General features: G+C 41.3%; 1 long non-coding RNA gene across 1 annotated transcript; it reads right to left on the bottom strand.

The window, feature by feature from the left end:
- Window positions 1–24,083: 24,083 nt before the first annotated feature.
- On the bottom strand, window positions 24,084–64,773 carry LOC142161339 (uncharacterized). Its single transcript, XR_012693380.1, has 3 exons — window positions 64,690–64,773; window positions 42,527–42,605; window positions 24,084–24,684 (listed from the first exon to the last, which is right to left on the bottom strand). It is a non-coding gene; the product is annotated as an uncharacterized LOC142161339 (long non-coding RNA).
- Window positions 64,774–72,089: the final 7,316 nt, after the last annotated feature.

Below are 72,089 nucleotides of genomic sequence, written 5' to 3'. Positions count from 1 at the left end.
TTTGTACTTAATTAACCATACCATGTTTACAAGCATTGTTTTACATTCCTAGTAATATAAATCATGGGTGAAATTTTGGTAATCGGTATTAGTCTTATGTAGAGGTGGAATACATTGTGACTTAATTGTTTCCAATATGCTTTTGTTCTATTGTTTACTGGTACTTCATTATGTCACATTTTGTGTTAGAGAGAAAACCGTATCAATCACTCTGGTTACATCCTAAAAACAAGAATGACCCTGTGACACTACAGTTATGGAAATTATATTTTTATCCGAGGCATTTTCCAGGCAATCTAAGAATACTGTGTCTGGACAAAACCTGTTTTTGTCCTGTGATGAATATGCTTAAATGTATTCGGATGATCTGAATAATCATCATATGACGTTTTTTTAAAACACACTGTGTTATGCTTGACTGGAAAATACCCATTTTGGAGAATGGTTGATTGCCCAATGAAAGCAATTGTATAATAGTGAAGGATCTGCTAGAAAATGTTCATGTGCATGTGTCCTATGTATGTATATATACAGAGAGAACGTTTTATTCTTTTCCTGCACATTTCTATAACTATTATAGTTTTCATTTAATCACATTGTTTTATTATTCTATTATGCTCTGTACAGGACACAACATTTTGACAGATTATAAAAACAAATAGTCTGAAGTTTAACAAGATATGTTTGTGTAGTGGAAATACAGAGCATGGAAATATTACCACAGTAAACTCTGGTCAGTCCAGACATTGAGCAGTAGTAGTGAATTTGCCCAGACTTGCCCGATTCGATCTCTGACCTTATTTCATACTTGACAGTCTTACTAACTACAACAGGTGTTTTTGATTTTAAATGTAATGCAGATAGGTCTTTAAATCAAATCCCAGAGCAGCAGCGATTTCCTCAGAGGCTTACAGCTCTCAGCATGTTATGCGAAGACAGAGCGAGAGGGGGGTGTTACGGTGCACAGTGCAGACTCTATTTAGTGAGCAGAGAGGCTTTGGAACGCCCCTCTGTGGTTGCCATGGTAGTCACATGACAGTGACTAGAATTATATATCATTAATAGGTGCCTGAAGGAACAAAGTAAAAATGGTAATTGCCAAGTTGCTTCTTATAACCTGCCACAGTGACTTATGTGTTAGAAAAATAAATAAAACACAAAAAAATATTTTTAATGGGATTGCTGCTTTACCATAACTCCCAATTGTCACACCGTCCAGCTATGTCCACCACAGCAATGCGAGTCTGCTCTTCCTTCTTGTGCATGCGCCAATTCCCCAACTTAAAAAGTTGGGCGGTACGGCTTTAAGACATCTTTCACAAAAACAATATACTGTATATCACAACAACAACATCTATCCATATCGTACACCTGCTACAAATGGATCACTATAATACACAGGTTACACTCTTTGCTGCAAATTGTAAGGATATTAGTCACTGAGTACAGGGGAGCACAGAGGATTTTTAAGGGGAAGTTTCCCCTCCACCGAAAAAAAAAAAAAAGTGAGAGCTGCCGCGCATGCGCAGCAGCTCCGTTTAGGCAGCACTGTACTATACTGCAGCCGCGGCGGTGCTGTACACAATACAGCACCGCCGCGGACGCTTCTTTGATAGTGCCGTGACTGCTATAAAGTACAGTGCCTATATGTAGGGCACTTCTTTAATGGAGGGGAGGGGTTTCTGGAGTGCGCCCCTGGAGTACTGTAGTTCTGTAGCCATATCAAAGTATAATGCTGTAGAATGAGGTGACTTCTAATATCCAGTGTTCTTTACAGTGCAATTTGCATTATTACTGGCAACACAAGTTTTCCAAAAGGACACTGAAATGATTATATCAGAACACAGTGTGTATTCAGATAATATTCACAGGAGTTTATGCCTGTATTAACATCTCTTGTGCATTATAAGAGAAACAAAAAACTAAGGGAGGAAAAGAAACATAGAGGAAAAGTATGAGAAGAAGCATGGGGGAGATATAGTGGGTTGTAGTGTGTGTCCTTAACGGTGGGGAGTATAAGCCACAGACTATAAATGTAATTGCTATCCATCTCAACACTTTTTCAGAACAAAAAAATAAATGTGCAGAATATTTGATTTCATGGCTCTTTTGTTTTTTTTATTTCTGCATGCAAGAGCCCTTTCTCATTGCACCGCCCGTAAAGCCTTGTCTCAATAGTAGCTGTAAATTAAACTATGTTGCATCTCTTGCCATCCTCAACTCCTATAAGTGATGATAACCAAGTAATATTAACTGCCAATCACACCACTGAGACTTTCATCAGGGGAAGGTAGGAAGCCTGCGGACTCTGTTAGAGGTTCTGTTTATAGGTAGGCAGGCAAAGTTCACTCTTCTTTGTGAACGGACAATTACTTCCAAGGACTTTGTTGGTGGACTAGGCGGAATTTAGATAGAATTGCTTTTTTTCAGCACAGTTAAATAGAAAAGCTATTGAATGCTAAACAAGATTATAGATAGGCTGCTTTGGGATTTATGTGGAGATTATCATTAAATGCAAAAAAATGTGAACATAGTAAAAGTACTTGAATTCATATTATTATTCAGACAGAAAAATTAGAGATGCTCAGTTCCCCGAGATCCGAACACACCCGAACTTAGCAGATCCAAGTACCGAGCCAGCTCGGTATTTTCGCTCGTCCTCGGAATTGAAAACGAGGCAAAACGTCATTGTTACGTCATCGGATCTCACGAGTTTTGGATTCTATAAGTACCACCCTCCATGGTGATCCAATGCCATTTGACAGAGGGACACAGAAGGGATAGCACAGTTCTTGGCAGTCTCTAGTGCAGTTGGGCAGTGTCATAGGTAGAAAAGAAATAGGAGGGGTAGCAGTGTTATTCAAAGTCTCCAGTGACATTCAGGAAAGCTCCATTGCTCCATTGCTAATTGTCATTGCTGAAATAGAAATAAAAGGGCTGGCAGGCTTGGTCTTCTAAATCTGCAGTCACATTGTACTGTGTTATATAGGTAACACACAAAGAGGAAAGCTCCAATGATAATTGTCATTGCTGAAATAGAAATAATAGGGCTGGCAGTCTTGGTCTAAATCTGAAGTTACATTTTACTGTACCATAGCTCACTCAGAAACAGGAGAGGTGGCAGGGTTCAGTGCTGAAACAGAAATTGTAATAATAGGTCTGTCAGTGTTCTTAAAAGTCTCCAGTGACATTGTACTGTTCCATAGCTCATAAAAAAACAGGAGGGGTGGCATTGTTCTTGTCACTCTTCAGTCTCATCATGAAGATACTAATCCCTCTACCTCATGTGTAAAGCCTATGTTCAAGTGCATAGTGGTTTTAAGTCAGGGAAACAAAAATGTAAATAAAAAGTTTGTACCTTTTAAAAGAAAAAAACACCTCTCTAATAAAGGTGAAACTTTACTGTAGAAAAGCATAAAATTGCCATCATGCTATTCTACCCAAAATATTACTAAGCATACCAGCATCAGCTAGCTCCCTTCTCTTAGCTAGATCTCAGCACCTGCAATCTACACTGTCCTCGTATTCACCCTCATCAGTCTAAACGTCATCCTCAAACAATACTAATTTATCCCCGCTAGAATCCACCAGCACAGAAGTCTGTGTACTTTGAAATAATTGCCGGAATTTGTAATTCATTTTACGGAAGAGCTGTCACAATTTTTGAGCAATTCTTTTAGACCAGACCAAACATCAAAATGTTGTGCAGACTCATCTGCATCACCACTGGGTGTCTTGGGAAAGTACCACTTGAGCTGTCAGCTTGCTGACCAGGAGCTCATTGCATCTCTTCAGATCTAGGTCAGTTGGAAAGAAAGAGAAGATATAGCTCTTAAACCTAGGATCAAGCACAGTTGCCAAAATGTAATGATCCGATTTCAAGATGTTGATAACTCTTGGATCCTAGTGAAGCGAATAAAGTACCAGTCCAACATTATTAGCGGAATTGCTTTGTTTCATTTCCTCTTTCAATTTCTCTAGCTGCTTTTCAAAAAGTCTAATTAGGGGAATCACTTGACTCAAGCTAACAGTGTCTGCAGTCTCTTCACGGGTGACTACTTCAGTGGTTTCAGCACCTTGCACAATACAGAAAGTAATCTCCACTGCGCTGGACTAAATTACATTCCCCCTAAATTCTATTCTTCTTGCAGCTGCTGCATTCTCCTACATGCTGTTGCAGAAACCCGAAAATGACCCTAAATATTTTGGGGCATAGACATCATCTCCTTCATGTCATTGTCATTTTTTAAAAAGTTCTGTACCACCAAGTTGATTGTGTGAGCAAAACAGGTAATGTGATGGAATTCCCCCTGCTGTAATGCTTTAACAATATAGGTGACGTTATCAGAAATCAAATATCCTCAGGAAAGTCCAAGCAGGATAAGCCATGTTGCAATGACATCATCATCATCACCATTTATTTATGTAGTGCCACTGAATTCGCAGCGCTGTACAGAGAACTCATTCACATCAGTCCATGCCCCATTGGAGCTTACAGTCTAAATTCCTTAACATACACACACAGACAGAGAGATTAGGGTCAATTTTTTGATTGCAGCCAATTAACCAATTAGTATGTTTTTGGAGTGTGGGGGGAAACCGGAGCACCCGGAGGAAACCCACTCAAATACGGGAAGAACATGGAAACTCCACACAGATAAGGCCATGCTCGGGAAGGCAGAAGTGCTAACCACTTAGCCAACGTACAGCCTCTAATCCCTTAGTTTTTCGAACAGGTTGTCAGCGGTATTTACCTCTGACCTGTGCCTTGTCTCGTCTCTGATAACCACCTCTCACTCCCACCTTCAAGACTTCTCCCATGCTGCTCCCCACTCATTGAATTCCCTACCACGCTCAATCAGACTTTTCCACAGCCTTCAAATCTTTAGATGCTCTTTGAAAACCCATCTCTTTTTTAGAGGTGAGCTTATCCTCGATAACACTATTCACACTAATACACCCTCACATATATCCCAATCTCCACTCTGAGCCACACTCGCTCCTCTGGTTTCAGTGTGCCCTCTTCCCTATAGAATGTAAGCTCTCTAATGAGGATGGTCCTGCATTTCCTTTGTTTTCATGTCTCCATTCATTTTGTCTGCCTTGTCTGTTCTTGTTTTACGTATGACTTGTTTTATGTATGTCCTTGTCTTCCCTACTGTACGGCGCTGTGGTACACTGTGGTGCCTTACAAATCTACAATAATAATAATAATATGCCTCTTAGTGAAGCAGATGGTACACAGAGTAGCCTGCCACTGAAAAATGCAACGTTCTTGGGTACATTCTGCTGTCCCTGCTGGTGAAGGCGAATCACCAACCCAGTGGGCTGTCACAACCATATAATCTCTAGTTTGCCAAGTTCCGCTTGTCTATATATCTGTGGTTTAGTGTACAGTGGGTAGAATGGCATTTTGTAGCCCAATAATTACTTTTTTACGAACTTTCTGGTAGAGGTGAGGAATGGCCTTTCTAGTAAAATGGTGTTGTGATGGAATTTGGTAACGGGGACAGATGAACTCAAGTAACTGTCTAAAACTAGCAGCATTAATAGTGGATATTGGGCGCATATCTAATACTAGCATAGTCGCCATGGCGTCTGTGATCTGCTTTGCGACTGGGTGACAGCTTTCATACTTGCTTCCTCTTGCAAAGGATTGTTTAATAGTCAATTGTTGTGAGCTACTAGTAGTCTTCTTCTTGGTCTGCTTCTGGGATGAAGATTCACCCCCAGCAGCAGGAGCAGCAGCAGTGGGCCTAACACTCAAGGATTCTTACGAGGAGTCCTGGATAGGGGAGGAGTCATCTCGTCTTAAAACTTGGATGCAGGACTAACTCCAATAACTTGTGAGGATATTGATGATGAAGGTGTTGGGGGTGTAGATTGCAGGTGCTTGGATCTAGCTGAGAGAAGGGAGGTAGCTGATACTGTACTGCTTGTTGTTATTTTTTTAACATAAGTTTCTGATTTTCACAAAAGCTTTCCATGAACTCGCCTCAAATAGTGTAACATGGATGAGGTTCCTAGATGGTTAAGGTCCCTACCTCTACTGACTGGCTTTACAATGCTACAAATGCCTAATCAGCTCCCTCGGTGTACAGGCTGGCACCGATAAGATGAGTCTTACCACTTAGGTCCAAGTCTTAGGTCCATCTGTGCATGCCTGATCATGCTTGCTGGCTCGCACATGCATACTGGAACAGGAAGCACGGACTTGAGATTCCACTTGCAAATATGTTAAAAATTATTATTTTTTCTTTTTTTTAATAAGTAATTGAATATTCCGATATGAAGAAAGGCTTTATTTAAAAAAAAGTCTTTCTTCAAGTATTCTCCCCTGATATTGCTATGCTGAAATGACGATAGTAATAGGAGGACAGTGGCGGTACTTGCTAAATAGGCTTCTCATTGCTTTGCAAACAATTATGAACAATTTTATCATCCCCCTAATTTGAGCGCTAACATAACATGTGAGTCTACAACAGAATCTTGTGGCTAATTGAATCAGCCCCATATTATTGTATTTTGCATAGAATCTTCAGATGATAGTGTAGTTTCACCACCAATTTATGGTGATAATTAGCGAGCACATTAGTTGCAGGCCAGCCTCATTTCTGGGGGAGAGGGGGGGGGGGGGGCTGCAGTAAGTTCAACTTGCTTAAAGAAGAAAATAAGTTACTTTACTGTAGTCTGCGAGCATACAGGAAGTAAATAGAAAGTGCTCTTAAAATCTGGGTGTGTTTCGCCCCTTCAGTCATGCTGTCATTTACGCTCATTAGAATACACAATTGTGTATTTATGAATACTGGAAGAGCTTTTCCCATTCACAAGACGTCTAAGGAGGGGACAATCATTGGAGCCCCATCTTCTTAGGAGGTTGAGCCGTCAGGTAAAACTCACAGCTGTCATTTGGTAATGTGTACAGAAAGCAGTAGGACCATAGACTCGTCCTCTCCCTCCAGCTACTCTCACTAATGTAAGTATGATGGGAGGCAGGACTGCCATCAGAAATTGTGGGGTCCAGTAGAAATGAAATAGATTGCCCCCCTCGCACACCCAGAAAAGAACCTTTGCACCAGAGGCTTTACTAGCGAGCTGTGGGCCCAGTTCAGGGAAGTGGGAGGAGGGGCAAGGGGCCCACAGCTTGCTAGCTCCGACCCTCTGCATATGCTTTGCAGCGGGCCCTATATCTCCATGGGCCCCGGTACACCACACCCTGCTGCACTAAAGTTAGTTCTGCCACTGCTTGGCACGTCCATATTGCTTAGCCCAAAAGGACTCAACATGCCTCTTGCTTGCTCCAAAATAGCCCCACATGCCCTTGGATGCCACAAGTTCGCCTAAATGCCCCATATGTCACTCAGTCTGTCTCGTTCTCTCCTACCTGCTATTGCAGCTTTCACTACCTGCAGCTACTGGTGCCTTTAGCTCAGTTGCTGCTTGTCTGGATCCTGGAATGTTGATGCCCTGTTGATACGTGAAATATAGAAAGCCACAACTAACCGTAGTTTTAAATCAATAGCACCCACATTTAATAATTAGGCCCCTCTCCCTGCAACCAACCCCAACTATTAAATTAAATAAAATTAATAGCATTCACATTTAATTATAGAGCTATTTGTCCAAACCAGCCCCAACATTAAATTAATAATATTCCCATTTAAAAATAAACATTTTCCCCTCCCCAATAAATTAATAGCATTTACATGTAATAAATATAACCATTTCCCACCACCATTCCTGACATTAAAAAAATCATATTCATTAATTAATAAATAACCCTCTTCCCCAAACTTAGCCCCACGTTAAATTAATAGCCCCCAAACCACCCTAGCATTAAATTGGTAGGGTGGTAGGCAGGTCACCACGGGCCCCCTAATCTACCCGGCCCCTTACACCAGTTTCTTCTGTACCATCCCTGATGGCGGCCCTGATGGGGGGATGGGAAGGGGTATATAATTTAGGTATATGGGGGTTGAGTTGCTCTGAATGTATAGTGGTGGTGTGAGCTATTAATTTAATGGTGCAGTGAGGGTTAGGGCTATTCATTCATTTATTGGTGGGGTGATAGTGGGGGCTATTTCTTTTTACAGAGACTATTTAATAGTTGGATTATTCATTTAAGATGGTGTGATGGAACTATTTAATTTTTGGATGTTTTGGGGGATATTAATTGAATGTGAGGTTGAGTTTGGGGAGAAGGGGGGGTTTATGAAATGGGAATACTAATTATTTAATATCTGTTGTATTTGGGAGGAAATAAGTTCAGTTATTAAATATGGATACTTTTAATTTACTAATGAGACTTGGGGAAATTGGTATATTTATTAAATGTGAATACTATAAGTTTAATGTCGGGACTGATTGCTAGGAGAGAGGCCTATTTATTAAATGTGGTTGTTTTCATTTTATGTCAGGTCTGGTTAGGTGTAGGGAGGCCTACAGTATCCACTCATTGCTAAGGTTTCCATATATCACATACCTATCCTTTATTCAAATGGGGCCCTAACATTCAAGGATCTAGACAAGGAGCTATTGAGCTTAAGACAGGAGCAGCAACAGATAGTGAAAACTGCAAGAAAAACCAGGAGAGAGCAGAAAAATCTGCCTATTGAAAGGTTTTGGTGGTGTAGACCCGATTTGGGTGACTGTACTAATCAGTTCAGGGCTGCAGGGACAGGTGGGAGGTATAATAGCTTCATACTGCTCTGCTTATAAAGGGGGGCTGCGTACACCTAACAGTAGTGCACACAGCATTGCCCATGTATTGAAGCGGATGGAAAGGGTGGGAAAGTAAACTCTCCATGTCAATGACTGGTGCTCAGTGTGGGAGTTCTACGGGGATAGTAGTAACCTTATGTCACTCATTCAGTGCTGTAGGTGCCCCCTATACCCTGGGGACCTATGCAGCCTAGGTTTGTGTAGTAGTAGCCCCTGCATGCGCCCTCAGTAGTTTGGCCACACTCCTTGCAGAGGCTCCTACCATGTGGGGAGAGCACCAGTGTCTTATCTTGCACAGGGCACTAAAACATCTAGGTACAGTTCTGGAATGCAGCACTAGAGTTGGATAAAGCCTGAGTTCACTATGGAAGCCTGCTAGTATTCTACCCAGCGCGCAGTGCTTAAAAGCTCCCATTTAAAAGGGAGATCTTCCCTAGCATACAACATATTAAGACAGAGGCATACACAGTTCATATGATCAAAACCATGCCATTTCATACACATTAAACCAGTATCATACAGTATGCAAAAATAATAGACTGCTAAAATAAAACAGTATTCTGATAACAAATACCCATTTCAGAGAACAACTAAATCCAAACATTGACATTTTCATAATAAATACATTGTTCAAGCCATTCCTTTGTAGACAATTGAATCCACACCCCCACATTTTAGGAAACATCCTAATAGGATCTGAAGAGCTCGAAAAGTTGCCCTGCCCCATGTATGAATCCATCAGTCGAAACATTGCATTTCTGCAGGGCAAGCCAATCACATACAATGTGATGGCTCAGAAAAGCATCTACTTAATTCCATTTCAATCTGCAGCATAGGGATGCAAGAGAGCAAGACGGACATGTTTAGTTAAGTATAGACACTTCAGGTATACACAGCCTTTGATAAAATATATTAATGTCAAATGTTGGCTTCACTTGCTCTTTAATGTTAAGTTTGTGTCTCATTTTCTTGCCCAATATGTTGTTTTAAGACCTAGCATGGTGTAGTTTCATGCAAGTACACAAGGAAATCACCAACTTTCTCCTAAAATGACCTGAATGCCTTAATCAGAAAATCAGCAGCAAACAGTGATGAGTTGAACGTTTTCTGTAGTCCATATTTAAATCCCCAACGTGTTCTCAGTTTCAAATAATTATTGATATGTACTTATGGAGTGTGTGTTATGAGTCATCTCAACTCCCTGCATCAATATTACATTACTGAGGTATTATCCCCTAGCCAGATATTATATTTTTCCAAACATCACAAAACCTGTATGAAAGTATTGGTAGGACAGCTTAATTAGAAACACAAATTCAGTTGTTTCACTAGAGAATGCAAGTACAGATTTGTGCAAAAAAGTTTACAAGAGTTATTTTTAATTTTACATATGAACAATGTTTTTAAAAAGTGGACAAAACAGGGGAAGTTAGGGGAAGCAAACATATAAATTACCTAGGCCTACTTTTTAATATTTTTGCTATTGTTTTATTTTTGTCACAGTGGTCACTGATCCTCCGCTCCATTCTTTGTCACTGTTGTTCTTTATCACGTGCTGGTTGATTAGAGACACAGCAAGTTTGGCCAAGCCACTTAGGCCTGATAGAAAAGGTCAAGATGGAAAAAGAAGAAATCGATATGTTGGAGAATGTAGAATAGTTAGGGGACAAGATGAAGTTGGTGGACTGGAGAAGGTAGAATTCTGAGGGATGATGCAAAGCACGATGAATAGGAAACAAAACCCCCAAGACTCTATGAAGCACTAATAAAATAATGCAAATCCAAATCTATTAGTCCTGATTGTCCTGACCTCTATAAGAATTATGTGCGGAGTAAATGTTATAGTAGAGTGTTGATTCATCCAGTAGTGTTGTGCATGGTGATGATGCAGCAGTTGTCAGTGTAGACGGTGCACTGCCACTTGATGTCCGCACCTGGTATTGCAACATTTCCTCACACTTCTTATTATATATATATAATACGTAAAGATTGTATTGGGACTTTTCTAGTAAAACCATAAAGAACAGCTTAGTGCAGGGTTTCCCAAACCCAGTCCTCAGGGCTCCCTAACAGTGCAGGTTTTCCATATTTCCTTGCTGGAGCACGGGTGTATTCATTACTGACTGACACATTGTAACAGATCCACAGGTGGTCCTAATTATGTTACATGTGATCCGGAAAACCTGCACTGTTGGGGAGCCCTGAGGACTGGGTTTGGGAAATCCTGCCCTAACAGCTAACAGCCAGTGATCAAAATCTTATGTTCCTGTCGAACACTGAACTCTGAATGGCTGATAGAGTTCAATTTAGGGCAGGAAACAGTACTGTCAGAGACAGATTTGGAAACCCATGAGAGGAATAACTGCCTTCATCAAAGAAGGGGAAAGAGTCAGAAGAAGTACACATATTAGGTCCAAGATATGGCTCTACATATGGTTTTTCATAATAAACTTTGTACTACATAAGCTACATATATAAAACTTGCTGCCAGGTATTGCTCTGCCTAATAGACTTGCCACCAGCTATTATTCTGCTTATTAGACTTAGTACCAGATATAGCTCTGTGTATATAGACTGTATGACTTGGTACAAGGTATAGTTCTATTAGATGTAGCATCAGTTATGACTCTGCATATTAGACTTGGCACCAGATATGGCTTAGCCTATTATACTTTACACCAGATATTGCACAACTTTTTATATTCAGGTCAAACATGGCTCTGATGTGCTGGTACATGCAGTGAATTCCAGTTCTGTGAACATATAGCAAGGTAGTTTCCATGAGGCACAGAAGGAAACGTCCAGTTATGATCTGCAATAGGAAACAATCACTTTTTGTAAATGCAGTAACCCATCTCCCCTGTAATTGCATTGGAGCAGAAGGCATAAAACACCAATGTTGGGGGTCTTTGCAATGCTTGTGCTATGGTGTCTGTATAACACAGCTGGCAATGTGATATTTGCAATGCCAGCCAATGGTTCAGCATTCACTGTGTAGGTAGCCCCAGCATGACTTCTGCCCATGGCTCTATTTTACCTAAAACCAACCCCCTGTCCCCTGAGATTACCAGAACTAACCTCTCTATTGAACTTTGAATATTTTGAAATTAGTGGTTTTATTATCTGGCTGTTTGTTATTGTTAACTGTTAAAGTTGAAAATTACAATTATACAGGCAGAACCAGCCATACTACCCCAGGGCCAAGAGATCAGATTTATGTCCTATTTGCTTGCACACATATGGGCCAAGGAGGTGAATCCTAAGGGGCACAGCTAGTGCTATTGGACAATGACCACACACACTGTAAAACAGAGGTCATCATCCGTTGATAGTTTCCAACTGTCCCATGTTGATCATGATTGAAATTTGTTTTGTGCTGCTGTTTGTGGCCATTTAGCTTTGAGAAAGTGCCGTGAAGCAGGCACGAAACGCGTCAGCGATTGAGGTCTGTGATTTCATCTCACTAAACCAACTATCATCTCACCAACACGGAGACACAGAGATTTTGTCTCTAATATAGTCGGCTTGAATTTTGATCTCTTTTGGAACTGTGTATATTGATACAATAACTTGCAATTTTGGCTTGATACTGTTTCAACTAAAGCCCCATCTGACGGGCGCGATTCAGCGCAAAGGAACAAGTTTTTCTACAACCTGATCCACTACCGCTGACGAGCGGTTAACATCTGAACCCTGATTTGGGTGTGCCGACTATAACATTCACTAACTAGTGAATATAGTGAGTTTCGAAATCCCTGTATTTCCATCTACTTTAAATCCCTCCGGAGGGTTGAAGACGCCGAATGGTAAGGAAAATACTGCTGAATCTCAATTGCGGTTTTTCCAAAGAATTTAATATATGTTGTTGAGAAGGTGCCGAATATCTCGGTTGGATTTGAATTGCTCCTTACTATAATAAGTGTTACGGAGCATATCCTGACTGTGTCTACATAGCTGATTACCATATATTGGAAGTATTAGACACAACATGAAGTGAAAGAGAGTCTCGTGATTACTATTGATCGATTTGTTACATAGAATGTATACATGCTTTCTCTATAAGAGCTTCCGATCAATATTATTCATTTAAGAAGTACGGTCAATATATTGAACTTCCTTTACCTAGCCCCTCTGGGTTTTTTAGGTTTTTACCATTTTTTATAATTGATTTTTATTTTGTATCAAGGTACCTTTCAAATGTATGCTGGCCAGCTATACAGGTTTACAATTGATATTATATTTATTATTTATTAGATTATTTTGTCTGTGATTAAACATTTATTCATGTGATACTATTCAATTGGTTTCTTATTGCGATGGGAGGATCCTCTAGGTTCTTTTATTGAGTTATACCAACACAAATTCTCCGCAGCGCAATCTGTCCTATTTGTCTTGTGGCCATTTAGGCCTCATTCTGGTCACACATTCTGGAATATTGGCCCTAAATAACCGTGATTCCTGATAATGGTCATATTGAAGCGATAAGATCATTTACAGACGGATTGGTCAATTCTGCTAGAAGACGACTACTACTGGCCTCAGCTAATTTTCCGACCACACTAAAAGACTCCAGTGAGGATCAGGTCACGTCACCCAAGTAAATTCTGTTCCGATAAACTCCTGAAGCTTTTTTTATATTTTAATTTTTTATTGAGAATAAATTACAAACTTGTACAATATATATCGTAACCTATCTTCAAAAAGAAAATGGGATTACTAAAAAAGGAAAGGGAGGGAAAATCAGAAAAGTGCAGGTTACGTTGCGGGTATTTGTTTGGGATAGATTAACAAATGGATTATAGGTCGTATGTATGTGGGGTTCAAAAACAATTCCTGAAGCTTTTAACTGTAAGTTTCTATTATCCTACTGTTCCTATTAGCTCTTATAAATGGCATTGTGGTTTTTTTTAGTTTTAGAGAACCAATAAGTTGATCAGTCTTTAGTTTTGCTTTATTTTGTTAAAAATAGATAGTAAGATTGTATGATAGTTAAAGACTATTTTTTGAAATGACTTAGAGGTTACACTGTCCCAAAATTGGCAAAGTTGTTTAGAGAGGGTGACTACCTCACTCATGCGATCATCCTTGGATCATAGTCACATGTCTTCCTCTCAGGAAGTGAGTTGTTCCCATCATAAGCATCAGCATGGTACCAATGGCTTACACTGGAAATTTAGAAGGGCATTACAAAAGTTTTGTTTTTCAGATGAAATTTACAAATCTAGTCGGAATTTGACCCATTAGGTTCATGTGGAAGTGCAACTGCTCATGTGTTTCCTTGAAGTATTTCATATTAAAGACCACAGTGATACAACATAAAAGGGCTCATGTAGAATTGGACATATTTGCTCCTAGATCGTGCACAGGAAAAGATGCACTTACATGTATATGTTCAAGTGGGACGGAACAATAAGCATCCAGCTGTATAACACATACATTTGCACTAGGTGTTTTTTATGAGTAACAAGTGTGTATACTTTTGTCCCACGATAGTGTAGAGTAAGTGTAGAGATATGGCTTAAAGTGGTAGAGGTAAATGTGAAAGACACATTACCCAATTTGTACACAATATAATAATGAGATGAATTGTCATATACACAAGAAAGAATAATGACTGGACTGTGTTAATAATAAATGCAAAAGTCGCATATTCCATATAAAATGTAATTACATACAAATGGAGATACAAAACACAAACACAAAATGCAAATTAAAATAAAAACATCTGCTCTTTTCTCCTTTAAAAATTAAATAGGAATGCTCTTTTCTACAGTAATTTAAATGGAAATGTCAACTAAGTAAATAGGTGTTCGGGACATAACCACAATGTTAATGATGTAAGTACTATCACTTCAATCAGAATCAGCTAGATATTGTAGTGCTGCTTACAGACATCATCACTATCACATATATCATTGCTGTCACACATCTAGTCATGCAAGGTTTGCCTTTAAAGCCCATCACTTTAAATATCTTGCCATTAAGTATGTGTCACCTCCATTCTGACGCTGGGCTTGCAGACTGGGGTGCAGGAGAACTGGAGGTTCTAGGAGTCACTGCTTGGTGGCATTGTCTGATCTGACTTCTTTGTGTAAACAGCATGCAGGCTCAGTGAAAGACCTTTTCTGATATCATCATCGGCACCAGGAGCAACTCAGTTCACTGAGCGCCAGGTTATCAGATCATTGTGCGCCAGTCACCATGTCTAGCGTTACTAACTTGTTCCAGATATTATACTGGATAAAGGACCCCTGGATTATTCCTGTCTATGATTATTGGTTCTGCCTTGTAGATACCATCACTCTACCTCTGCCATTAAATGTGTAAGCTAAACCAAGGTACTTTGTTCTCAGTAATTGCTAATACTGAGACCAGTAAAGTTATCAGAGTTCTGGCTCCTGTTCTGACTTATGATTTGACCACGATTACAGTCCAATTCCAGACATTAATCCTTCACACAGTTCTGAACACCATATTATGGACACTGCACTGAACACTTTTTCATAGACATTTAATGTTATTGACCATAGCCAGTGTTTACTTTTACCTATACTGGCTAGTGGATGCTTATCATATAATGGCAAGGGGAAGAAATATAGTAGTAGTGGTGGGTTAAAAGAGAAAAAAGCACATACATTTTCTTTGGTCTTCATGCTTCACCGATCAGTGATTGAATGGTGAATGAAGAGGATTGGTATCTGATGTTACATAGCCTATCTCCATACTGCTGGGGATCAGCTATTTGGATTTCAGGATTTTAATACCAAAAGAAAAAATATGTTTATTTCTCATTTATCCTGAACTTTTACCACCTGAACCAGTTTCCAAAAGAATGAGCTCCAAAGGACACAATATGATGTTATTTTAAGAAATAGAGCCAAAAGTTCACTCACAAAGCATTTACGAGATGACTGTTTAGTCAGCACGGAATAAGAATTTGCAAATGAAACACAACGTGAGCAAACTGCAATGCATATTGGGCAAGCACTGGGTTAAGGGGATGAGAAATAAATTGTGGCAATTTGCATCATATGATATCTATGTGACGCCTCAATCTTTTCATTGGCTTCTGATAATGATCAATTAGAAGCTAGTAACACACCCTTCATGTCACATCTTGTGATAGTGAGGTTCTGCAAAGGAGGAGGGGTTAGTGTTGGCTTATACAGATAATGAAAAGATGACTGGATATAGAAGGATATAGTGGAGGTGAGAGTATATGGAATTTACTCTAGATGGGCATATAATAGGACATAGTCATTTATGAGCATTTTACTAAAATGTTATTACTATTGATGGACATAGTAGTGTGTATTAATCCTGATGTTATTGGATACTTCTATGAACGGGCATATTAGAACTAATTACTACCAATAGGTGTATTAGTGAACATGACTGATTCTAGGCACATTACTTGGCATTACCACTGATTAGCATGTTAATATGTCTTACTACTGACAACCATTTTAGTGGGAATTTCTATTGATGTGCATAGTAGTAGGTATTAATCCTGATGGGCATTTTTTGTAACAGTTTGTTAATAATTTTATTGTAATGTGTATTAGAAAGCAATAACCTAGGCAGATATAAAATAAAATAAACAGAAGTATAGAATACTTTCATGTTTCAAATATTATACAGATATATCATCAGGGCCGGCGCTTCCATTAGGCAACCTTAGGCAGCTGCCTAGGGTGTTGAACTCTGGGGGGCGCCACTCAAGCCAGATATAATAGTTAACAATGTCCCTTAATGCTAGCGTCAGCCGTGGACATGATTAAGATAACCTATTTGCCGTTAGCCGCAGCGCATCTTATGAATTGATCTGGATCAGCAATTGAGTCATTCAGTGACTCATTACACAGCTGCGGAGTAAGGTGCCCTCCCCTCCATTCCTACACAGTTATGTCCTCCCCCTTTAGGCTGAAGCTTTGCCTAGGGTGCCCAGAAACCTAGCACCGGCCCTGCTTACTATTACTGTAATTGAGTAAATAAATAACCACAGGGACAGCAATGTAAATTTGGCAAAAAGTCTCAATTTTCATTTAAAGAAAAATGGTGACCTAGAGAGCAATGCGAGTCAGCTAATAACTAATAGCAAAACCAAACAGTGGAAGATCAGATTGCTATTACACCACTGGTCCCAGGATATAATTCTTTACGATGTTACGGCTTCCTAGTAACTGTCATAAGAACTAGAACTATCAGACAGGTCTTCACGCACTCACAGGTACTCGGATGCCCTCAGATCTTAACTCAATGTAGTAAAAGCATATGAGCAGGAATCAATAGCACGGAGAAAGGAGAAATGGGGTCAAGAGCACGCCTCCCAATGTCCACTCAAGAGACAGCAATAATTTGATTACAGCCGCGCACCCCGGCTGCCTGTCCCTAGCCGGGGCACAGGAGCAGTGTGAGGCGTTCCGGTTGCCCTGGCGTCAGAGTGTGTACACCCCCTTCTTGGGGACCACCTCTGGTGCAAGTCTCGGACAGTCCCTGTTACCCTGGGGTTGGACGAACTTACCCCGGGGCAATTATTTTTCTGCTCTCCCTCCATCCCACATAAATGTTAAATGAGTCCCCTAGTTTAATTCAGAAGGGCAGCATTATGCCAACATATAAGGCCGCTATTAAATTTATCTTTCTCTCTCTCTGTCTGTATGTGTGTATACAATGGGGCAGGGACTGATGTGAGTTTTCGTGATATAGCGCTGCAGAGTGGCGGAGCTATCATTGGTGCAGCAGGTGTGGTGCACCAGGAACCAGGGCCGGATTTACCGCTAGACAACCTAGGCACCTGCCTAGGGCCTAGCGGCTCTCGGGGGGCACAGCTGGGGGGGACAGGAGCAATTGAAAAAAAAATTGCGGCCCCTCCCCCGACTCGAGGCACCCCCCACGAATCAGGGGAGGGGGGGTCGGGTGCTGCAAGTTAGGGGAGGGGGGGTCGGGTTCCGCGAGTCGGGGGAGGGGCCACACGGGGCTAGTGTGGTGGCTAGTCTCCTCCCTTCCTCCTCTGTGTGGCCTGCTGTGTGTCACATGGGACGTGCACCACATGACAGGTGCTGTCCCATGTGTGAAGGGGATGAAGACTCCAGTCCACAGCTCCTAGATGGAAAAAGGTAAGTTGGGGGAGGGGTGGGGTAGTATATTAAGCGTGGGTATTATGTGTGTGTGAGGGGCCACTGCGTGCGTGTATTATGTGTGTGTGAGGGGCCACTGCATGCGTGTATTATGTGTGTGTGAGGGGCCACTGCGTGCATGTATTATGTGTGTGTGTGAGGGGCCACTGCATGCGTGTATTATGTGTGTGTGAGGGGCCACTGCATGCGTGTATTATGTGTGTGTGAGGGGCCACTGCGTGCATGTATTATGTGTGTGTGTGAGGGGCCACTGCATGCGTGTATTATGTGTGTGTGAGGGGCCACTTCGTCCGTGTATTATGTGTGTGTGAGGGGCCACTGCGTCCGTGTATTATGTGTGTGTGAGGGGCCACTGCGTGCCTGTATTGTGTGTCAGGGGCCACTGCGTGCGTGTATTTTGTGTGTGTGTGTGTGAGGGGCCACTGCGTGCGTGTATTATGTGTGTGTGTGTGTGTGAGGAGCCACTGCGTGCGTGTATTGTGTGTGTGTGTGTGTGTGTGTGAGGAGCCACTGCGTGCGTGTATTATCTGTGTGTGAGGAGCCACTGCGTGCGTGTATTATGTGTGTGTGAGGAGCCACTGCGTGCGTGTATTATGTGTGTGTGAGGGGCCACTGCGTGCGTGTATTATGTGTGTGTGAAGGGCCACTGTGTGTGTGAAGGGGGGACCCAAACCGATATCTTGCCTAGGGCCCCATGAGGTGTAAATCCGGCTCTGCCAGGATCCATGGGGATTGTGGGGCCCGCTGCACTGTGAACTAGTGAGCTGTGGGCCCCCATTCCCTCCTCCCTGCTTCCCTACACAAGGGCCCACAGCTTGCTAGTTCCGCCTCTGGCGCTGCGGAATTAGTGGCGCTATATAAATAGCTGCTAATGATGATATAAGGAAAACAAGTTAGTAAAGCCCTGCTCTTGGCTACCGACGAATGCTCTGGCAATGTATTGTGTGCCTAATCTTTGAATTTTTGTAGTATGGGTGCAGGACACCTACGTCTATTTACTTTTTAAAACGTCTAACTCTATTCATTCATATCACTGTTAATCCAATGACCTCTGCCTGCTAATTTAACTACAGCCATGCAGCCCAGCTACCTGTCACTAGCCAGGACATAGCGGCAGTATGAGGCTTTAAGGTTGCCCTTCATAGTGTGTACACCCTTTCTTGGGGACCACCTCTGCTGTAAGTATTGGGCAGTCCCTGTTGGACGAAGCTTACCCCAGGGCAATGATTTTTCATGCCTCCCTCTCACATAAATATTTACGAGTCCCCTGGTATGATTCAGACGGGCAGCATTACGGCACATATGTAACTCACTCCAAGGACTTGCACCTTTAACATTGTGCCCTCTCATCATCTATAAATGTCTACTAATGCCGCTGTCCGTAGTTGTCCACTGTTGTCCCAATGAAGTATTTTGTAGATCTGCCACCGGTGCATTTGTTTTCTCCAATTCAATTCTAAAAATTATTAACCATATATTACGGTTCTCTATGTAGCATAAATCATCATCCATCATATCTCCATCTTTACATGTGTTCTTTGCCAGGTCCAAAATCTGTCCTGTAAATTTCTCAGAATGTGGACTTTCAATTGCATTGTCATGACATGTTTTGGGCAAGCAAATCTGCATCAATGTAAGTATTATACATAATTATATTTATGGGAAGGGTGACTATTGGTTTATCTGAACAGTCTCTTTTACATATTTCTTACACGCCGTTAATAGAACATATAAATATAATTTATATACATTCCATATTTATATACATGGGTCTTGGAGACCACCTCTGCTGCAAGTCTCAGGTAGTCCCCTCTACCCTGGGGTTGGACAAAGCTTACCCCGGGGGAATGATTTTTCCTCCCTCCCCATAAATATACAGTATGAGTCCCCTGGTTTGATTCAGAGGGGCAGCATTATGGCACAGAGCATATAAGTAAAACAAGGTATTGAAAGCCATGCTCTTGGCCACCGATGAGTTTGACTTATTGTAGTATGGGTGCAGGACACTTTCGTCTCTCAGCATTCTCATTTATATATAGCAACAGCAAATTAGATAGGATTGAATAGATTGAAAAATAAGAAAGATTAAAATATTTAGCCTTTTTTTGGGGTGTGTAACTGCTGCTGAATCTCACACGCAATTACCCAGTTTTTTTTCTAATTTATTTTACTTGTCACTGCCCCACACAATATTACTTTCACTAGAAAAACTTTCAAGATTAAACAAAAGAAATCTGTTTGTTTTTTGGATTCTGTTGCTAATAGTCTAACATCAAAAGCACTGTTTTTCTCAAAGAATATATTAGTTGGTTCAGAATGATATCTATCTAACTCAGTCTGTATATACTGACTATGACTATTAGATATATGCAATGCTATGCATTAACATCAACCATTAACATCAACCAGTAGCCACTAGTCCGTGTAAAGATTGAAATTAAAAGCAATTGATCAACAAACTATTGTAGCTGACTGTTCTCTACAGAACTGCTTACAATAATGACAGGATTCTACTGCTTTCCTATGTCCCTGGTTCACACTGAACACTATTTTATGAGCAGAGCACCGCAGCTAACCTCCTCCTTACATGCTGTCTGTTCCAAAATGGCACTTGAGAGAATAAGGGAGGGATATATGTACCCTATAGATGTTTGCAATTCTGCACAGCAATGTACAGTGTATAAAGTGTATAAAACCTTAGCTGATAATCAGAAACATCTCGATATACATTTGAGAAACATCAGAAACTTCTGAAACTTCAGTGTAAGCTGTAATTCTTATTTCTTGTATGACTTTGTTGTGTGAAAAGACCACTGACTACACCTATGGGAGACGGACTCAGGTATCCAGCTGTCAAACACCTAGTTCTTTAAAGTATGATGAAGCATTCCGCACATAAGGAATTTCATATTATATAACAATACACTAAGGCTTAGTGTATTGTTATATACTAATTAATTGTTATATAGTGACTAAGCTGTTCTTTATGGTTTTACTAGAAAAGTCCCAATACAATCTTTACGTATTATATATATATATATATGTCTGTAGGAGTGGGATTACCCATAGTGTGACCAATGTAAATTCACTGTGACCAAGAGGCTGAGAAATCACCTATCACCATTACATTATTTTACACAACCGCTATGGGATCTATTATCCAAAATACATGGAACTATGCTTTCTGAAGAAGGTTTTTTTTCTATATTTTGAAGCACTTTGCCTTAAATATACTGAATTATAAATAGACCCCAGTCTTTCCAGCTACTACCTCTGGCATTACTCTCCTCCTGACAGTTGTGAAGCAGAGCTCCTCACAGTAACTGAAGGAGACACTTTCTGATCATGTCTGTGTGCATGACATTATCACCAAATAGCAGAAATTATTTACAGCCTTCCTTTCTGATTTTCATTATTATCTGGTTAATGATTTTCCAGGTAAAATAACCCTTAACTCTACCTGTATTCATAATGATTAACTAGTAGTCATGTGACCATTCCTTCCATTGTTATTTCTGTCTGGTATTTTTGCAGAATAAATCACTTTCCCAGAATTCCTAACATGAGAGTATTGCGGCATGGGGACGGCTCATGTCCTGCTGAACCACAGATTGGTTATAAACTAACCTCCTCTGTATATCAGCTGGCAGTCTGTATCCATGGTACTCAGGTCCTCCAATAGGACTCCATGGCCCCTGTGCGTGTTCTTCTTATGGGCACCCCCTAGTCTTGGCTGATGGGGGGTGACCATGCAGACCACTAGGACGCTATTTGTTTTCCCAATCACTATATCCAAAATCAGGCTCTGATGGGACCGAAGGTGTGGCTGGAGCCCTATCCGTCCTCTCACAATCATCATCTCCCCAAACTCCATTGATAATCAACCAGTTACCTAGTTATACCTAGTTTAATCATTGTGTTTGAGTGTGTGCTGCTTCATATAAACAAGAATCACACAGAGTTTATTTTCAAATATTTTTCTTTATTTAACAATATGCAGAGATGCAATTGAAATATTGCTGTTTTATTTCAAATTAAAACATATATTTGTTATTCTGCATAAAATAGGAACATATGTTTGAACATTGTCCTATGACTTTTACACACTTCTATAAGAGAACCATGATAACAGATACCCCTGGACTCACGAAGAGTCATCCTTCAGCGCTCAGGAGAGGAAAAACCCCCTGTGGAGGAAACCTCTGGGGAACCATGGCTGCGAGGACTGCCCTTCCCTCTGGGCATTAAGGGGCTGCAGAGATAACGTGTAAGGTTGAAATGTTTGTTGATCCATACAGGTGAAATTCACCAGTATTTCTGCTAATAATATCCATTGTTCCAGTCCTGTTTCAGCTCTCGGTGATCTGGCTTCAGAGTTACTCTTCTTAAAGTTTCAGAGGAAGGCGAAAAACCCCTCAGAGACATTTCATTTCTCTCAAAGAAGGAAAAATAATTCCTTCCTGACTCCATGTATGGAAATCGATTTTCCATTTATAGCTCTGTAGAGAAATAAAAGGGAGGGTGCCCTCCTAGGAGCTTACAATCTAATGACATGAATCTTGCCCACTAGGGATTACTTTTTGATTCTTCTATACAGAACAGGGGATGGAGCCCTGCTCCTAGGAGTTTACAATCTAATGAGATGAATCCAGCCCACTAGGGATTACTTTTTGATTCATCTATACAGAACAGGGGAGGGAGCCCTGCTCAAAGGAGCTTACAATCTAATGAGATGAATCCTGCCCACTAGGGCTTACAATTTGATTCATCTATACAGAACAGGGGAGGGAGCCCTGTTCTGTATAGGGCCTTACAATCTAATGAGATGAATCCTGCCCATTAGGGCTTATAATCTGATTCATCTATACAGAACAGGGGAGGGCACCCTGCTCAAAGGAGCTTACAATCTAATGAGATGAATCCTGCCCATTAGGGCTTACAATCTGATTCATCTATACAGAACAGGGGAGGGAACCCTGCTTCTAGGACTTACAATCTAATGAGATGAAACCTGCCCACTATGGCTTACAATTTGATTCATCTATACAGAACAGGGGAGGGAGCCCTGCTCAAAGGAGCTTACAATCTAATGAGATGAATCCTGCCCATTAGGGCTTACAATCTGATTCATCTATACAGAACAGGGGAGGGAGCCCTGCTTCTAGGCCTTACAGTCTAATTAGATGAATCCTGCACATTAGGGCTTACAATTTGATTCATCTATACAGAACAGGGGAGGGAGCCCTGCTCAAAGGAGCTTACAATCTAATGAGATGAATCCTGCCCACTAGGGCTTACAATTTGATTCATTTATACAGAACAGGGGAGGGAGCCCTGCTCAAAGGAGCTTACAAGCTAATGAGATGAATCCTGCCCACTAGGGCTTACAATTTGATTCATCTATACAGAACAGGAGGGAGCCCTGCTCAAAGGAGCTTACAATCTAATGAGATGAATCCTTCCCACTAGGGCTTACAATTTGATTCATCTATACAGAACAGTGGAGGGAACCCTGCTCAAAGGAGCTTACAATCTAATGAGATGAATCCTGCCCATTAGGGCTTACAATCTGATTCATCTATACAGAACAGGGGAGGGAGCCCTGCTCAAAGGAGCTTACAGTCTAATGAGATGAATCCTGCCCACTAGGGCTTACAATTTGATTCATCTATACAGAACGGGAGGGAGCTCTGCTAAAAGGATCTTACAATCTAATGAGATGAATCCTGCCCACTTGGGCTTACAATTTGATTCATCTATACAGAACAGGGGAGGGAACCCTGCTCAAAGGAGCTTACAATCTAATGAGATGAATCCTGCCCATTAGGGCTTACAATCTGATTCATCTATACAGAACAGGGGAGGGAGCCCTGCTTCTAGGACTTACAATCTAATGAGATGAAACCTGCCCACTATGGCTTACAATTTGATTCATCTATACAGAACAGGGGAGGGAGCCCTGCTCAAAGGAGCTTACAATCTAATGAGATGAATCCTGCCCATTATGGCTTACAATCAGATTCATCTATACAGAACAGGGGAGGGAGCCCTGCTTCTAGGACTTACAATCTAATGAGATGAAACATGCCCACTAGGGCTTACAATTTGATTCATCTATACAGAACAGGAGAGGGAGCCCTACTCAATGGAGCTTACAATCTAATGAGATGAATCCTGCCCACTAGGGCTTACAATTTGATTCATCTATACAGTACAGGGGAGGGAGCCCTTCTCCTAGGACTTACAATCTAATGAGATGAATCCTGCCCACTAGGGCTTACAATTTGATTCATCTATACAGAACGGGGGAGGGAGCCCTGCTCCTAGGAGCTCACAATCTAATGAGATGAATCCTGCCCACTAGAGATTACAATTTGATTAATCTATACAGAACAGGGGAGGGAGCCTATACAGATATAATTAATGCTTCTCACTTACCTCTGCCTTAGCGATGACAGAATAACATCCATATGTTAGAACTGGATACAATGTGATTGGGTCTTGCCTGTAGGGCTCACACAATCCTGCAGCATTCGAAGAGAGCAGGGGATCCCTCGGTGTAACTGTTAAAAGAACAAGTTACTTGGGCAACCCTGATCTTCATTCTCTTCGCTGGTATCAGTGATCCTTGGTGTCACCCTCCCAACTGACATCCTGATTGACTGACTGCAGCTGTTTCTGGTCCTTATATCAGTCTCATGATCATTTCATCATAATGGTCTCCATGGAAACTATGCCACCTGATCCGATGTCATAATAGGCTCTGACCTCATGTTACTGATAAGTGATGAAAGTATAACTAGAGGTGGTGGAGGGTGTAAGCCTAAAATATAAAAACAGAGATCACATTCATGTCATGTCTACATCAGGTCTATGAGTATATGGAAGGTTTGTGCCCCAAATGGCCCTTTCTTACTGTGTTACCCCTTCCCCCAGATTGGTCTCAGGGATCCATGGCCCAAACCTCCACCACATTCTATGTGTATAAATACTATAAATCATCTATTCAGCCATTACTAAAAAATGCACCTGTTCATCCATCCTATCAGAATTACAGTTTCCATCCTATCAGAAAATACAAATGAAACAAAAGAGTCATTTCTGTTATTTTACTTTTATATAGTCTTATGTGACATTTCCACCTTAATTTACAGAAGTTTAACAGATATAAGAAGTGGAAATATACTTTGACCAATTGAAACACGTACATGACCTCAAATACCTAGAAAGAATATATTTCTAGTACCTCTATTTAAAACACCATAAATAAAAAAGCATTTACGAATTGCAAGTATTTAAAATGAATAATCTTGTTCTATATAATCAGATTAATAAATTATTAATTAAAAATAAAGATAAATAATGAACTGCCCATAACTAAATCTGTAATATCATTAGTGCAAGGAGCTCTATGGTCCCTGTAAGTTATAAATGTGAACCCTGCTCCTTCTATGTTGTGCAGAGATGTTAGAAGTCGTGCACACATGTGTGCCTGTCCTTCCCCCTCTGCCCATGTGTGCCTGTTCTCCCCCCTCTGCCCATGTGTGCCTGTCTCCTCCTGCCCATGTGTGCCTGTCCTCCCCCCTCTGCCCATGTGTGCCTGTCTCCCCTCTGCCCATGTGTGCCTGTTCTCTCCTGCCCATTTGCGCTGGTATCCTCCTGCCCATGTGTCTCCACCTGCCCATGTGTGCCTTTGTCCCCCTGCCCATGTGTGGCGCCCCCCTTCCCTTTGAATGTATGCAACTCTTACTAGACAATAGGAACCCCCCACCTGTCTGAGTGTGCTTTGGGCTCCCTAAAGACTTAAGTCAGCTCTGACGGTGCCTATGTAATGTAGCCCTTGAACAGTAGCAGTTGAGACATCAGCTGTGTGACAGCCTGACAGGCAGTATACATTAATTTAGAATTTTTAGGTAAGATGCTGACTTTAGTCTTTAAATAAACAGCCATAAACAAAAACCTATACTCATGTCCTATACTCATGTCCACTTATACTCAATATACTTCCAAATGTAGAAATGATATAGAAGGATGTTATACTCACAATAAGTTCACACTTAAAAAAATACCTTTATTATATTTGAAGCTTTCAGTTCTCTTCTTGGTGAGTTTATCAATGTGGGTCGACGTTACTGGGGGAAGGGGGGGGGAAAGGTAGGCTGAAGCTTTGCCTAGGGTGCCCAGAAACCTAGCACCGCTGTACAGAGAACTCGCTCACATCAGTCCCTGCCCCATTGGAGCTTACAGTCTAAATTCCCTAACACACACACAGACTAGGGTCAATTTAATAGCAGCAAATTAACCTACCAGTATGTTTTTGGAGTTTGGGAGGAAACTGGAGCACCCGGAGGAAACCCACGCAAACACAGGGAGAACATAGAAACTCCACACAGATAAGGCCATGGTTAGGAATTGAACTCATGACCCCAGAAGTGCTAACCACTAAGCCACTGTGCTGCCAATAAAGATATCACTAACGACAATAATAATGGTTGTTATTACTATAAGCCTGAAAAAATCTACAGCTTTACTAATCAACCACATAATGTTGTAATTGCAGGAGGTTCCAACATATTGCAATCATTTACTTAGCTTAGAGAAAACAGCTGAAGCAGTAATAATGTATTACCATTCGATAGTCATCATCTACATTTATTTATATAGCTCTACTAATTCCACAGTTGTGTACAGAGAATATTTTTGTCATTCCCATCACTCCCTGCCCCATTGGAGCTTACAGTCGCGATTCCCTAATACACATAGACAGATGGTCACAGAGTAAGGTTAATTTTGTCAGCAGCCAATTAACCTACTAGTATGTTTTTGGAGTGTGGGAAGAAACCGATAATGAAGATTATCAACTAGGTCCATCAAACACATGCTAGGAACCAACCAGAATTTATCTTAAATAGCATATATGTCCATACTATATGCCTGAACGTGACATCGTTTATATGGCATATACATAAAAATATATTGGGGTATAATTAGCATGGTGTATAAAGTTAAGCTAGACATATCAATCCTGGGCACATATAGTAATCCTTGGGACTTGCTAATGGATCCTCTCCCACTGCTCATTGGTACCAACATCTGCATCCCAATACGTTTCAGCAAGTTGTTGAGGCGTAGAAGATTGTGGCTCAACAACTTCTGGACAATGGGGGAGACATGTAGGTAGAGAAGAGAGACAATTCTCTACTAACCATTACTCAGACATTTACAGCCAATTCACTTTAGTCACTGATTTATACAGTCCAGGTCCATCCTTTTCCATAGGGAAAATAATTCACTTTGACCAATTGAAACACATAATTGAACATTTCCCAAACACAGTACCAAGTTGCTAAAGAGTTTAAAGCATGTGGACTCTCAAGGTAAAGCAGCATGTTACCTGCATAAACTCTTCATTTTTATTCTAGAAAAACAATTTATCCCAGGGATAGGTGCAGTGGCCTTAATCTGTATTGGCCATGTTTTAATAACTATTGAAAAGAGGACTGGAGAAACAGAACAGACCTGATGAGTCCAGCACTGCAGGAAGGATGCAGGACAATCTGAGGGCCCAAGTTATACATAAAAATATGACCCAATGTACATGCAAAAATGTGTATAACCAGGTGCCTTTTTACGTGTGGATTTTGAGTTTGATGCAATCTAAAGTCCAGCATATAGATACAAATTGAACAAAGATACACACTGGTGTGTAAATGCTGAAAGATAAACATATAGCAGATATGATCATCAATTTGATAATCATGACTGCCATATCTTTAGTTTTAAAATATAAATAAAAAAAATGGCATGACCCAAAATTAATAACCATCACCAGTACTATGGCCTGATCTGGTTACCACTTTTTCAGGGTGACAACACGTGTGGGGTTCACCAGCAAAAGCCTTAACCAGCACCAGGCTGGTCACACTATAAGAAGGAGACCAACAGCATAGGGTCACACTGTCAGCCTGGTCCTCACAGGGCTGAAGCTGGGAGCCTACCTAGGGCCAACCAACTCCTTGCTCAATAACACTTCTATTCTTTGGCACCCTGGCACGATGGGTGCCAGGATAGTAATTATAAGTCCAAAAAATATTAAATACTATGGTGGAACTAGAATTCTCAGCAAGTCATATTTTTATTTGTTTATTTAGCAGTAAAAATATGTGCTGACGCTGTCATCACCATCAGCAAGTATCTTTACAGTAGCCATTAGGTACGGGCAAATGAAACTCCTCCAAAGAGGAAAATCTGGAAATGTGGTCCAATATATGTAGGCCACATCTCCAGGGGGCGTGCCTCACGTGTGTACGCCCCCAATATGCTTCTCAAGGCAAAGGGGGGATGCAAGTGCAAGTTACTTGCAACTGCAAATTCTGATAATACAAAATGTGAGAAAGCACATTTTTATGTGCTAACAATTTTCTTAGGTCCAACCCTAAATCAAGGAAATCTGTGCATCAGCCCAACCCACTTACAGAACCTATGATGAAATCCATATTTTACCATCACTTCCAAGAGGTACTTCCACTCAACAGAATCAAAACCTTAGCTGTGTCTAGTGACACCACCACACTATGCAAAGAAATATCATACGAGACTCAGTGAATTAGTAGAATTAGTGCAGAGCCTGTGGAGATTGATGTGCATGGACTTCCCATACATAAAACCTGTTAAGTCAGACCCAATAATAGAGGGTACGAGTACCAGTGGCGGATCCAGGGGGGGGGGGGGGGGCGATCAGGGCAATCGCCCCCCCTAGCAGGGGGTTTTAAACACAATCAGAGCAGCCAGGCAGCATATTGTCACTGCCGAGCGGACCTGCACATACTGTGCAGCTGCCTGCAGCCTTAAAAGGCAGAAAGGGGGCAGGGCCTAAATCCCCCCCCCCCCCCTAAATCGCCCGGGGTAGAAAATCTTTCTAGATCCGCCCCTGACTAGTACTAGGGTATACTACTTCAAGGGGCACTGTGCACTGAACCATTTCCAAGGGTAGCAACATCATCATCAGCTATTTATATAGCGCCACTAATTCTGCAGTGCTGTACAGAGAACTCACTGACATCAGTTCTTGCCCCATTGGTGCTTAAAGTCTAAATTCCCTAACATACACACACAGAAAGAGAGACTAGGGTCAATCTGATAGCAGCCAATTAACTTACTAGTATGTTATATCCACCAAAAATAACGCTTTTACTAACACCAGTAGTAGTATATTGATTGAGGATATATAGTCTTCTCTTGAGAAAGCCTTCCAGATAGCACTTACATGTACAGACCCAACACCGAATATACAAATATATATATATTCTTGCCTTTTTATTTTGTTTTAATGTCAGGATGGACAACATAAAGATTACATGCTGTTTCTTGTGATCCTAAACACTAAATAAACAGAGACCAGCTTTTCTAGCATCGGTCACCCTGTACAATGAAACAAACAGGTTTTTATACCCAACACTCCTCCCAAAGCCCTAGCTTGATGGGCAAGTGACACTCCAACCTTCCCTTTAAAAGGGAGTTCTCATTACCTGCTTCTGTTTGATTAATTTTACTACAGACAGGGCCATATAGCTGTAGAAAAAGGCACTTCCAAATTATGTAAGTTAAATCATCCCTATACCATTATTTTGTCACACATATGTCCTCCACCTGTTCATCTTTATACTAGGTGCACTGTTGCACAAATATGGTAATCTGCTTGCATCCTTTTTCTGCAGATACAATATATATATTCCACTACAATAAACATAGGGGTGATGCCATATGTGCCATGTAATATGATATTGGGACCAAAATAATCAATAACAACATTTGACATTTTAAACAGCACATTTGGCCATTAGTATAAAGGCACTACTAGCATAAAATGAATAAAATGATAGTCATCTTATCCATGGATTTTTTTAAAGAGAGAATTTACAAATACAGAGTTGAATGCCATTCTGTGGAATGTGGAACTTCAAGACCTTTGCTCAGTCAGGAAATTCCATGGCAATTTTACTTATCTATATTTATATAAAACTGGTAGCAAAACCTGAGCCAAGAACACAGCGTTAAACACTGTACTAGGAAATAGAGTACTTAAATGTTAGGAACACAGCAGTCCATTTCCTTCCACCATACATCCTCTCCCATTCAGTAGATGCAAGAACCCCAGTTTCAACAGAAGATCTAAATACAAAGAGCAGGTATTCCAGGTTAACATCTGGATAGTGTCAGTAATTTGCCACTACTAATGGCAGTTCTAGCTCTACAGTATTATGGAGAGAGGACCCAAGTGCACTTCCATAGGCACAGCATGAGTCAATACACACTAGATCACCCTCCAAACATATGTAGGGAATTGTACAAGGAGTGTTAAGAATCCTATGAGTCTAGGAATGTAACACAAAGATCATGGCATACCGCATCACAAGTAAATCAAAAAGCAAAATATTGACTGTAGTTTATCATGCTAGACAAAGATTAGTAGAGGATATTAGTTGCAGTGGCTAGTCCCTTGACTAGCCACTGCCACTAGCCACTCTCGCTTAGTCAAGGGCTCATGAAACTTTCATTTGCTTATCTAGCACTCCAAATCGATGGACAACTTAGTTGGAATTATTACAGATGGCCAAACTAGTGTCCCTAATCGACGAGTGCATTAGTTGATATTATTACTGTAGTACGCACAGTAATGGCATACTGATATTGAGCATATTAGAGGCACATTATGATGAGCAATTTACTGAGCATTACTACTAACATTGTGCACTTTATTACCGAATGGACAAATTAGTGGCAATTTATTACTAATGGACATATTAATATTGTTGAACATAATACTGGACACGGTGCTACTGCTGAAACTATTACTGGCCACTAAAGCTCCCATGCCGCAGAATCACAATGGGAGCTCTTGTGACTAGATAATACAGGATCTTTTGTGTCCGCACAATATTGGAATGTGTGTGGTATGCAATATATAAAGCTTTGTCTTGCAATCTGTTCCATTTTTCATATTTTTAGATATGAGGTTCTTTTCAAGAGAGTGAGCCCATTTGTAATGTCTGCACTGGGGCACTCTACTGTCCTTCAACGGTCCCTAATCTGTAATACAGCAGATGACATGATAACTTTTTTTTACCAATAAGATAGCAGAATGTTTGCAAATCACATTATTATCAATTGATAGATTATACAAAGAGAGAAAAAGGACTGGACTTCCAAAGATCTTAGACATTACAATCTTCAGTTTTAGCCATACATGATAAATGTTACAAAATGCTCTTTTATAAAATAATAACTTGTATTTTTACCTTAATTTTGCTTATTTAGAGGGGATACTGGAAATGAACATGTGTGAATGGTATTTGAGTCTATATCATAATGCTGAGACTGATAGAATGTACTGTAAAAATAGAGGCAGTGTCCAGTCTGTATAGCGAGTGAGACAACATTCGAAAGAAATGGCCTTGTAACAAGGCCAAATCCTTTGCAAAGGGTGTCTACTTGTAAAAGTTAGACTGTCTTCCGACCAGACAGACACAGATTAAGTGAATTATACCAATTTACAATAGGTAAAGCCCACTCAGTGTGGTGAATCTCCATCCACCTCTGCCTTCCTGTCTCTGGAGGCTGACTGTCTATCTCACAGTCTCCATTGCACACCTGTTATTGCCATAGTGCCTGAGATGGCAGATATTAGGAGTGGGCTGGTGAGGTGTTAAGTCTCTCAGAGATGATGTGCATTGTTCCCTCATATGGAATAGAGGTCATATCAAACGGGGGTGTTTGGCTATAGGCCGAGGCTGGATATCCTGTGAGGAAGACACTCTAAGCTTCTACATCCCAAGTTTTCCTGTTGCTGAAAGGAAGAATATTGTCACTTTTAACCATGTATATGCCAGTGGGCTGCTGTTTGTGGCAGGAAAGTCGTGCCAGTATTATTTATAGCATTTTATGATAATTATACAATGAAATAAGGAACAACAACTTATGTAATTACAAATGGCCTTGGCGCCTGGAAAATATGGATCGTTGCACTAGCCGTAAATGCAAATTCACACAGTTATTACATTATACATACATTATACAAATTGTTACTGTGCACCATTAGTGATATTAACATGTTCAATATGCAAATTACTTAAGTAGTGTCATATGATAACTGTGCATGAGAGAGCCAGGGGTGTGACACTCAATCACCGGATGCCATAGCAACATTTTTGTTGGTTGGCGATGATGGTCCATTTGTTCTACTGGCCCCTTGTTCTGCTTTTTTGAGCATGCTCATAAGAGCAGAATGGCCATTGGCTACTCCAGCAGTAGTTCCACCACTGGACTCAACAAACTTTTAGACATTTAACCACAGCAATAAGGTAATATAAAGAGGGAATGTAAAATTGGAATACACATACAATAACAGGTGAACTTCACGTTTATACTGTAGTACATGAAATAGTAGATCTTAAAATTAACAAAGTGCCCAAGGGGAAAAACTCCTTTTAGTTCATTAAATGAAGATGCAGGTGGTGGATTCCTAATTAGAAAATTGTCCGTATATAACAATATGTCAACTTCCTCATTTGCCGAATTTATTTAACAATACAAACATTATAATATTTTATCCAGCATAGTAGCACAGGGGTTAACAATGCTGTCTCACAACACTGTTACACAGTGGTTAATAATGCTACCTCAAAGCACTGGGGTCATGAGCTTGATTCCAACCAGGCCCCTATCTGTGTGGAGTCAGCATGTTCTCCCCATATTTGTGTGGGCTTCCTCCGGGTGCTCCAGTTTCCTCCTACACTCCAAAGACATACAGGTAGATTAATTGGCTCTGACATAATTAAACCCCAGTGTATGTGTTTGTGTTACTAGAGATCTAAGCTCCACTAGGACAGAAACTGATGTGTATGACAAAGTGTTCAATGTAAAGGGCTGCATAATGTGTGTGTGCCATATTAATAATGGTTATTGAGAATAATAACATTAAAATTCTAACATATTGGCGATTTGAGAACACACTCTGTTTGTTTGCATAAAGCGAGCAGTGTGAACACTAAGTTCCCGGCATTACTCTTAACAGTGCAGTCTTCAGCACTCATGTGTCACTAGCCTAAAGCTGAAAGTGACTGTGTTTGAAAAACTTCTATCCCCATTCAATGATTAGATAAACGTCATATATATTAATAAAGGCAGTAACATCATTTGTATGTCTGAATGTGTCCCACCATGAACATCATTGTTTGAAATCATCCCAGTCTCACGGTAACGGAGAGTTCCACACAATGAACTCTGTCAATCAGCACAGAGCTGGCTGAAAATTCAAGCTACGTCTCCAAATATGAGCCCTCTCTGTCCTTTTAGCTCATTTGAATAATGGTACTTTGCAAAATGAAATGTTGTGTTTGCACTGCTCTACAAAATTAAGCGCACTGGTACTCCAACTCTATATTTAGTGAGGAAAGTCCCATCTCCACTCAACTCCACCTGTCAGCCACTGCAAAGATCTCACCTTTATGCTACTATCCATCTTTCTATCTATCTATCTATCTATCTATCTATCTATCTATCTATCTATCTATCTATCTATCTATCTATCCATCCATATATATATACATTTATATATATATATGTATATATATATATATATATATATATATATATATATATATATATATATATATAGCAGTAATAGCATGCTACTGTAAAATTGTGATAGCTACACTACTTTAGTGAATTAATAAAAACCTGCCCAGTAATGGTTTCCACGGTTGTATTGCTCTAATTCCGGACATCCTTTAAACAGGTCTTTTCAACACTATTTTTAATCCCATGACAAGCTTTCTCAAACGGCCTCCCTGGGAGGCCCAGCCAGGGCCAGCTCAGTGTTTTCTTCCTGACTGAAGACGTCAGATTGTTTCCTTTCACACTTCGGAGAACCAAAACACTTACATGCTTCTTCCACAGCTCTCCCCCCGGAGCTATAACTGTAGATAGCCCAAAGCTCCATTTTCTACAGTTTCCGCATTAAAATTTGAAAGGAATTTTCAATGGACAGAACTTAACACCGCTAAGAAAAAAAAAGATCACATAAAAAAAATAATTGGTCTGTTTACAGCTTGTTTTTGGAAAAAAAACAAATGCAAATGTAATCTTATTCTGAAACAATTCCAAAACCTTGTAGTCACAGCTCCTTAATAAAATATGTGCATCCTTCCTTTCGCTTTACAGATTAAGGTATTTTTCATAGTTAACTATTTCAGTTTGTTTATTAGCAAAGCTCATTTCAGAATGGGGATGTGGGGAAGCTTCCATATGTGAGCTTCTGTCTCTCCTCTGTACAGCTGTCAAAAATGGAATTAATTAATGCCCAAGTGTACACACCTTAACAGGTGGATTAGAATTTTGATACATTGTTGTCACTGTATCTTCTCTGTTTTCCCCTGCTGCTCAGTGCTGCACAATATGTTTGCTCTTCATAAATAAGGGCTAATAAAATCTTAGACACAATTTAACAGTGAAAGGGAAAGAAAGCTGTTTTAGCTGGATTTAGACCTTCTCTCTATTTAACAAACCCCCGGCCATTAAAAACTTTTGCAAAGCATGGGAAGCCAGGCCGGGGTACTTGTACTACTCTTATCGTGATAGCAGAGGCTTCCCACTAGAAAAATGCTTTAATATATTAAATTGGGCGATAAAAGATTTTCTAACTGCTATAAGCAATGAAAGAGCATCTTCTATATCAGGGGTGTCCAACCTTTTAGCTTCCCTGGGCCACATTGGCAGACGACGAGTTGGTTTGGGCTGCACATAAGATACACTAACACTAACGATAGCTGATCATCCAAAAAACCATAGAAAACATATATATTTATATATATATATATATATATGAGAAAAAAGTTATAAATATATATATCTATCACTTTTTTTTCAAATCCCCCTATACTTACCTTTCAATCGCCCTGTTCAAAAAAATCCTCTCTAGTTATTATACTATAATCACTTTTTGTATTGTTTCGATGCAATATCATTTAAGCCAGGCATTGTATATCAGGGTGCCCTGACCAGGCCTGTGGTACCTGACATATGCACCACTGTGACCCCAAATTGTCACCTGTTTTGATAATTACACCACTATGTTAGTTAAGGGATAGCAACTTATAATGGGCCAAAGAGAATAATATATAATGCCCCATTAGTATTACAAGTAGAAGTATGCAGCAAGGAGACAAGGTCCATGATGCTCCAGGACCAGGTGACTTTTATTCACTTGTCCGCGTCCCTTGAAATAATAAAAAAAATCCCCCTTAACTTACCTTTTAATCGGCTTGTTCTCCTGTCCTCTCCTCTTCTTTTCTCCAATTCTGTGCTGCTGATTGTTCTTCTCGCACGGGTGACTCCTCTGTGCTGCGCTCCGCAATGGATGTTGGGCGTGATGACATCACGCCCGACATTCACTGCGAGCACCGCACGGAGGGGGAGACAAGGGAGGGAGCCGGAGTACCAGCTGACGTGACTGCAAGGTAAGTATTTTCTTTTCTTTTTTTTTGCAGGATTTTTTTTCCATTAAGAGCGCTGCCCCCTTGCCACAAGCAAAACTCCTTCTGGGCCACATTTACAGGTGTGCTGGGCCGCGGGTTGGACAACCCTGTTCTATATCGACCAACCTCGTTAAATAAACCCCAATGTTTTAGACTCGAGGCACAGATTCTATTGTGGTAACAGCCTAATCTGGTTTAGTGCCATGCAATATAGGGAGGAGTGGTTTTATAATAAGGCAGATGTTTCAAGCAGCAGCTTTTCAGGGTCTTACTACAATGATACAAAATAACTTATCGCTATAATTTAACAAAAAATATCAACAGGGCAGCTGTGGTACACTGACTCTGAGTGGTTAGGTTTAACTTACCGCTTAGCTGGGCCAAACTTTGCAGATTTCGGGTTTCAGTAATGTTTAAAAAAGTTTAAAATAGTTTATATGTATTAAAAAATGAAAAAATATGTAAAAATAGTTTTTCATTAAAATTTACTTTATTCAAAGATTACTTGTGCATAGGCAAGTTGATGTCTATGAAAAAAAGAATGATAAATGTAAGAAGTGTTACAAATGTGTGCCACATTGCACGAACTTCTAAATAATGTTACCATGTGACCTTGTTGACAGCTGGGCCACCGATAGATAACCTCTCTACTTACAGGAAACACTGGTGTTTCATAACCCACGTAGCAAAGTACATCAAAGCAGCATTTCCTGCTGTGTAAAACCTACTTGGCCAACCATTTTCTATACTTCTTATGTCCAGGACAGATCAAAGCATACAATAAGCATTTCACATGCTTTTAAAGTTGGCATCATCATGCCCAATAACTGTACCCATGTAGCACTTGCTGAGCGCAGTGCACTTGATGAAACTGTCATTTGACTTTACATCAATAATGTCCACTATAGATGTATTTACTCTTTAAGGCAGTAAAAATGCTGTAACATGAAATGACGGTATAAAAACAGTGTACAAAACAGTGTTTTCTACAATGGCAAAATATGAGAGGTCTATGTCCATAAATATATTAAGTGATATGTACATGGCTGTATCATTTTGGATATAGGATGCTGGAGGACACAAATAACTCTATTGCCCTTCAAGGACACTATAATTGCCCCCGGGGCGATATTTTACTTTGCAAAAAGTGCTTAGAAGCAAAAACAAAGTGTAATGCCCCCAGATAGACTTATTACATAAACTGGTAGTTTTTACAACTTCCAAATAAATAGTAGCATAGTCTTCCCTAGATTATATTGCGTTTGTATGATACTATCCACTAATCCTAAATTAAGAAGTGTGATCATTTGTAGTCTACACATCTTCCCTTCAAGAGTGATAGTAAAACAAGTATTTGCAGTCAGATTTAATTTAAGTATATTTTATTGATTTATATATTTAGACTGAGCCATGTAATACTTTAACAAGTGCAGTAAGAACCTCCCAGAAAGAGCTGCTGCTGTTCTCTGGCAGTGCAATCTGCGCTTTCTGACGGCCAAATGTAGGACAAGGTGTCTGTTGGTATTAATGGGCGCACACACCATATCCCACCCCAAGTGCAGATTAGAGCACACCTAATGTATCTGAGAAAAATTAATGTCTATGGGCCTATACGGACACCTTAGTGTATATGAAATCACTCTATTAATCGGGCACACCAAAGCACATGACACCACCCTCACACCCAAATGTATCCAATTGCAAAGTGCTGAAAACCATGCTGGCACTATACAAATCAATGGTGATAATAATAATAAATAATAATATGAGCTCACCCTCCACCTAGGCACCCCAATGTATATGGGCCCAAAAAGGTATCTTATTGTATATTAGCCCACCCAGATACCCCAATGTATGTGTCTGACCCAATCACTCAAAATTTACACGGCCTACTCAGTAACTCCAAATGCACATGAGCCCAAAAATGCTCACCCTACATTTCATTACTGAAAAATGTACATACAAGCCAAATCCTAATTGAAAAGGTCATAGTTTGCTGTGGTGGCTATGCTAATGAGAGGCAAGAGACTGATCTCAGGTGTGTTGTGAATTGATACTGAACTTTGGAGCTTTTTTGTATGTGGGTAACGGCACAGTGCCACTTCTAATGCAGTATGTCAGTTGTATGGATAACTGCTCAGTACCAATTCTTTTTCCGCTAAGACCCTTTCACTTGAACCGTGAAAGGGATTGGCCACTGGACGGGGTTTATGACTGCAGACTGCTTTGTTAATCCATCCCTGCCAATGGGTGGAGGGATAGTAATTTTACTTTCCCTTTAAAATCTGCAGATGTCTGTATTTAGGTAACAGGATTACACATGATGAACTATTTAGATTAAAATACAAAACAGCAACGCTGAAAGGGTCACTATAAATACAATGACTATACCCATGAGACTTGAAGCTTTTATTTTTGGCTGTTACAACCATTTTCGCTGTGGGGTGCAGCAAAATTTCATGGTCTATTAGGATAAATTGTTATGTTTGTTCTGTGTGTCCTTGTTGCTGGTGGACACTGACCTGACGTAGGCCTCCATTTTCTGGCAGCAAACATTCTTTCACACATGCAGTTCAGGAAGCCACGTCAAGATATGAAGGAGGAAACTGGTGAAAGAGCAGGGCAGAAACACCTGCGAATCTCCACGGGGAGAAAACAGGAATTTCCTTCTCAACAACAACCCAAAACATTGCCGTTCTAGGACAGCCCTATGTTTTCTACAACATTTTCATATAGTTTCTATAGACTTTATAGATTTATTTTTAATAAAATACCATTTTTATGGCTTACATGTTATTTGTATACTTACATGTACTTACATATATCTACATATATTTTCCTGTCCTACATTTTAAAAATTGGTGTAGAAGAGATACAGTACAACTATATAAAATGTAACTTTGATTAACAGGCAAACAGTAGATTGTAGATATTTACTAAATATTAAGGCAGGTTATTTACAATGACCTCACTGCAAAACTGGCTCATTAAGCGATGTAGATGTCAGTTTTTATTTGAATTCCAGTCAATACTGAGCAGCATTTCCCTTCAGGAAACTTTGACTTATTTGTTATTTCCGTTTCTTTAGAGCTAAGAATAAATTTAAAACTTGAGCCAATAGCTGTGAGATTTACAGGTGTATGATTGTAATACAGTCACCACCATAATCAGGGTAATTTTATGTGCATATTCTTATATATTACATTATAGCTACAGTATATATTTATATATATATATATATATATATATATATATATATATATATATATGTATATATATATATATATATATATTTGTTATATATATGTCATGTATATATGATGTTATAGATACATATACTTGTATATAATAATATATAATTATCATAGCACTTTATTTAAAATAACTTGCAATTGCCAATTGCTTCTTGTGGAATATAAACATGGTCATCCCATATGTAATATGCATCACCATAGCTATGAAAAATGGAATCTACAAGAAAACATTACACTGGCGATCAATGAATGTACATGGTCAGTGCAACCCCCCTCCCACTGGAAGGAATACCCCTATCCCACTGCTTCTTACTTTGGCAGACAGGAGGTGAGGGTGACATCTTTGGCTCCTAACATTGGGAGTGTGGCACCTGGCTCTGACATCATAGCCAAGCACCACACTCCCAGTGTAACTGGGAAGCTGCTTCTCCTTCATGTCAGCATGTGGCACTCTTGTAGGGGCACCGCGGGAGCATTAAAATCACTGCATGAAAGATATTATGTCACTCATTCAGATTTTTAGGTGCCCCAGGGGCTGATTGGGAATTTAAAGTGGCCCTGGAAAATATACTGACAGTGGTCTCATGTGGTAGCCATGGCCAAATTGGAAGTAGGTTGGGTAAAATCAACAGGAGGTGTGCTGCTATGCAGCCGGATGTGGGATTAAACCACATGCAAAGGGTGTAGTCTTCGCTTGAGACAGTGGTAGGCAATCGACAAACCATTTCGCTTTCAAACACACTGCAGCGTAAAGTGGAATATACCTTTCTCTTCTCTATAGTCAGGGCAGAGTCCTGAATACACGGCAGTTTCTGTAGGCTTTATGGATTTATTTTGAATAAAATACCATTTTTATTATTATTTTTATACTTACATGTACTTAAATATATTTTCATATATTTGGGACTCTTTCCTACTTGTTCTTGCAATGTTTCACCACCTGTTGGTGTTTTAAGTTCACCTTAACACAAAATAAATCAATAGCATCTACATTTAACAAATAAGCCTATTTCCCCTAATTAGCACATTATTAGCACACCATTACATCAATAAATACATCAATACCTACCCCCCACACATACTACATCATTAACCACCACACACTATAGAAATCATCAATATCCTCCACATTACAGCAATAGCTATAACATTATAGCAATCAGCTATACCCATTTACAGCAATACTCCCAAATTACAGCATCTGTTATACGACCCCCATATTACAGAAATACTCCCCAGCCCCTCCACATTATAGCAATGCCACAAGTACCTCCAAATTACAGCAATCCCCTCCGAGATTACAACAATACACTGCCAACACTCACTGGCTATACAAACCTGACACTACAATAATACCATCACACTTCTCTGCAAATACTGACCCTATGCTACCCCTCTCCATGCACACTGCACCAATACCACCCCACTGCCCACATGCTGCACTAATACCACCGTACTGCCCACACACTTCACCAATACCACCCTGCTGCCCACACACTGTACTAATACCACTCTGCTGCCCACACACTGCACCAATACCACCCTGTTGCCCACACACTGACCTAATACCACCATGCTGCCCACACACTACACCAATACCATCCTGCTGCCCATACACTGCACCAATAACACCCTGCTGCCCACAACTACACTAATACCACCCTTCTGCCCACACACTGCAGCAATACCATCCTGCTGCCCGCACACTGCACCAATACTACCCTGCTGCCCACATTGCTATAGTACCACCCCTCTCCCCATACTGCACCATTTCTACCCCTCTCTCCCTCACTATCCCAGTGACCAACTTCCTACCTGCTGTAGGAACACAATGCAGCTTTTTGTAATTGCAGCAGCAATTAGATGCTGCCAGAACCTGACAGTAAGTCTGAAGCAGCGAGTCTCCTGGAGAAATAAGGCAGTCTAGGGACAGGTAGGGGAGGGATGGATCAGCTCAAGTCCTGGTCCTGGGGAGGAGCCAGCCACCAGAAAGCACATGGGAGGCCATTCATCTACGCTGACCCCTCCTCTGCCAGGTGAAAAATATCTCAATCATTTTATTTTTCAAAATTGGACGGGGGTAGATAAAGACATAAGGCGGCCCCAATATGCCACCGGTCTACCAGGCTAGGTCTATGGCAAATTTATCCCTGCCCTTAACTATTGGCATCCTAGGCAACTGCTTAGGTTCGCCCATTGGTAATACCGGCCCTACAGATGCACTAATGTGATTTAACTTGGTTAGTGTGTCCCCGCTAGCAAAACCTAATTAGACTAGCAGAAAATAGTCTGTCGCATGGAGATCTGTGTGTATTGTCTTGAAGTCCTCTAGGTAGATTGCTATGGTGAGATAGAGCTGCTGTCAGAGGTCTGTGGTTCTATGGACGAAATGAAATCGATATAAGTCACAAGAAGGAAGATGACTGGGGGCAGCAGAAAAATGTATCAATATTAACTGCAGTGCTGATACGTATTTATGGGAAAGTGATATACAGGAAAGGCTACAGGCAGTGGGCAGTATTGTCAACATTAAAATAAATAAGAGAGTGAGGCCTGAAGTGAAAAAGTTTAGGTAATATACTATATATATATATATATATATATATATATATATATATATTTATATATATATATATATATATATATATATATAAAATTCTTATTTTGCATAAGTCATGCAACTGTAAACTAGTTATAAATGCTGTGCATATGCGTAGTGTACCAGTTTTGCATATAGATGTATTTTTACATTGGGCAAATGCACTTACCTGCAACTGCAACTGCAAGATCAGACCCATAACATAGAAGATCTGTATCAGTCGGGGGTGCATCGAAAAAATAAAATATTAAATTGAAAAAGTTGCACCAGAAAGAAAACTGAACTGTCCTATTTTTAGAATATGCTATAAGATATGAGGTATGATAAAGTATAACAAGATACGTAACAAATGTAAAAAAAGAAAATTAAAGCATTACATAGATTTTAGTTTAGGATATATATGGAGAATGTGCTTATTATAAATGTAAAACAATGTGTTTATCTGTCTATCCATACACATGTTTATACTTCGATGCTTTATTATAGAATTAAAGGCATGTGGGACTTACATAACTACAAACTCAAGAATCCAGAACAATTTTCCACTTTCCTTTTTAAGTTCTTCCTGCCCTCACTCCCTCTTTTTTCCCAGACTCCTGGGGCCTTCTGTGAGCTGAACACCTCCCTTTTACCCACTGTCTGGGTCTGACACACCACATAAAAACGTCAAAAAAAGTTCATCAGGTCATAGAACCTTCCACAGCGCTGTCTGCAGGTGTTCTGGTTTTTTGGGGGGGAGGAGCTGACATATTTAAGCAATGGAAAATAAGGGGGACCCAAGAGGAATGATTGTCACGCGAAAGCTGTGTGTGGTTTTCCAGAAATGCCAACCTCTCCTTTGTGCGTAAATTTAACCCCCTCACCACCACCGGAGAGACACAGCTCATTTTGGCAATAAAGGGCACAAATGAATTTCGTTTGTATGTGATGCAATAACAACCTCTGTAATATATTTATAGGCTAGTCGCTAGAAACACCCACCTGATACTACAAAGATTACAAAATAATTGCATGTTCTTTTCTCAGGAACAAAAAAATGTTAGTTTTGTTATCAACAACATGGTCCTTGTTGGTAAAGATGCACTATGTGAGCAAGGAGGTGTCTGCACACTTGCGTTCCCAATTCTCAAGGCCAGTGCTAGGGTTCTCGGAGCCCTAGGCAAAATTTCAAAATACCGCCCCCTCCCCACGAACACACCAAATACACACTTCACAGACCCTCACATGCTTGACTTTGTGCTTTTGTGTTTAAAAAAATAAAAAAAAGGTAAGCCTTACCTCCTCCACCTTACCTAGTCCAGATGCAGTGATGTTTACTGCAGAATGCTGTTCAGACTCCACTGCAGACACAGGATTTCTAGAGGGGAGGTATCCAGGTGTTAGATTTCGGAACAAACAACTTGCCACAATAAGCCTATAAATTATGCACTTGTTAAAGGCAATGGGCATCTTCTTTCCTTTATTGGTCCACGTGGAAATTACAAGTAATGCGAATAGATGGCCCTAACATGCCTCTTCATCACACCACTGCCCCCCCTCTGCATCCCACCACTGCCGCCCCCTCTGCATCATACCACTGCCCCCCCTCCATCATACCACTGCCCCCCCTTTGCATCATTCCACTGACCCCCCTCTGCATCATTCCACTAACCTCCCACTGCATCACACCACTGCCCCCCTGCATCACACACCAATGCCACCCCCCTCTGCATCACATGACTGCACTCCCTGCATCACACCACTGCCTCCCCCTCTGCATCATACCACTGCCCCCCCTCTGCATCATACTACCGACCCCCCCTCTGCATGACACCACTGCCCCCCCTCTGCATTACACCATTGCCCCCCCTCTGCATCACATCACTGCACTCCCTGCATCACACCACTGCCCCCCCTCTGAATTACACCGCTGCCCCCCCTCTGCATCACACCACTGCCCTCCCTCTGAATCACACCACTGCCCCCCCTGCATCACACCACTGCCCCCCTCTGCATTACATCACTGCCCCCCTCCGCATCACACCACTGCTCCCCCTGTAAAACACCACTGCCCCCCTGCATAACACCACTGCCCCCCTGATTCACAATGTCTTAATGTCCCCCGCTGCATCACACCACCCCCACTGAATCACATTGTCTCCTGACGGCCCCCCCAAATCACAATGTCCCCTCATCAGCACACTGTACCCCGGATCTCAATGATGCCCCGACCTGGATCTCAATGTCCTCATCCTGGATCCCAGTCACCCCTCCCTGGATCTCAATGTCCCCCCCCTCCCCTGTTGCATACCAATGTGTGTCCCCCATAGCATACCAACGCCCCCCTCCGATCTCTTTCCTTTCCTGAAACTTGTCTCCATGAAGATACACCTCTCTGCCGGGCTCCTCAATGACGCTGTCGGGATGTGATGCTGATGTCACGCCCGACAGTCAGGGAGGGGAGGGAGAGTGGAGGGGAGGAGACAGAGGGACGGTGCGCTCCATTGGCAGTTGGAGGGGAGTGCGACGGTGGCGATCAATAGCCCTTCCCCCCTCCCTGTGGATCTATCTGAAGCTGTGCAGCGGCCGTGGAAGGTATGCTCAGCGGTTGCCGCACAGTATTACTCAATGCATTTAATCTCTGTGGCGCCCACCAGAGCCAGCCTAACGTTGCCTAATGGGAGCGCCGGGCCTGCTAGGTCTGTATTTTGAGTTCCACAATCTATTTCTAATATTTCTATATCTAATATTCGGCAATGCTCTCTTATAACTCCAAAATGTGCACTTATCAGAGTGATTGTTAATAATGAAAGAAACAAAAATAAAAAGCGGCTGCCCATATAAGTCACTATGCTGTATTAAAAAGCTGACTACCCAAGTGCAAGGCAATCAGATTTATATACAATTTGGCCGGTCATGTGAGTGGTGATTCAGAGCACAGTTTAAGCAGCTGGATCTCTTCCGAGTTCACTGGAAGTGCATTCAGACGATGACCACACACACACAGGCCAATTTGATTTTGTTCAAATTATCAGGTTTATTTTCAGGCCACACGTTCTGCTTGTGCCGCAGTGTGCGGACAGCCAAATACAGAGCAATTACATTAAAAAATGACAATCATAAAAAATCCTGCAAACCCAAGAAAGTAAAATAGGCAGTAAACTTGCACAACTGGTCACTACATAGGCTATAGTAAAAACAAGGAAAATGCCTCTAAGGGCTTATCCACATAAATGGGTTCTTGCTTTGTATCATCATCATCATTTATTTATATAGCGCCACTAATTCCGCCACTGTATCCCCAGTGGAACATAATAGGGAATAAACCACACGTGTATTAATCTTAGCAATGCCATATGTGGACAGACATAAGCACAAGAAGATTAACATGAAAGCCAAAAGGTCAGAGGCCATAAGGGGTTGACAATGGTATTCAAACCGGGGTCTCTTACAAGTCTTTCAGTGTAATTACCATATAGCCATTCGTAGCCGTAACTTAATATTTTACAACATGGTGCGAGAAAGAAATCTGCTGCCCCCATCTCTCAATTTTAACCAAATGAACCTAAAATATTCATAAACTGTACCCCCACTTAAGCATGGCACCCTGGGCGGTGTCCTCTCTCGCACAGCCCTAGTTACGGCACTGTAGCCATTCATGCCATAATTATAGGCAAGCAGGGCAATCTAGCATAATTATACATGACTCTGCTGACATGCTATTTGCTTAATTAATGCAGGAGCTACACCTGTGTTGAATCCCTTGCTTTCAATATGCTTGGTGTGCCTCATTTATCAAGGTGTCTCTATTATTTGCCCACTACCTGTTAATATCATAGCTTGTGCCGCTTGCCAGTATTTTCATTAATATTAATATAAAAAAAGTTTTTTTAAAAAAAGTAAGACGTATGCTAGTAAATAAATAAGACACGAATAATAAATAAATAAAATAATAGGAGTTAGTAATAGTCCTTTTACAAAGTTGTTTTCCTTTGGTAATACTATATGACAGAATAGGCATACTTCCGTGCACATATCTAATCAGTATACTATACTATTGTGGATACATTATGTCATGAAGGCATTTAATTTAGATGCATAAAGTATCTTGTGATTGTATGAACTGTATATAGTCCAATACAGATATTCATGGACATTTTAATGTTCCCATAGCCTTAATGATGAGCTACATGGGTGATTTTGTTCAGAGAATGCTCGCTTGTGAGCCCAAATTTTACCATTGCATACTTCATGTCATAAAATTTGTAAATTTGTAAAATTTGTATTGGCTCTATATAAGACCCACTAAATCCGAGACAGTTGGGGACAATTGCAGCATTTTGTGATTACTTCCAGCTCATATCAACTTTGTAGATTTATTAAGGAACAATATTAAGAATTCTCAGGTTCATGCAGAGATTTCAATCCGTTACAATTCACCAAAGAAAAATTTGCAAAAGAGTGAAAGCTGAGTGTATGAAAATTCACGTCACAGTATTTTCATATACACATACAAGTATTTGAAAAGTTAAAGCAGCACAATTATACTCTATTACCACTAGGGGTCACTTAGACAAAAAGTAAAACGTAGTAGCGAGAAGTGCAACAAGTAAAAAGACAAACTATTATATACTAGCAATATATGTAAACAAATCATAATTTAACATATAATGATAACTATAATTTTCATTTAAATAACAACACAACAGCATACATTACATTAAACATGAAACCAAATCAGTATTTATTAGCACCCTTATTTTTTACTAGCAAATGTGACTTAGACAAAGTGTGAAATTATTGATAAAAGAATTAGAACTAATCTTTGTCCCTGTAAATGACAATTGTTTTTCTTTTTTTTAGCGCAACATTGGCACAACTGCATGTTAATGTAAAGCATATTAAAGTAAAGCCCATTTTATGCAATACATTTTTATCTATTTGTGTCCATACTTGGATAATGTCCACTCATCTCTATGGACTTACACTTTGTACATACCCACCAGCGCTAAACAAGAGTGATTACACCAGTGTGTAAGCAGTGTTTTCTGTGGCCACTCACCCTCGATAGAAGCTGCAGCCCTATACCGACTAATCTGCGGCTGGGTTTCCATGGTGACAGGGGAACCACATTCTCGTAGGCTTCCTTGCATTATTGTAAACTAAGGGTGTGCACCGGCCACTTTTAGTGTTTTGGGTTTTGGGTTCTGATTAGCTTGAGGTTTTGGGTTCTGATTTGTTTTGCCAAAACATCCGACGAAAGGTTTTGGTTCTGATTTATTTTGAAAAAAGCATAAAAAGTGCTAAAAACCAATTTTGTGGGTTTTTTTTTCACTCCTACACTATTATTAACCTCAATAACATTCAATAACAATCATTTACACTAATTTCCAGTCTATTCTGAACACCTCACAATATTGTTTTTAGGCCAAAAGGTTGCACCGAGGTAGCTTGAGCACATAATGCCAAAAAAAAGGTACAAGATGGAATTGTTCTGGGCCCTCCCTCCCACCCCTCGCGAGATTCGACGCAAGACTTGGACGACAGAGCCTCGTTTTCAATTTTTTGCCTGCCAGAAATATCCGAACAGTGCTCGGATCCCGTTCGGATCCGCACTGTTCGGGTGGGCTCGGATTAACGGAATCCGAGCCCGCTCATCTCTATTGTAAACATGTCTAGGTTAGGTTGCCGCAGCTAGTTTAGAATTTGGGTGTGGGGGTTATCTGATTTTTGTTTATCATTTATTTATTTATTTATTTAATTATATTTTAATTTATTTATTACTAGAGCTTTCCCATTGATTTAAATGGATTTTCTGAATTTTTCTGGAAACCTAAGTGAGGTATAATTCACATAGCAAACACTTATGGGACTCATGCGCAAATGCATAGGGCCTGATGCTGAATTTGACTTATGCCCTTTTGTGTAGCGTAAGTTACGGAAATTTGCACTGTGTGTGCCCACAACGAGAGTGCACACTTTGAGCACACTGTTCTATCCTTCTAGGCTCTGGGGGTGTGCATTGACTGAGGCACCTGATTGGACAGATTGCATGGCCAATGGAATCATTTGCCTCCTTCTTTTAGCACCTGTCCTTACAACTGAATACTGTAGACTAGTATAATAGTATATCTATAAAATATTAATAAGCAGAATTACCTTAAGAATTAAATTGGTGCAAATAAAAGGTCTATATTGAGAAAAATAGATTACTATTCTAAAGTAGATTTGTGGTGTGCCCAGTTATGAAATGTGTTGTTGCCACAAAATCTAAGCTTCATGCATATGAAAAGTGTGAATGCAATAGTGCTGTATGAATGGACAAAGTGGGAGTCACAGTTGGTTTTAGTAAAGCGTATCAACAACAATGTACCCAGAAAAAGAGATTGTTTGCTGAAACCACAATTGGATAGTATCCCTTTACTATAAGGATACAGATCAGGACCGGATTTACCGCTAGGCAACCTAGGCACCTGCCTAAGACCTAGCGGCTGTCAGGGGGCCCTGATTTGGGGGGGGGGGGGGGGGCATCAGGGTCATGTGATCGCAGCTGTCACATGGTAGACAGTGAAGGCGGGCTGCTGGAATTCTAAAGTAGTCGGTGCAGGAGCTCCATCATTTCTTCTGTTCCTGTCGTCATTCATGTGGAAAAAGGTAAGAAGAAGGGTACTTGGAAGCTGCAGGGGGGGGCATGTGTGATAGAAACTGCAGGGCATAGGGGGGGCATGTGTGATGGAAGCTGCAGGGGGGCATGTGTGATAGATGCTGCAGGGCACAGGGGCGGTATGTGTGATGGAAGCTGCAGGGGGGGCATGTGTGATGGAAGCTGCAGGGGGGGCATGTGTTATAGAAGCTGCAGGGCATAGGAGGGGCATGTGTGATAGAAGCTGCAGGGCACAGGGGGGGGGCATGTGTAATGGAAGCTACAGGGCACAAGGGGGGGCATGTGTGATAGAAGCTGCAGGGCATATGGGGGGCATGTGTGGCTAAAGGTGGTGGGCAGAGAGGGGGCATGTGTGAAGGTACTGGGCAGAGGGGGGGCATGTGAGTTAGAAGTCTGTTCCCCACATGGCCCCTCCTCAGCCAACAATACCCTTACAACACTCACCAGATTTTCTTTGATTCTCCATGACACATGCTCGTTATCTATTCCCTCACATGACCCACTGCCTCAATCCTGACACCTCTCTTACCTCAAAATGAAAAGAGGCACCCTTTATATTAATATAATGTGTGTGTGTGTGTGAGGGGCCAGTATATGTATATTATGTGTGTGTGAGGGGCCAGGGTATTTATATTATGTGTGTCTATGAGGGGCTGTTTGTGGGAGGGAAATAGGTTTATTTTTTAAATCGTAACACTATTAATTTAATGTTGTAATGGTCAAATGGTAGACAGTGAAGGCGGGCTGCTGGAATTCTAAAGTAGTCGGTGCAGGAGCTCCATCATTTCTTCTGTTCCTGTCATCATTCGTGTGGAAAAAGGTAAGAAGAAGGGTACTTGGAAGCTGCAGGGGGGGGGGGGAGGCATGTGTGATAGAAACTGCAGGGCATAGGGGGGGCATGTGTGATGGAAGCTGCATGGCACAGGGGGGGCATGTGTGATAGAAGCTGCAGGGGGGCATGTGTGATAGATGCTGCAGGGCATAGGGGGGGCATGTGTGATGGAAGCTGCAGGGCACAGGGGGAGCATGTGTGATGGAAGCTGCAGGGCACTGGGGGGGGGCATGTGTGATGGAAGCTTCAGGGGGGGCATGTGTGATGGAAGCTGCAGGGCATAGGGGGGGCATGTGTGATGGAAGCTGCAAGGCACAGGGGGGGCATGTGTGATGGAAGCTGCAGGGGGGGCATGTGTGATGGAAACTGCAGGGAACAGTGGGGGCATGTGTGATGGAAGCTTCAGGGCACGAGGGGGGGCATGTGTGATGGAAGATGCAGGGCACAAGGGGGGCATGTGTGATGGAAGCTGCAGGGCACAGGGGGGGGGCATGTGTGATGGAAGCTGCAGGGGGGGCATGTGTGATAGAAGCTGCAGGGCATAGAGGGTCATGTGTGATGGAAGCTGCAGGGCACAGGGGCGGTATGTGTGATGGAAGCTGCAGGGGGGGCATGTGTGATGGAAGCTGCAGGGGGGGCATGTGTTATAGAAGCTGCAGGGCATAGGAGGGGCATGTGTGATAGAAGCTGCAGGGCACAGGGGGGGTGCATGTGTAATGGAAGCTGCAGGGCACAAGGGGGGGCATGTGTGATAGAAGCTGCAGGGCATATGGGGGGCATGTGTGGCTAAAAGTGGTGGGCAGAGAGGGGGCATGTATGAAGGTACTGGGCAGAGGGGGGGCATGTGAGTTAGAAGTCTGTTCCCCACATGGCCCCTCCTCAGCCAACAATACCCTTACAACACTCACCAGATTTTCTTTGATATTCCCCATGACACATGCTCGTTATCTATTCCCTCACATGACCCGCTGCCTCAATCCTGACACCTCTCTTACCTCAAAATGAAAAGAGGCACCCTTTATATTAATATAATGTGTGTGTGTGTGTGTGAGGGGCCAGTATATGTATATTATGTGTGTGTGTGAGGGGCCAGGTTATTTATATTATGTGTGTGTATGAGGGGCTGTTTGTGGGAGGGAAATAGGTTTATTTTTTAAATCGTAACACTATTAATTTAATGTTGTTGCTGGTTGGAGGGAAATAGGTCTATTTAGTAAATGTGTATGCTATTAATTTAATGTTTTGGTTGGAGGGAGGTCTACTTAGAAAATGCGGGTGCTATATTGATTTAACACTGGAGCTAGTTGGAGTTTACTAAATTTCGTGTGTACCCATTTTTTTTCCAAATAGGGCCTCCAACATTCCAGGATCCAGACAAGCAGCAGCTGATCTAAAGACACCAGCAGCCACAAGCCATAAAAGTGAACATGTAGGACAGAGAGCAGGGCAGTCTGCCAACTATCCTACATCTAGTGGGATTTATATTATGAGGAGGTCTGACTTGTTTAAATGTTGCACATTCATGCAGAAGACTGACATATTAACATGATTATTGCATTCCAGCACCTTTTCATGTTTCTGTAGGTAGAGGGCTGCAGTCAGTAACTGTAGTAGCGGACGGTCTGTGAAGTGGTAGTGATAGGAGACTGCTGTTTTTTATTACTGGGCTTGCTAACCATGAACTGCAGTTTCTTGACATGTTAATTATGATTAATACCTAAGTTTAGTTAAAGATAAAGTACAATTTGTGTGAATTGAAAGGTAAGCTGTGGTGGAAGTGGGGTGTATATGGTAGTAGGCCATACCGCTACTTCTCATACTGCCTTCATTGTAAAATAATAAAATTCCATTCACTTGTTTACATTCTCATTACATTTTTCATACCACCACTTCTAAACTTCCACTTCGACCACTGAGCTTAATATTCATCGTATGAAGTATATGACCAGTATAGTTCAACATTCTGCTAGATCCTTTGACAAAATATGGGGTCCATGGACATTATTCTTTAACTGCTGGGACCACAGTGTGATGCATTGTAATGATAAAGGAGGGCACATTGTGATGAGAGGGACAGTAATGAGGGGCCACAGTGTGATGCAGTGTAATGATAAAGGAGGGCACTGTGTGATGAGCGGGACAGTAATGAGGGACCACATGGTGGTACAGTGTAATGATAAAGGAGGGCACAGTGTGATGAGAGGGACAGTTGTGAGGGGCCACATGTTGATGCAGTGTAATGATAAAGGAGAGGACAGTGTGATGAGAGGGACAATAATGAGGGGCCGCATGGTGATGCAGGAGGAGCAGCGTCATGTGCGGCGGCACATAACTTACCCTTCTACCTAACTATAGGAGTATATGCTATGCTAAAAAAAATATAGTGCTATGGATTGTTTCAGGGAGGGAGGGAGGGGGGGCCCAAACCAATATCTTGCCTAGGGCCATGAGGTCTAAATCCGGCTCTGATAGAGATACAGTGCAAGACGTTGCACTGGAGGTAAAAGGAAAGAAGGTGACCATATCTGCAGTTGGTGTGATTCTCTATTGTAAGTGAACAATATGAAAGAGGACCTTTTCCCCAAATACCACACATGCTGTTTTTGGTTTTAGCCTTTGATTGGTTTTACAGCATATGTAGAACTCAAAAACTCATTACACTACCTCTGGTTGTCAGGAATCCTGCTTTTACAGTCATGGCCAAAAGTTTTTACAATGACACAAGTATTGATTTTCACAAAGTTTGCTGCTTCATTGTTTTTAGACCTTTTTGTCAGATGTTGCTATGGTATACTGAAGTAAAATTACAAGCATTTCATAAGTGTCAAAGGCTTTTATTGACAATTACATTAGGTTTATGCAAAGAGTTAATATATGCAGTGTTCTTTTTGAGACCTCTGCAATTCGCCATGACGCTGTCAATCAACTTCTGGGACACATACTGACTGATGGCAGCCCATTCTTGCCTAATCAATGCTTGGCGTTTGTCAGAATTTGTGGGTTTTTTGTTTGTCCATCCGCCTCTTGAGGATTGACCACAAGTTCTTAATGGCATTAAGGTCTGGGGAGTTTCCTCGATGTTTCGATGTTTTGATTCCCAAACCATTCAGTTATCACTTTTGCCTTATAGCAAGGTGCTCCATCATGCTATAAAAAAGGAATTGTTCGTCACCAAACTGTTCTTGGATGGTTGGGAGAAGTTGCACCTTGAGGATGTTTTGGTACCATTCTTTATTCATGGCTGTGTTCTTAGGCAAAATTGTGAGTGAGCCCATTCCCTTGGCTGAGAAGCAACCCCACACATGAATGGTCTCAGGGTGTTTTACTGTTGGCATGACACAGGACTGATGGTAGCGCTCACCTTTCCTTCTCTGTTCAAGCGTTTTTCAAGATGCCCCAAACAATATGAAAGGGGATTCATTAGAGAAAATGACTTTACTCCAGTCCTAAGTAGTCCAATCCCTGTACCTTATGCAGAATATCAGTCTGTCCCTGATGTTTTTCGTGGAGAGAATTGGCTTCTTTGCTGGTCTTCTTGACACCAGGCCATCCTCCAAAAGACTTCACTGTGCGTGCAGATGCACTCACACCTGCCTGCTGCCATTCCTGAGCAAGCTCTGCACTGGTGGTGCTCCGATCCCACAGCTAAATCAATTTTAGGAGACGGTCCTAACGCTTGCTGGTCGTTCTTGGGCGCCCTGAAGCCTTCTTCACAACTATTGAACCTCTATCCTTCAAGTTCTTGATGATCCAATAAATGGTGGATTTAGGTGCAATCTTACTAGCCGCAATATCCTTTCCTGTAAAGCTCTTTTTCTACAAAGCAATGATGACTGCATGTGTTTCCTTGCAGTTAACCATGGTTAACAGAGGAAGAACAATGATTTCAATCACCACCCTCTTTTAAAAGCTTCCAGTCTGTTATTCTAACTCAATCAGCATGAAAGAGTGATCTCCAGCCTTGTCCTTGTCAACACTCTCACCTGTGTTAATGAGAGAATCACTGACCTGATGTCAACTGGTCCTTTTGTGGCAGGTCTGAAATGCAGTGGAAATGTTGTTTTTGGAATAAAGTTTATTGTCATGGCAAAGAAGGACTTTGAAATTAATTGCAATTCACCTGATCACTCTTCATGACATTCTGGAGTGTATGCAAATTGCCATCATAAAACTTAAGGCAGCAGACTTTGTGAATAATATTTGTGTCATTCTCAAAACTTTTGGCCATGATTGTAGATGCCAGTCTCAATACCTTACTTTCACCTTCACAGCTCATAAAAGTTCACTGAGATGCATTCAGGCGATCACTGACATAACAGAGGTGGGGAGGTGATACAAATACAGGCATGATACTAAACATACAAATATTATATCGAAATATATGCAGAATTCTATCTGCAACAAGCATCACTTTTCATACTGAGAAACTTCGGAGTGGGAGTGAAAGTTATTGAATAGTTCTAAGCATAGAACCCTTATTATACTGCCTTTCAATGTGTTCCACTCATGTGTTTGTTTATACAGAAACAATTACTTTGTGAAACTTGTAGCAGAGAAGAAAAAAACAATAGCACAGCACTCACTGCTCCATTAAAATATGGCATTTGTTGTCAATTTAAGCTAAATCTCTCCCCAAAAGCAAGGCAATTAATTAAAACCAAATGATTTCTTAAGGCAAACAATTTTTCAATGCAGTAGGGTATGAGACAACACCTTATCCCTATTATTTAAAAACCTTTGGTGTGGTCTATGACTCTGTCTTTGACTCAGTCCCTTTACAGGTGCAACAACACCAGTTGAAAAATCGTAAAAGGTTGTAAAACAAAAAAGATAGGTAAAATGAGAGCTGGCAATAGGCACTTTTCTCACAGAATTAATCCCCAAGGGAAGCTGACGATTTTTTTAAAACTCAATCGACAATATACCTGATAACAGGAGATACACAGGGCTTCCATACTCAGGAATCTTACCACCACTACCCCATTGCCAGGAGGTGAAAAGTGTGCTAGCCTAGCTAGCACACTCAGATTTTTCTCTATGGAGTGTGAGCTCATATGCAATTAGTTTGAGAACCTCTACTTCTGTGGTGAACCATTGCTTATGTTCTTGTATCCAATCTTTATAACATCAGATTGTCTTTCCAATGTAAAATCTACTAGAGGGGCATTAGAAGACTTATATGGGGTCATTTAGAGTTGAAAATAAAATCCGCCCTTTGTGCAAATACACATATGCACACTTTTGTTTCCACATCTGTATTTTTAGCTACATTCATCTGATGCTAAGTGCAAAATTTAAATCACAGATGAAATGCAAAACTCAGTAAACCTAATCATATATATGTGAATTATGCATTCCTAGGCTGTCCTATGATTTATTTTCTCTGCTAGCATTACATCTCCCTCTGGTGCATGATAGTGGTCGTCCTCTGCCTGGTGGGTGGTGTGGTTACCTTTGAAGTGCACTTCTGTCTGCCACCCTTGGTTCTTGCTCAGTCTTTCTTGTCTCAGGCCCTCATGGGCAACTGAGCAAACATAAGCCCTGCATAAGCAGGTATGATAACAACAAAGCTTGTGTAATGCAGATGTTGTAAGGGTAGTGGTGTACAGTTACCCCAGTGCACAGAATCATGCAGCACTTTCTCCACTTAGGGACAAAAACCTGATTTATTTTAGGCATCACAGGTGGAATTTGTGGTGGATAGTCCCAGGCAGAATAAGGCTTTCCCCTCAGTCTATGGGTAACATATTGAGCTTTAATCACCTCCTCTAATCCACCTGAAAGTTTGGTATGGGACTTATGCTGCTCAGGCAACTCATGACCCCTGTGAGGCAGAATTGCTAACCACTAAGCCACCATGCTGCTCCAATACTGCAAAGCACGTGCAATGCTGATTCCACCTGGTATGGGTCCAGTCACTTTTCACCCATCTGGCCATCCTTCACAGGAGGCAGCCAGTCATGACATCATATTCATATTGGTGAAAAAGTTCAATTATAAATGGTGAGAACCAAAAAAGTATGAAGCAAAAGCAGTCCCAGAAATCTTCAAAACCATCTTCCCTGCCAAAAAGTTTTCCCGCCAATTCTGTATGGCACAGACTAGTTTTAAGTCAGTTTTACGAACTTATGAAAAGAAGCTGTAATATTGTGCTGCATAAATATGGCCACAAACCCCAATAAAGGGACCATCCCCATGCATTGTTATGCTGTAAGTTGCAAAAACTATATCAATCCTTGAGTAGAGTGCACATCATTGGTGTCAGTAGACTGGAAATGGCTGATTAGTTGCAGGGTATCTGGGTTGCAACAAATGTAAAAGTAACTATGAAAAGAATCTGAAAATAATATTTTTCTCTCTATATATAGTTGTAAAAAATAAAAAAAAATGACATCTATTTCAAAAGACGACAGGTAACACTCCACTTATTCGTGCCTAAGATATTTGTAGCCTGCCTTATACCCACTTTTCAGCAGCATTATCTGAAATATGCTTAAATAAATAAGAAATGTGCTTCTCTCCAATTTCCTTGTAACTCTCTTAATGCAATAGGAAAGTGGAAAAAACTGCCATTGGATATCACTTCTCGCTTTCTCTTAATCTGCAATTCCCTCACAGGCAGTTATGAAATGGTGAATCATGTGACTTTCTTGAAAATACGACATTACAGCTAAGGTTATGAAATGAACTGTTTCCTTTCAAAAACATTAAAACCGTCCTAAATGTTCCTTTTTACGATTTGTACTCTGTAAATGATGAAAAGCGAAATTCTGCTCTGAATACTATAAACGTCAGAGTTATTGTGATCATGATTTGATGAAATGGTACAAACACCTGGGTTCAATTTTTCACAATATTCTGGGAAAACATTTCTAATTTCAATTTAGAAGACGTACATTTCACTCTGAGGATGAAACAAATACCATGTTACAGGCAAAAATGCCAATATTTAGCCGTTTTCATTTTTTTAAGTCTGAAAATACGATGAGCATAGACAAAAGTACAACAGGCATGTGCAAGTATTCTACTTTTATATTTCCATAACAAACAACGCACAATGTACACAGGCATAATTGTTCCTACGTAAACAGACCTATTTATCTGCCCCTTTCTCTAGTGATAAGGTTTAAATTTTATCTGGGGCAGCTGAGTGATAGTAGTGATACTTGGCCCAGAATGATAAGGGGGGGGGGGCTAAAAATGAAGGAAAATCCAAAGGTATTGGGGTATTGCATATTCGGATAAGGAGTTAAAAAAAATCTGCACATTGTCCTAAAATACATGCATCGTTAAAAGTTTCCCTGTAGCCACATTTTCTCCATCAAGAAGGTCAGCTATACACTTTGGGCCTGATTCATTAAGGAAAGTAAAGCAAAAAAAAAAGAGTAACTTTGGCCCTTGGCTAAACCATGTTGCATTGGAGGGGGAGGTAAATTTAAAATCTGAGGACAGATTTATAATTGGAGTAGAGCATGTCCTAGCTCAACTTTTAATGTCAGTGTAAAAATAAATCTATCAAGTATTTGGGCCCTATATGAAAAAACAGCCAGTATTTTCAAAAATAATAAACTCATTTGCAACCCTTGCATTGCAACATGGTTTTGCCAAGGTTCAAAGTTATTCATATTGTTGCTTTACTTTCCTTAATGAATCAGGCCCTTTAAGTTTATCAGGAGTATAGTACCATCTGTCATTCAACTTGCATCACATCGCCTTAATCAGAATTGCTATTGAAGAACGAGATATCTTGTCTCTTACTTGCTCCCAGTAATGTTTCTCAGGTAGGGGTCCATTCACCCTCATGCCTTCGCTGTGATTTAGTGTATAATTCTAATAGTAAATTATAAACTGAAGAAATCATGCTTCTTCCCAATGGTGTTTTCAGGCATATTGTCTCAACGGTGGAAGGTTTGCAAAAAATGTCCCACAGGGGAAGTGTGAAATCAAAATATCTGATATAGAAAAATGCAAGGAGTCTCAGATCTAATGTGTGATATTTTTTTGAATAACATCCAGGGGCAGATCTAGAATGTGATTGTACCTGGGATGCTTTAGCCCCGCCCTCATTTTGACAGCTAAGGCTGTCGGCGGCTGCACACCATCTAAAATCTAGCTTTCCCTTAACTGGGGTTTAATTACCAAGCTGGCAACCACATAACTGAAACTGCTACGGCAGGGTTTGCCAAACCCAGTGCTCAGGGCTCCCCAGTGCAGGTTTTCCGGATCACATGTGACATAATTAGGACCACCTGTGGATCTGTTACAATGTGTCAGTCAGTAATGAATACACCTGTGCTCCAGCAAGGAGATATGGAAAACCTGCACTGTTAGGGAGCCCTGAGGAGTGGGTTTGGGAAACCCTGTGCTACGGTTTGAATCCTGCCTGCGCAGAGCTAACTGTGGTGTCTGTTAGACATCAACCAAACTAAATACACTGAGCCTGAGTCATTAAGGAGAGCAAAGTATAAAAACAGAGCAACTTTGCATCTAGGCAAAACCATGTTGCATTGGAGGGGGAGGTAAATTTAAAATGTGGGGACAGATTTATAGTTGGGATAGCGCATGTCCTAGATCAACTTTAAATTTCATTGTAAAAATAAAGCTATCACATAATTGTGTGTTACATGAAAAAGCAGTGCATTTTCCTTATGTGCAAAACAATAAACTAATTTGCACCCCTTGCATTGTAACATGGTTTGTCCAGGAGAAAACTTACTCCTTTTTTATTTTTGCTTTGCTCTCCTTAATGATTCAGGCCCAATTACTCTACAAGGCTCCAAGTAGTGCTGTATCTTCTAATGTAAAGCTCTGAGGAGTAACTATTAGAAAACACTGCATGCAAACATTTACTTACATTTAATTAAATAATCAGTTGTGGCCTTCTACGAAACATAAGATAATTATTGGATGATACTGCCATTTTAATGACCATCTGCTCATAGACAATATAGGGGCCAATATGTCAAAGTCCATAAAATTCAGCTTCACGATTATGATTGTTATAGAACTTTAGTAAGATTAGGCCAGTGGATAGGAGAGCACTCACCACACATCCAGTAGTGAAAGCGCAAAGATCATCATCCAATCAGTGGCTGAAATGACACCAGTTTGCTGCTTGAGTTCTCTTCAGGGTCTTTAAGTCCTTCTATGACATCAAAGGCTTCAAATATGTTTTCCTTCCTGGCATCTCTGCAAAAGCAGGCAGTAATATAACCACAGGTTATGGAAACCAGTTTCCAAACGTTCATGTTTTAAGGACGATTCTGTTTTCTGGGTGGCTGACCTTTGTATCTTATAAGATTAGCATCTAAACTGTCCTCATACGACATCGTCTTCTTAGGTTTTCCTATTGCTCCACAAAATAATATTCTACTTTCCATCTCTCGCCACAAAATAAAATTCCTACTGTAAAAATGGAAAATGTTCTTTTCTCTTGATGAAATTATATTTCCAGTCACAATATGCAGGAGAAGGACAGTTTGACAAGACGTCTCTAATGTGGAAGTAAATGGTAATTGTATATAGCCACGAGGTCTTTCAAGCTATTTAGTCAATGTTGTGTTTCACGAGCAAATTACTTTATAAACTTACTGTGGTTTACTTCTCTAGGACTGTAAATGTTTTATACACTGCTTTACAGATCATTTTCTCAAAGAGTTGGAACTTTACCCATGTGAAGTAAACCACGCAAAAATACAAGATTTTTTTCCAAATTTCATGGAAATACACTGCGTTTTGTTACATGGAGGAGGAACATAGACTAAGTGGTTTGGGGTAATTGCTGCAAAATTGTAGAAAGCATAAGAGATGGATATGATACATACTTTACAGAGAATTTTCACAACTATGGGAACAAGGACAAGAGTTCATGCTCTGAAGCGTTACCAGGACAGAATAATAGACAGTGTGAAAAGCACTACACTGCAGTATTTTGCAACCTTTTTGTATTCACAGGGGGTTTAGCAGTTAAAGGAAATTTATAATGTTTCCTACTCAATATGTCAGTGGAGTAAAAATGGACCTCAGGGCTGTAACACTGAATCGCTATAGTCTCAGCAATGTTTCTTTCTTCCCCCTTTCTTGTGACTGAGCGTAATAAAGACGCACGTTAAGTAGTTATAGGAGACAGTGACATCTGTACTCAACACACAGTGTCATTTAAAAAAACAAAAAACCTCTTATATAGACCATCCTTGTGCTTCCGCTGTAGTAAGGGAGACGGGAATGGACCCATAAAGCAGAGATGGAAGGCAATGTGAAAACAGGAAAGAGGGTTAAAATACTGGTGGTAGTCAGCATATCGATGTTGACTATCCCGACAATACTTACCCCGACCCCGAACGGCTACTTCACGACCTGGCTCCAGGGCGAATGCTGTGACTGCTGACTGCCAGGGATCGCGACCAATGAAGAATCCGACCACTCTGCATGATGTCACTGCCTACCGCGACGCTCTTCTCCTTGCTGTTAAGGTGGAAATGTAAGTATGCGGCCATAGACAATTTACTTTGCTTAGCGTTGTAGATTGTCGACGGCCGTATACAAGGGGGTAGATATGAGTGAGGCAGACAAGGGAGAAAGTCAAGAGACAAAGGGGAGACATGTGGTGAGGGAAGATAAGAAACAAAGGGGTGCAGGCAAGAGACAAAAGTGCTGCAGTCTCTGGCGGGCAGACAAGACATAAGGGAGGACAGGCATGAAAGACAAGAGATAATGGGGCAGATACAGAAAAATAGATTTCAGCATCCCCTGAAAGGCAGCCAGATCAGTGGAAATGTCCTTGGCCAATATAGATGTGTTGTATCAGATATGCACTGATATTCTTGTATAAAATGGGTGTTATTAAGAGAGAGCACTCACTGGCTCATTTTTTGCACAGGTGTCCAAGGGTCTGTAGCTACAGAGCTGGGAGTCTATTAATAGTACACATTATTTACAAAAAGCTGACCCTGCCCTGTAGCATACAAGCATACGTAATTTTGAAGGTTAAAGGCAATGTCCTCCTTCACATGTGTTTAACCTAATTACTTAGTGCACATATGATATCCAAGGGTAGTGAAAATGAAATGGCTTTGGGTTAGGATAAAGAAAAGAAATAAAGACGGAAGAAAAGATCAGAACAATATTGTATTTTGCAAATGTTGCATGTGGGTATTGTATATACACTACCAATACTGTAGAAATGTCTGAATGTGTTAAACCACTAAATACACAAACGTAATTCATTTGTGTAGACACAAACAGATTAGGTCCGAGCTACACTATATAATTTCCCTGAAATAGCTGGTATTTATTCCAATCTGTCCAACATATGTCTTTTTCCCCTACTGCTGAAAACTGACATGTCTAAAAGGTTTTTAAGGAAGGCAGTGGGAGTAACTTCTCCTATCACTTTGCAATGGAGAGGGAAAGGAACCTCTTGGCAACAGAATGTTTAGCAAAAATTAATCATCTACAGTAAATGAAATCACTGAAAGTTTTAAGGGATATTAAATAATTTTCATTTTCAGAGTTTGACCAATCTCAGCAGCTGTTTAGTCACCAACTAATGGCAGTACATTGATGTTGTAGTGCCATTTAACATATAAATAAATATTTAACCCAAAAGTTTTCATGGCAGAATATAGTAGCTGGACACCATCATAAATGCAGGGCTGTGTGATGATCTACAACACAATTTGTAGTCTCTGAAATTTAAATTACCTAGACTGCAGAAATCTAAACATCAGGTGCTATAATCAGATGGAGATGGGCAGCCTTACAAAGCATCTTTCTGCATAAATAAGCAGTGGCTTTTAAACAGCTCATCTCTTACATATTGAATTAGCTTGTGGAAAAAGCAAAACAAGAATAATTAGTTTGTCAATACTTTGTTCCCCTATGCTGTCTTAATAGTGGAATAATGAGAGCCCAATGGGCTTTGGGTTATATTTTCTACTTCTTTCATAATATGCACGACGCAGACACCAGTTTATTGACCTCTATACATGCAAAGGTGAGCCCAAGCTGGTTGCTAACAAATAAGGGCTCGTATGCACGTCGCTTTCAGGTACGTGTGATGATTTACACCTAGGTGTATTTATGTACATATGTGAATGCATAAACTGTTAGATACCAACCCCTTTAGTAAATGCGCACACAGTATAGGCATGTACATATTATTATTATTATTATTATTAATAATTTATTTATAAGGCGCCACAGATTCCGTAGCGCCGGATACAGAAGCAAGTAACAAATAGATGAGGTAATACACGTCAGTAGCACAGATGAGTATCAGTGATGCTATGGGGACTCGCACAGAGTGCAGCAAAAGACGTGACAGGACGTACGAGGGACAGGAGACAGACGTGTGACAATATGTACCCTGCCCGCGAGGGCTTACATTCTAAACGGAGGGGTGGTGAGACACAGTAGGACCAACTTGGAGAAAAAATTTAGATGGCAAATGAGGAAGAGGATGTGATAGAATAGTTAGGAGGTGGTAGGATAGGCAAGCTTGAAAAGGTGAGTTTTGAGTGAGCGTTTGAAGGACTGCAGGTTGTGGGGAGAGTCGAGTTAGACGGGGTAGGGATTACAAAGATTAGGGGCAGCAGGGTAGAAGTCTTGGTGGTGAGCATGGGAGGAGATAATGAGAGGTGAATTGAGGCGGAGGTTAGAGGCGGAACAGAGTGGCCGGGTAGGTATGTACCTCGAGACAAGGTCAGAGATGCAAGGGGGAGAAGTGCTGGTAAGGGCTTTGTAAGTGAGGGTAAGGAGCTTGAACTGAATTCTGAAACGGATAGGAAGACAATGAAGGGATTTTTGCAGAGGAGAATCGGAAGAAGTGCGGTGGGAGAGGAAGATGACCCTAGCCGCAGCATTCTGTATGGATTGAAAGTCAGAAATGCAAGTGCGAGGAAGACCAGTGACAAGCAGGTTGCAATAATCGAGATGAGAAATTATGAGTGAATGGACCAGGATTTTGGTTTCTTCCTGAGAGAGGAAGGAACAGATTTTCGTAATGTAATGGAGGCAGAAGTGGCAGGATTTGGTAAGGGACTGGATATGAGGGGTAAAGCTGAGAGTTGAGTCAAGGGTGACTGCAAGGTAGCGGGCTTGGGTGACAGGAGAAAGAGTGATGTTCTCAACCAAGAGGGAGATATTGGGAGGGACAGCAACATTGGCAGGAGGAAAGGTGATGAGCTCGGATTTGGAGATGTTGAGTTTTAGGAAGCACTTTGACATCCAGGTAATTACAGCAGAGAGACAGCTAGATACCTGATTAGATTTAATTTTGTGGTAGAAGACTATTTAAATGAGAGTCAAGTGGTGAATAAGGTGTGGCTAGAATAGTGCTCTGTTTAGTGGGGCAGCAGAACACTTCTCTCCCTGCAAAAGGACCTTTTACATCTTCCAGGCACACTTTATATGGGAAAATGCATTAAAGCTGGCTACCTACATGCATGCATTCTGTATGTGTTGTTTAAGTGTGGTACACACACAATTGATATGCACTGGACATGTTCAGATGCGTTTGTGAATGCATCAGGAACACAAGCAGCAAAGTATTTCCCTTCCATTTCATTAGCCCACTCATTTCAGTGTGTGTGCTGCATTACCTGTAGAAACCCCATTGAAATGCATGGGTTATTGAAATTAATGAGAGAAGCTCCATACGTGTTTGCGTGGGGTTTCTCCAGGTACTCCGGTTTCCTCAAACATTCCAAAAACATACTAGTAGGTTAATTGGCTGCTATCAAATTGACCTTACTCTCTCTCGGTGAGTGTGTATATATGTTAGGGAATTTAGATTATAAGCTTCAATGGGGCAGGGACTGATGTGAGTGAAATCTCTGTACAGCACTGTGGAAATAGTGATGCTATATAAATAGATGATGATGATGATATTAAATAAATAAAATCAGGCAGTGTGGCCAACATCCCACATGTTCCTAAACCTGTCCCTGTATTGGACAGCCTGGGCTAGCTCCCACTAAAACGGGAACAACCTGCATGGGATCCTCTTTCTAGATTGGCATCAAGCCCCAGTCTAAACAGATTGCGCTGGTTCCACTATTAACAGGGAAAGTCCTTGTCATAGCAAAGACAGCCCAGGCTGGTAAGTACAGGCCTGAAGCCTTTATGAGGGAAAGGTGCAAGAAAACAGTGTACACTCCAACTTCCAAAGACTGCAAGCTGTGCAATGAAAAATTCTGGTGCTCTCTCTGCTCTTCTGGGTACCGGGGTAATGAGGGACATGATTATTGGGACCCATAGAATGGCCCCAGTATATTGGTAGGCGGTCAACATGACTCTGTTCCATTATACTATTATATTATTATTTCATTATACTAAAATAGTAATAAAATGTAAATAAAACAGACACAATTATTAAAAAAAACTTTTATTGAAAAGAAAACTCCATAAACCTTTGTTCCTCAATTTATTATTTGCTAAAAAAATCGTACTGTAATCCAAGGGACTTGTTCTTCCACTGCACATGTCCTTAATTTCTAATGCAAGGGATCTTCTTGTTGTAATCCAAGGCACATGCTCATTATTTTTAATCCATGGGAATTCTTTTTATAATCCACAGGAAAATCTTATTGTCACAATACACAGGAAATGTAACCCCCTTGCCCCACACAAAGGATATCATGAACAGACTGCAGCTCATTGACTATGAACTGAGATGACCGGATCTCTCCATAAACGCTCAGACAATCACAAGCAGTTTCCCATGCTACCTGTAAAGTGATTGGCTGCCAGTAAGAGACATTCCAGGGACTCCCTGCTTTGACTTCACATCAATAAATATTAATTGAGTTTCTATTCATGCAGGAAAAAAACAAGTTAACAATGCTGGGCAGCTCCATTCATGTCAATACATAGACCAGCTCTCTCTCAGGACCAGCCAGCTTTCCCAGCGTTGGTCTCAGTGAACAAATGGCACAAACAAGCTTTTATACATGATACTCTTCCTCCAGCCTTAGCTTGATGGACAGGTGACACACCCACCTTCTCTTTAAGATAAAACACCCATCACTGGCTCTGTTTCAACTAACAGACACACCCTGTCTGTTTGCTGAGAGGAAGCAGCTTTTAAATCATGTAAGTTAACCAACTTTAAACTACACATAAGTCGTTACTTGGTTTAACCTGAATCTAGGTGCATAACTGCGCCAATGTCTTACTCTGCTTGTATGTTTTCTTTGCATATTGTCAGATAAATGCCTCCCTTTATTACAGTATATAATGTATAATCTACATTAAGATGAATGGGCTCCGATAACATACTTTAAATGCACTGAAATGGAACAAGCAACCTCCAAACAAATCTTCCCAAAATGCAAATGCATATAGATTCAAGTGTGAACACAAATGGATATGGACACGGAGAATAAAATATATTTATTCTCACATGTGGTTGCATGCAAGTTAGGAGCAGTGTTTAAATGCCAGTAAATAGTAAGCTTCATAGATGTATTTCAAACAATAGAGACACACAAAGTTAAATATGTAATAAATACAATATATATGCCCCCTCAATTTTATTATTAAGTCACAAATGAAGCTAAACAAAGCTGTATTTTCTGAGAAGAAAATGAAATGAGTGAAAGGCGTCCTCCGAAAGTGGTATTAAGCTTCACTTTAGAGTGATCTTTTCACTCTTTCCACCATGTGCATTCCCATCCAAACTCAGAAACCTGCATAAGGTCAATTTAATGTCCAAAATCATCAACATGCTTCTTGCTATCTGTGAGGAGGACTAGGTGTATTTGCGTAAAATTAAATTTCTGTCCACACATATCGCTTGTAAATGACGTTTAATGTCCTTCAGTGATTAAAAATAAATCTGTTACCGATAATGTGAAAGATGAATGATCACAGAAACACACTGCAAGGCCACAAATGCAATATCAGCTCTGAAATGACTCATGGTTACCTCATCAATAGAGGTGTTCATTGATTCTCAGACATTACCTTAAATCTCCTGAAAACATCAGATTCCAGCTGCCAGTTTGCGTGCTTTGGGTAACTGCAGGTATATTATAGAATCCACATGTATTGTCCCTAGAGAAAGGGGTGTTTTAATTTACAGCGCTATAAAATTGTACACTCTGGTATTTTTTATTACCTAGTTTCATAATAAAGTACAAAACATGAAGCACTGTAAAATGTTTTTACCAGGAACCCTTAACTGATATTACTTTGCTTCCTGCAATATCCAATTTGACCCACATAGCAAAAGCTAAAACATGAAATGGCTGATCATAGCCCAGATGGATCATATACAAATCTGAGCAGTACTTGAAACTTGAACGTGTTATTAAACATTGATATATTTATCTAACCAACCTATGATCTGTTTTTAGGGAAATATATACTTTTTATATTAGTGCTTATTACAATATAACATGACCCTTCTTTGTATCAGAAATAAAGTAATATATTTACTCATTAAACCTGGTGCAAAAGAAAAATATCTTGTAACGCATTGAACCTCATCACCCCTTTTGGGTGGATAGGCAATGAAGCCACCATACTGGGGCTTGACTTTCCTCTCAATGGCTCTACTGCAGTGTAATCCAACAGCCAATAAAACACTCTATGTAATATGCTGCAATGAGAGAAATCATTTGTACAAACATCTCCAAAATGCAATGAAACATGCATGCAAATTATAGGGTGACATTTAACTCAAAGCGTTAACAGAATTTAATGGTCATAGTTCATTATTAACTTTGCAAATTTGCACTAAACCATATCCACCAATAATACATTCATTTTCATTGTCTAACTTGCCATACCTAGACAGATAAAAGATCATTTCAGATTGGTTGTCATGGATTGGGATTTTAAAAAATCCATCCAATGGTTGTTGGATGTTTAGACTACTTCAGATTGAGAGTGTTATTCCCTTTGCCCCTCCCTATGTAAATATACTGTGGGCATGAATGACTGGGTTTTAATCCCTTTTGGACCCGTACAATGAAGCTGCTGGTCAGAGTTCTGTGACCTCAACAGGCTGTCAACAGAGAACAAGTGGGAAAGCAATTAACATAACAGATCACAGCAATCACACCAACAGTTTGCTTAGAGAACCAACTTTTACCAGCATGCCTCCCTTTCTCAATGCTCGCAGCGATTTTAGCTAGAGTGTCACAGGGTCATGTTAGTTTTTACAGTGCAATGAAAAAATATATAATCTGTGTTAATAAAATGACCCTGTTCCAAAATGAACCCTTTGTTTTTCCATAAGGTATTTAGGTGATTTATTTTGTTGTTCATAGATTGTTTGTTAGGTTAACTGGTAAATTAGGTGAAAAGACAGACAAAAACAGACAATTTCTTATTCCTCTTTATGCACCTTTGTCCTTGCAAAAGTGTATATATTGTATGATATCCCTATACTCAAGAGAACTAGGCAGTAACATTTTGGGATGATTTTCTGTGGCTGCAATAATTGTATAAAAGTAGCTATGGGAATAATTTAGGGAAAGTGTCATTTTTTTGTGATTATGCTATAACTAACTAATGACTAAACAAGAGTCGTGGGGATCGGGGCTAAGTGCATACTAAGCACATAAATGGTAAAGTCATGCATCCTCGTGCAAAAAGGACGTTTTATTTTGAAGGACATACTTATGAGTACACCCTGTCTAGTGGGTCGTCAGAGCGTTTTTCTTCCTTTAAAAGGACTGAATTTTAGCACATCCTCAGGGGTGGTGGAAACCAGGTATCGCCTATACTTTCTATGGGATGCCTTTTGCAAATTCTAGGCATGGTTTATATATGGGAAGACGTTTTTCGACCAATGCAATAAAAACATAGAGACTCATAAAAGTGGCACATAAAAATACAGTCCCAGGGGTAAATGTATGAACATGCGGGTTCTTCAACACCCGCGTATTCAGCGTGTTCGGCGATTAAATTTCAAGAGGCGCTGCATTGTAAAGGGAAGTTCATACATTTACCCCCCAATGTCCCCTCAATCTTCATCCCATATCACCCTTGAGATATGAGAAAACTTTCTAGGGCTGATCAACAGTTTTTTTCATATATTCATAGCTAATATTTTAAATGTGTAGACATTACGAACACGTAGTCATTATGACTGTCGACATTATTTGGGCAGCACGGTGGCGTAGTGGTTAGCACTTTTGCCTTACAGCACTGGGGTCATGAGTTCAATTCCCGACCATGGCCTCCCCGTGTTTGCATGGGTTTCCTCCCACACTCCAAAAACATACTGGTAGGTTAATTGGCTGCTAACAAATTGACCCTAGTCTGTCTGTGTGTGTGTGTATGTTAGGGCATTCAGACTGTAAGCCCCAATGGGGCAGGAACTGATGTGATTAAGTTCTGTACAGCATTGCGGAATTAGTGGCGCTATATAAATAAATGGTGATGATTATAACAGTGTAGACATTGTGACTGTTGACATTACGGATTAGACATTTTGAATTTTGATATTATGAATGTAGACATCTCATACCCAACCCAGTTATCCTAACAGGTATTAATTATTTAATACCAGTAGTAAGGTCTGCTATGCCCAAAATATTTATATATTACATTCAAAAAAATGCATTCCTGATTAAATTGTTTAGCAATGATTCTCACAGTGGTCCTGATTCATTAAGACATGCAAAACAAATGTAGTGTGTGTTTTTTTAAAAAATAACGCACACAAATTGGGCATACGCACGTCCGTATTCAACAAGGGGCAGATGTAAACATACGTCTGTTGTTAAGTATGGGTCTAGATCCGCTCTGCTCTAGCAGACAATATACTTACAGGATATGTCCAATACATATGTGGAATATAAAGAACACACAGAAAAAAAAAAATATTCAATTAATATCACCTGATATTAACATTAGTGACAAAAAATTAAATTAAAAAAATGTCAAAATGTTTTTTTCAACTTATTCCCACCTAAAATACATTTAATAGAATGTACTTTATATTTACATAAAATGCTCCTGATTGCAAACACATGTTCTAGCATGCATACGAAACTGTCATCACTGGTAATCTGCACTTACACCAGACCATAGCTGGCAGGGGAGGGCTGGCAAAGTTTAGCCTGGGGGACAAGACTGGACTCAGCAGCCTGTTTTAAATGAATAAAATGCAAGTGGAGCAGTGACCGAACCCAATATAGCTCACTATTGCACCTGCATGGGGGGCAGATGCCCCCCAGCCCAGCCAGCCCCAGATAGCTGGTGCAAGTGATAAGACACAGAAACAAATAACTTTGAGATGCCCAAAGCTTGTATTGGATGTTGCTGCATGTGCTCAAGCTTGGCACACCCATACTGTACATTGACTACATGCATATGCCCATTCTCCTCCCCATTCAACCCCTGAAATCATAGGCTCTAGTACAGTGGTTCCCAAACTTTTGCAGTTCGCGGCACCCTTAGAGTCTCCAAATTTTTTCAAGGCACCCCTCCAAAATAATTATTGAGCAGTCCTGTTTTAGAAGTAGTTGGGTCAAAAAATTGTAATATGTATTTAGGTCAGGACAGAAATGCTTATTTAGTTGTATGCAAAAATGCCCCCTCTGCATCCAGACACTCTGCCCTCAGGCACTCTGTCCCCTCTGCATCCAGACACACTGGCCCCTCTGCATCCAGACACACTGCCCTCTCTCACACTGCCCCCTCTGCCCTCTGTCACGCTGTCCCCCTCCTCTGCCCTCTCTCACGATGCCCCCCTCCTCTGCCCTCTCTCACGATGTCCCCCCTCCTCTGCCCTCACTCACGATGTCCCCCCACCTCTGCTCTCTCTCACGCTGTCCCCCTCCTCTGCCCTCTGCCCTCTGTCACGCTGTCCCCCTCCTCTGCCCTCTCTCACGCTGTCCTCCTCCTCTGCCCTCTCTCACGCTGTCCCCTCCTACGTTGTGTCCCCCTCCACTGCCCCTCTCACGCTGTGCCCCTCCTCTGCCCCGCTGTGCCCCTCCTCTGCCTCGCTGAGCCCCTCCTCTGCCCCGCTGTCGCACTCCTCTGCCCAGCTGTCGCACTCCTCTGCCCGCTGTTACACTCCTCTGCCCGCTGTTACACTCCTCGCTGTTACACTCCTCTGCCCTGTTGTGCCCCGCTGTCACCCTCCTCTGTCCTGTTGTGCCCCGCTGTCACCCTCCTCTGCCCCTGTTACACTCCTCTGTCCTGTTGTGCCCTGCTGTCACCCTCTTCTGTCCCGTTACACTCCTCTGTCCTGTTGTGCCCCGCTGTCACCCTCCTCTGCCCCTGTTACACTCCTCTGTACTGTTGTGCCCCGCTGTCACCCTCCTCTGTACTGTTGTGCCCCGCTGTCACCCTCCTCTGTCCTGTTGTGCCTTGCTGTCACCCTCCTCTGTCCTGTTGTGCCCCGCTGTCACCCTCCTCTGTCCCCTGTTACACTCCTCTGTCCTGTTGTGCCCCGCTGTCACCCTCCTCTGCCCCTGTTACACTCCTCTGTACTGTTGTGCCCCGCTGTCACCCTCCTCTGTACTGTTGTGCCCCGCTGTCACCCTCCTCTGTCCTGTTGTGCCCCGCTGTCACCCTCCTCTGTCCCCTGTTACACTCCCCTGTCCTGTTGTGCCCCGCTGTCACCCTCTTCTGTCCCGTTACACTCCTCTATCCTGTTGTGCCCCGCTGTCACCCTGCTCTGTCCTCTTGTGCCCCGCTGTCACCCTGCTCTGTCCTCTTGTGCCCCGCTGTCACCCTCCTCTGTCCTCTTGTGCCCCGCTGTCACCCTCCTCTGTACTGTTGTGCCCCGCTGTCACCCTCCTCTGTCCTCTTGTGCCCTGCTGTCTGCCCTGCTGTCACGCTCCCTCTCACTCCTCTGCCGCGCGCCAGCCATAGAATAAAAAGAAAGAGCACAGAAACTTACCAATCTGTCGGGCGCCGGGACCCAGCAGACTCCTCTCTCCCGCAGCAGCTTGTTACTGACGTCGATATTCAGAGACAGCTGCGGGAGAGAGGAGTCTGCTGGGTCCCGGCGCCCGACAGATTGGTAAGTTTCTGTGTTCTTTCTTTTTTTCAATGCTTGGCCCGCGGCACCCCAGTGACAGCGCCGCGGCACCCCTGGGAGCCGCGGCGCACAGTTTGGGAACCGCCGCTCTAGTAAGTGTCCTTTGCGCTTGAAGATGAATTTGATGTTGCTGCGTTCTCTGTTATTTGGTTCATTTCTGGGCATGCGCAGAACGATTTTCCACAGAATATGGCACATATCGGCTTTAATGATTCAGGCTCAGTGTCTGTAGGAGGAGCTACTTCTGTATTTCCTCTGTATTAAAGCTATAATTTGTATTAAAAAAACTGGAAATATATTGCAATACATATTAAGCTGACCAGCTCACGCCAAAGTCTTCCCCTTCTGGCCTGCATTCACTGATCATAAATATAATCACAAATTTCTGTGCTTTGAATATTAACTTGAGCATTGCTATGTTTTTATTTAGGTTAAGTCTTAGCTGCATGAAGCTTTTAAAAGTAAGTATACCCCAAGCAATAGCAGCTATATAAGTATAGCTTTAATACAGAGTTCAGCTTGAATAATATTCATTGGTATCATTGTTGAGTGCAGATAATCCTATGTCTTTTTGTTTGTACAATGTGTTCACACCCATCTTGTACTCCAGTTTTTAGTTGTTTATACTCATTTAATGTGTGGCAGAGAATAATACTATTGTGGCAAAGAAGGTTATTTGCCACACCTTTCCTGCATAGGGAAAGGTAAAACCCAGAGAGTGTACAGGTACAGCCTGTAGACAGGGTTAAATTCCCACTTAGGGGTATATTTACTAAACGGCAGGTTTGGAAAAGTGGAGATGTTGCCTATAGCAACCAATCAGATTCCAGCTTTCATTCATTTAGTGCATCCTACAAAATGACAGCTAGAATCTGATTGGTTGCTATAGGCAACATCTCCACTTTTTCAAACCCGCCGTTTTGTAAATCTAGCCCTTAGTCTTTCCCACAGCACACAGATGCACAACATGGGTGTGATTGCTGTGGTGCGTGTATGTGTATAAAAAGGTTGTGGGATCTGGTGGGCAGGCCTTCTGATGCTGACAAGCAGCCGGCAGTAGTCAGCGACTGTGGGCTGAGATAGTGTGTCAGGAAGCCATGGATTATTTATGTTTGTGATGTGCTGTTTTATGCTGCAAATAAAACAGCTACTGCTTGAGAATACCTGGAGCAAGGAGTCTTTATTTGGTGATTTCTACAGAGTGGTGTCATCATGGGATCTTCAAAGGACAGCCAAAAACACAGCTCTCCACCCAGCCCTTCAGACAACAAAAAGATAAGTTTGATTTACAGAAAACAGTGGGGTTTTCTTTTGTTGTTGTGTTTCTCATTTGCTTGTCAGTGTACTTTAAGAGAAGTGCAGTTTCACTATCCCGCTGTTAGGAACCCCTCCAGCCAGTGCGACAAAACCCGGAGTCTGCTCTGAAAGTCTGGTGTTCACTGGAGCCCCTAGTGGTGGGTAGAGACTTGGCCGCAGACAAACAGAGGGTCGTGAGATGTGCACTAACTGGGGAGAACCCAGCGATAGTGTGTAGGAGCAAACAGCAGAGTGAATCCAAGCAAGGGTCGAGGGCCGGCAGCAGACAGCAAAACCAGTAAACAAGCCGAGGTCAGAGGTCACAGGCAAAACAGCAGCGTAAGAGTCCAGGCAATAGATCAGGGTCAGAAGCACAGGTTCAGAGTCCAGGAACAGGCAAGGTTCATACACAGGTAATCAATCAGAGGTAGAAACACCAACACAGGAACAAGGTAGCAGGCAGCAGAACTGAAAACAGGCCGCTATAACCAGCAGTGAGGCACAGAGCTCACTGCCTTAAATAGTACAAAGAGCCAATCAGGACAGAGGAGGATAGGGCTGACAATCAGCCTCAGGAGGCAGCTAATTAATTACTAGCTAGAACTAGCATAGGTAATAACATAACCAGGAAGCATGTATAAAAATATAAGTGAACCAGTTTAAATCATATGAGAGCTTCCCCTGGTGTTGGAGGATGTCCCTACACCCTCTAACATCTATTCCACAAGGATAATAACAGAGCACAGAAACTAAAGCACACGTCCAGCTGCTAGTTAACGCCAGGAAGTGGCGTACCGCCGCAGCTCGTGACACCCGCCAGATCAGATAGCAAGATGTAGGAAATCCTCTGAACATTGACTAATGTGGCAGCTACACAGCAGGCCCAGCAGGGGCAAATGTTAGCGCTCGCAGAGGCTCAGGTGGAAAGTAACAGACTGTTGCAGGCAGAGGTCAATCAGCTCCGACAAAGTGAGCACGAACCCGCTGTCTTGCAAAATATGACCTCCTCAGGTGACATTGAGGCATTTTTATTACTGTTTGAAAGGACGGCGACGGCCAACTG

Source organism: Mixophyes fleayi, chromosome 6, assembly GCF_038048845.1.
Source record: "Mixophyes fleayi isolate aMixFle1 chromosome 6, aMixFle1.hap1, whole genome shotgun sequence".
NCBI lineage: Eukaryota > Metazoa > Chordata > Amphibia > Anura > Limnodynastidae > Mixophyes > Mixophyes fleayi.
The sequence above is the reverse complement of the archived record's forward strand: the minus strand, read 5'-3'. Positions and strand labels throughout refer to the sequence as shown.